At 37.2% G+C, this 70,298-nt stretch overlaps 2 protein-coding genes across 9 annotated transcripts; one reads left to right on the top strand and one right to left on the bottom strand.

Moving 5' to 3' along the window:
- Positions 1-13,395: 13,395 nt before the first annotated feature.
- LOC110803791 (E3 ubiquitin-protein ligase COP1) lies at positions 13,396-22,759 on the bottom strand. 3 transcript variants are annotated; one of them, XM_022009315.2, is made up of 13 exons: positions 22,260-22,759; positions 21,999-22,076; positions 21,019-21,174; positions 20,522-20,872; positions 19,967-20,124; positions 19,783-19,848; positions 18,868-18,946; positions 17,601-17,756; positions 17,408-17,506; positions 15,621-15,725; positions 15,032-15,211; positions 14,003-14,113; positions 13,396-13,910 (listed from the first exon to the last, which is right to left on the bottom strand). In XM_022009315.2, exons 1-13 carry the CDS (start codon positions 22,566-22,568, stop codon positions 13,740-13,742), a joined length of 2,019 nt encoding a protein of 672 aa, XP_021865007.1. In that variant the 5' UTR covers positions 22,569-22,759; the 3' UTR covers positions 13,396-13,739. The 3 variants fall into 3 exon arrangements, with proteins under 3 accessions (XP_021865007.1, XP_021865008.1, XP_056693377.1); XM_022009316.2 differs by having other exon boundaries at positions 21,019-21,178; positions 22,260-22,401; XM_056837399.1 differs by lacking the exon at positions 22,260-22,759 and having other exon boundaries at positions 21,019-21,228; positions 21,999-22,066.
- A 22,984-nt stretch (positions 22,760-45,743) lies between these two features.
- Positions 45,744-63,537, top strand: LOC110803805 (protein argonaute 16). Of its 6 annotated transcripts, none has more exons than XM_056837396.1 (24): positions 45,745-45,953; positions 47,916-48,129; positions 48,217-48,422; positions 48,502-48,696; positions 48,895-49,031; positions 49,127-49,224; positions 49,308-49,405; positions 49,489-49,657; positions 49,793-49,909; positions 49,986-50,093; positions 50,199-50,261; positions 50,372-50,485; positions 50,571-50,736; positions 50,846-50,958; positions 51,035-51,169; positions 51,342-51,472; positions 51,626-51,691; positions 52,127-52,190; positions 61,394-61,468; positions 61,864-61,975; positions 62,089-62,162; positions 62,721-62,815; positions 62,901-62,932; positions 63,042-63,537. In XM_056837396.1, the coding sequence occupies exons 2-24, from the start codon at positions 47,917-47,919 to the stop codon at positions 63,215-63,217; spliced, it is 2,757 nt and encodes a 918-aa protein (XP_056693374.1). In that variant the 5' UTR covers positions 45,745-45,953; position 47,916; the 3' UTR covers positions 63,218-63,537. The 6 variants fall into 6 exon arrangements, with proteins under 6 accessions (XP_021865028.1, XP_056693374.1, XP_056693373.1 ...); XM_056837395.1 differs by having other exon boundaries at positions 47,899-48,129; XM_056837397.1 differs by having other exon boundaries at positions 47,840-48,129.
- The last annotated feature ends 6,761 nt before the right edge of the window (positions 63,538-70,298 follow it).

The following is a 70,298-nucleotide window of genomic DNA, read 5'->3' as shown; positions in this document are numbered from 1 at the left end:
TAAGCAACAAAAAAAGAATATGCAAAGAGAAAAGAGACCGTTGTAGCGAAAAAAGTGGAAGCCGAAAGGAAAGAAACAGAAAAATTAGAAGCATATATCGGAAGAGAAAAGAGGCAGCAACATCTAACGTAGAGGAAGTAGATAGAAAGTAAATGACATGTTCAATTTCTGAACATGAATGTGTATTAAATTACTTTAAATGTCCATTTGTGTATTCTTTATGTGTGCTTGAATTGCCGCTTACTCAAATAATGATATATTTTTTATGGAAAACAAGCGTGATAAAAAAATTAAAAAAAAAATTAAAAGTTAAAAAGTTAAAAGAAGTTAGAAACAAAAAAAAAAAAAAAAAAAAACAGAATAATGCACTAAAAAGGAAGGTTGATGTTGCTAAAAGAGCAATTATAGCTCATATGCATGCAGAGTTGCATGCATACCTATGCAGCCAAAAATTTGGGATGGAAGGTTGACATCTAAAATTTACTTTTGATCACTTTATACTTAGTACAAGCTAAAATGTAACAGCGGGTCTCTTATGTTACCCGTTCACACAAGAAGTATTTTCGTCTCTTGCTTTTTAATTTTTTTTTCATTCTTTAATTAGCTCTTTTAAAGTTTACTAGTAACTATAATACAACACATATAATAGTAATTACTTCTTGTTGTATTAGATGTTTTTTTTAAAAGATTATTTTATCTTCGTTATTTTGGGTTACTTATTTTATGTTCCAGTGCTACTTATATGTATATTTTGGGTTAATTTTTATATTATTAGTGTTCCGGTAGCGGACTTGGAACAGGAAAGGGATGACTGACTTCCGACTGAGGTCGCTGACTGGATCCTGCACAGTGAAATCGTTAACTAGCCTCGGGGGTGATCCGAGAATTACCCCTCCGATGCCTAAGTCAGATTATGCTGATAGCTCTGTAATAAATGCTTATAAGAATGATTGGGGTGGGATTGCGTACCTTTGGCATTGATGGGGGTCCGTATATATAGACGGGTTACTTGTACGGAGGACCCGGGTTATTACCCGTTGGTTCCGGATCCTCTCTATCGGCTCTGATAGATAGATGATGTCAGAGCAATGCCGGCTGGGATTGTAAACCCTGGATGCCGACTGCACCCTTGGTGCTTCTTGTGAGTATATGTCTATGTTACAGCTGTTATGGGTTGTCCTACCGGTATGCCGGTAGAGCTTCCCGTACAACTAGCCCCCTCAGAGTGACTACAGCTGGCTTTTACAGTCTGTAGTTGCTCTGATAAAGAAAAAAGCGAAAAGCGGGGGTTTACCCCCTATACAATTAGGGTTTACTTAATTTATTTTAAAAGAAGGTTATTTATTCCTCGTTATTTTGGTTACATATTATATGTTTGGATGTTACTTATAACTATATTTTGGATTACTTTTTGTATTAGTAGGGGTTACTTAATTTATTTTAAAAAGAAGGTATTTCTTCCTCGTTATTTGGTTACTATGAATCTATGATATGTTTCCGTGTTACTCGTAGGCATATATATTTTGGGTTAATTTTTGTTTTATTAGGGGTTACTTAATTTATTTTAAAAGAAGGTTGTTTCGTCCTTATTATTTTGGTTACTATTATATGTTTCAATTTTACTTGTAATTACTACCTTCGTTTCTGAAAGTTTTTTTATGCTTTCCGTTTTAGTCCATTCTTGAAAGTTCTTTACTTTATTACATTTTTAGCATATAAATTTTACTTTCGTTTGGCCCACTACAACATACAACATTTTATTATGGGAATCCACTATACTTACCCACTCACAATACTTTAATATTAATTTGGAAAATTTGTAATTATTAATCCAACATTTGCCCGGTTTTCTTTAATTAAGCCTACCTATGCGATATTTCTAAATAATCCAACCTTTATGACCCAACTACTATTATTAAGCCTGGGTGACCGGTTACCTGCTACAAAGTCAAGGAAATTTTGTAATTATTAATCCAACCTTTGCCCGATTTTCTTTAATTAAGCCTACCTATGCGATATTTCTAAATAATCCAACCTTTATGACCCAACTACTATTATTAAGTCTGAGTGACCGGTTACCTGCTACAAAGTCAAGGAAATTTTGTAATTATTAATCCAACCTTTGCCCGATTTCATTTTTTTTTCAAAAAACCCTTAACCCTTCTCTTCTCTGTACCGTGTTTCAATTCCTCTCTTCTCCATTATTGCTGCTTCAACCACAATTGTACTGGTTCATGACATCATCATCGACTTTCTTGTGGAAATAGATGACTTCATCCACGCGCATTCCAATTTCGTCTCCAAAATCGTACAATTGAAGGTGAACTTACGAACCTTAGCGTTTTTTTTTCCTTTTTTGGTAAATTTTGAATTTTGGGCTTCCTTGATGGTCAATTCGTAAAAACCCGGGTTGTTGCAATAATATACTTCCTCCTTTCCTAAATAGTTGCACTGTTTTGACTTTCACGTTTGCCAACGCATAACTTTGACCATCAATACTTATAATTATGTATTAGTAAAAATTATAAAAAGTTGATATATTTAAAATATATATTAAGACAAACCTAATAATACTTTGTATAATAATTTTTAAATTTATTTATTAGTAGAAAATTAAGGTCAAAGCAAGATAAGTGAATAGTATCAAAAGTCAAAATGGTGCAACTATTTAGGAACGGAGGAAGTAGTTTTTTTTTTATGTTGTGGGATGTTGGCTATTGTGGTCTTGTTGAAAATTTAGAAAGAAAAAAAAACCTTGAATTTGAAGCTAGAAGATTTAAATCCAACAGGCAATTGCTTTAGCCCAGGCCATAGCAATTGCTGATTATTTTTTATGAACTTCGAATTGAGAGGTATGAGGGATCGACAATGGTGGAGAAGAGGTAGAAGAGAAATAATTGAGAGGAGTTCAGAGATGAAGCAGAAAATCGCAGAGGTGAGAGGAACGAAAATTAAAATAGCAATTAAAGAAAATAAGGGGAAAAAAAAGTTATAATTGTTATATGCCACGTAAGGGTGAATACCGCCTATAGCAGGTTAGTAACTTGTTAGGCTTAATAATAGTAGTTGGGTCATAAAGGTTGGATTATTTAGAAATATCGCATAGGTAGGCTTAATTAAAGAAAAGCGGGCAAAGGTTGGATTAATAATTACAAATTTTCCTATTAATTTTCATCCACTCACATTGTTGGGCAATTTATAGCCACTCATTTTTCCATTTGTTACCCTTCCATCATATATTCAACAAACTTCCTTAATTACCATACAAATAGTAAGCGTAAAGAACATTTAAGAATTAAGGTAGTATATTTTTGGTGATTATGACATTATTCGGCATACTCAACATAATATTTAGGTTTATCAACCTTAATTTAAATAGTTACTTCATATTACTTTTTAAAGGCTAGGGGTTATTTATCATATAAAATACGGATTTTTCATGAAATGACCCCGAGGTGCGTTAATGCACCAAATACCCCTAATGTTTCCCGAATGCACCAAATACCCCTAATGTTTTAAAAAATAACACTAAATGCCCATAATGACCATTTTCCGTCCATTCCGTTAACTTGTCCTTTAATATCTTTTTTCCCCTTTTTTTTTTTTTTCTCTCCTCCTTTTCTTCTTCTTCCTCCTCCATTCCGTACCCAACTTCTTGTTCTTCATATTGTTCATCTTCATCCCACAAATTCGACACAAAAAATTGAAAACTTCCTCATAATTCACTAATTTCAGCTTCTAATCTCTCCCACCAATGTTACTAACCAAGTAACCAAAACCAACAAACAGAAACAACATGAATCAAAGTTCCCAATTTGGAAATAAAATTCAAATATATCATTATACAATTGTGTTTACACTGAAACAAAAACCATTTAGATTTATCTCAATCAAATAAGTGTAACAAAAACATAATCAAGCAAAATTTTCCCAGAAAAACAAACATTCTAAATAGAAAAATTGGAAAAATCCAAACACAAATTGCATTTCCTAAAATCAATTTAAAAGATTAGACCTTTAATTTGCAGTCACGAAGAGCAACAATGCCAGTAGAACACCAACGAGCAACTCTATTAGCTTTAGAATCCGTTTTTTAACTGGAAGCACAACCCATTATCTCCCTCCTCCTTTCCTCTTCTCTATCTCATTAACCAATCAAAAGAGTAAGTTTGCAGCAAAAATAAAGAATACATAGATGACAAAATCGAAAGAAAAATTGAGATGATAATTAATTTATAGCAAAGATGGAAAAATTGAACGTTGAATTTCTGGGTTTTTGAAGAAGATGATAAACAGGGTTTTTTAAAAGAAAATTTCCCTGATTTGGAAAACCCATCTCTCAAATTGCTGTTCTCGCCTCGCAATTTCCCTAAACTTGCGAATCGGACTCCAACTTGTTCATCGGCGTTGTCCATCAGATCATTATTGTTGTTAATGTTGTGGTTGATATTGTAGTTGTTGTTGGTGGCTGTTGTTTGGTGGCGCGACGGCGAAGATGGGAAGAGGGTCGCGCTCGAGCCGATCCATAAGTGAGAAATAGATCCAAGGATGATTGTGGTGAGAGATGAGAAAGAAGATGAAGATGATGATGGTGGTGAACTCAAGTGAAGAAGAAGAACATCAAAAGTGAAGAAGAATTCCCCAATAAAAAATTTTGGGTTAACGGATGTTTTTTGGGTTAATGGATTATTTTTTGGGTTTAATTACTTAAATTAAGGGTTAATGTTATAATTAATGGATAAAATGGTTGATTGAGGGTAAAAGGGTAAACATACGCTAACGAAGACTTAACGTCCGTTAGCCTTATGGGCATTTTGTGTTCTTTTTTAAAACGTCAGGGGTATTTAATGCATTCGGGAAACATTAGGGGTATTTGGTGCATTAACGCAAACCCCGAGGTCATTTCATGAAAAATCCGATAATAGAATCGATCATGGAAAAAATAGATTTGGGTTACAAATCTCCATACAACAACAACAACAATAAAGCTTTAGTCCCAAAATGATTTAGGGTCGGCTAACATGAATCGTCGTAGGAGATCGTCATTGTCACCAATCAAACCAGAAAGGAGCAGGAAGTAAAAAAAAGAAAAAAACAAGGAAGAGAAAGTAGAATTAACTAAAGTAAGATACGAGAAAATATATATATATATATATATATATATATATATATATATATATATATATATATATATATATATATAATATTATAGAAGAAAAATTATGAGAGATAATAAAAAAATAAGTAAAGTTTAAAATAAATGAATAAGTAAAATAAGTACATTCCAAAATAGCATGTAAAATTAAAAAATTTAAAAGATTTTTTTTTTTTTTTTAAAAAGAAAGAAACAGAAAAATGGAAGTTGTATAAGTCAAATGAAGTCATCAATGTATATTCTCTCCCTCCACTCTGTCCTATCCAACGCCATTTTTCTCAATACCAAGAAAGCTCATATCGTGCTCAATCACCTTCCTCCAAGTTTTCTTAGGTATTCCCCTACCTCTTGCAATTCTATCACTTTGCCACCCTTCTATCCTCCTAACCGGGGCATCACTTGATCTTCTACTTACATGTCCAAACCATCTTAAACGATTTTCCATCATCTTAAACTCAATTGGTGCAACCCCTACTTTCTTCCTAATAATCTCATTCCTCAAACGATCCATTCTTGTAAACCCACACATCCAACGTAACATGCGCATCTCCGTCACATTCATCTTGTGCACGTGACAATGTTTCACTGCCCAGCATTCTGTGTCGTATAACAAAGTCGGTCGAATTGTCGTGCGGTAAAATTTTCCCTTCAATCTTTGGGGCATGCCTGAATCACATAGGAACCCCTTGGCACATTTCCACTTCAACCAACCTGCTTTGATTCTATTGGCCACATCGCCATCCAATTCTCCATCATTTTGAATAATGGATCCTAAATAACGAAACGTTTCAGAGCCTTGGACAATTTTCCCATCTAAGATAATCGCCCATGTCTCTCTATCGTGTACCCCACTAAACTCACACTCCATATATTTCGTCTTGTTATATGGAGTTCAAATCTCCATAGTAAAAAAAACTACTTGTTTCTATGTTATGCTCACACAGTCAAAACAACTATGGGTTTCAAATCTCCATAGTTAAATAAGCAACTTGTTTCTATGCTATGCTCGTACAGTCAAAACAACTTGATAAAAAAAACAACTCACAAAGTCACAATAGAATGGGTGGGTGTTAAGATCTGATACATGAAACATCACGTGTAAGAGTCCCACATTGATAAAAGAGAAGAGAGTTAAACACTTAATAAGGCCAAGGGGCTACTCCCCCTTTTGCCATATGGTTTTAAGGTGGAACCTCCTTTGGATTTGTTAAGTGGGCGCTCTCTCTTAATGACGGGTGCGGCCCAAGCCCATATTTAACATGGTATCAGAGCCAGACCCACAGCTGGGACCTTACTGTACTGTATTCTGGGCCAACTGAACGGGATCCATGTGAGGGGGAGTGATAAAGGACACTCTGACCTATGAAATATCACATGTGACCCATATTGAAAAGGGAACTCACACGTGAGGGGAAGTTTTAATCTGACCCATGAAACATCACGTGTGAGAGTCCCACATTGATAAAAGAGAAGAGAGTTAAACACTTAATAAGGTCAAGGGCTACTCCCCTTATTGCCATATGGTTTTAAGGTGGAACCTCCTTTGGACTTGTTAAGTGGGCTCTCTCTTGATGACGGGTGCGACCCAGGTCCGTATTTAACAGTGGGGTTACACCGATTTGAGTTTCAAACCTCTATAGTAAAAAATAAACCAATGAACAACAAGTCATAACAGAAAGGAGTAACTTTTCTAGTTTTGACAATTCTAAGTTTGGAATATGTTTGAGCATATGATATGACAATTGACAAACCAAACAAGTGTACCAAACTACCAACCCATAGTAGCTAGGGAAGTCATTAAATTGACCTACACATCAAAGATCGACCACAAATTAAAAAGTCAGTTTTATCCTACTGCTGCTTCTTCTTCTTCTGCAACAATTTCATCATTGCATTTCTCATACTGAGTATATAAAGACATGTAAGAGAATTAAGGTTCTGAACCTTTTGTCTTTTGCATCAATTTCCTGCAAATTTCAATTTTACTCTTTTATTTAATTCTTATTATTAATTATTTTTACAGTGTGACAAAAGGCATAATAATAACTCATTAAATATGTGACATTGATGAAGATTGAAGAGTACCCTCTTCATGCTTAATGCCTTGGGCTTTGTTTATGTTCCTTCTTTTTCATATTTGACTGTTATTAATTGGTATACAGACTAGAGCTGTCAAAACAGGTCATCGGGTCGGGTTTGGGTCCTCATTTCATCTCAACTATGTACCCATGAGTAAAGAGAGATGGCTTCATCCATTTGAACTCCTCATTTCATCTCAACTATGTACCCATGACTTGGGATATAACAGGTACCCTGTCAAAATTACTCGTAAGACATTACAATGTTAATTTTGAAACAACAGAATACCAAATTTTTTAACCATTGCCGCAAGTTCCTACAGGCTCTGGTTTCGATTTAGAGTAATCTAACTTTTTTACTTACATCTATCCTTGAGCGTGACGGATTTATCCTCAACACTTTAACTGTTTAACATAGGTTTGGACACATATACGCTCCGGTATTTTATTCTAGACCAAAATCATTATTATAATATTTATTTTTGTACAAAATAGTCGAGTCGGACGCTTAGACATATATTCAACTGTGATTATCCGGCTTGGATACCTGAATCCAAGAAACATAGCTACTATACATAGGTGAAAACTAAAAGGGAAAAAAAATCAGTGGTAAAGAATTTAAAGCACCTCTGATTACTATAATAAATGCTTAACACTGTTGCATGATATATTTCATTTTTCTACTGTAATGTTTTTTGGATTCAGAAATTTCAGCGTTATGTTATGATAATGTTCTGAATTTTGTAACAGAGACAAAATGGAAAATTTATAAAGATTTGGATTTTGTTTCTAGGAAACAGTTTATATTAGCCCTACAAAATTAAATAAAAATTGTATTTATAGCAAGTGGACTAAGGTCACTTAAATATTCTCAAGGACCACTTAACAAAATTTAATTACTGAGTACTACTACAAATTGTTACTTTTGGACCACAAATATATCTTCTCTGCCAGATAAGATTTACAACTTCAATTCAAGAAGTTACTATTTCTCCATGAAAATTATTAAGTGCATCCGGATGCACCGTGCACTCAAGGGTATTTTGATGATGAATTCAGTAGCTAATATAAGTAGTAATATATCAATCTTCGGAATCGGACAAAGTTCGTTTAACACTCCATAATAATAGCATTATAGGATAGTTATTGAATCAAAGGGAATGCTTTAGAGATGGCAATCAAAGTTCGTTGTTCTGTTTGTTAATTAGTGATTATAGTTAAGTTATGGGCTAATTAGTGATTATAGTGTTGGTTTAGATAAAATGTTAGTGATTATAGTTTCTCACTTCGTTTTCCTCTGTTCGTAATTACTCACACAAGTCATACGACTCTCTGGCTATTGCTAACACCCGTAAATATTATTTTTAAAACTGAATAGTGTACATGTTAATAACATTAATAACATTGTTAAGTGGAGGTAGTAATTCAAAGAAATTCCGATGGTAAATCAAGCTATTAAATTTCATGAAAAGGGAAAAATTGAAATAGAAAAGTAGGGTCCAATCAATAAATGTTAGGGTATGGGCATCCTTTTCTAACGATGTATATATCGATCAACCCTAATTACGAATGTAAGTTTTGGACCACATCCTTTTTTGTTCTGAACTTCTACTTGACTCTTCTCCGATCCATTATTCGTCTCCCAATATTTTCTGAAATGCATGCAAAATTCTGTACTACTGTTTTAAAGCTTTGAGTTTATAAACAGTTAATTTCAGTTAATTAATAACCAAACTTTTTCAAGAGATGTTATTTTTTCTTTATATGGATGATATTCATATCGGTCAAAGAACCCTGTTTTGGAATTGGACATCGCGTGGATCGGGTTTTACAAGGAAGAAAGAAAAGCCAGTGATTTTAAATTTGGAAATGAGAAAGTGGTCAAACATTTAGACCGATTTCAGTGTACACAAGGTTTTGCATGTAATCGGTGTACAATAAATTTACTATACACCGGAGTAACTTTTATTCAGCTTTTAGTAACTTAAACATTTTTCATTTACTTTTTATATTATGAAGTAATTTTTAATGGATAATTACTCAAACATTATGAGTAACTTTAAGGGATAATTTATATCACTAAAATTAAATAACATTTTTACTTACACCGGGTTAACTTTTTAGCATTTTGAGGTACATTTAGATCCGCCATAAAATATTTATTGCACATTGGGCTAATGAAACAGTATGATCAACTTAATTAACAGTTAAATTAAGCTAAAAGACCATTCTGGAAAAACACACCTCAATGTTGAAACCTCTCTAGAATAATCAAAAGTTGGGACCTTTCAAATTGAAGTGACCGTAGTCGGGACTGTCAGTATTATTAAACCGGGGATAATTGAGGAGGAAAAACTTTTGTTACCACGTGGTTGAAAAATGTAACAAATGGATGACAATGGTTCATTTAATTAAGAACTAGTATTTGAATTTTTAGAATTCATGAAAGCAACATTAAAAAATTAATATTTTATTATCGTAAAACGACTACTTTTTTTTTTTTTTTAGAAAACATCTTAACCAATTTTTTAATACCCATTTTAAGACATCGTTACAAATGACTAATCAAGAATTTAAGAAAATGGTTTAAAAGGTCTATATTAATAAAAGGCATAGGTTGAAAACTTAAAAAACCAAAAAAATAGATTGAGATCCACCATATGTATGATGCATAATTGTAAGATAACTAATATTATATTTATATAATTAGTAGCCATTCAATTACAATTAACAATAATACACAATACTCTATAAAGTAAATGTATAACATGGATATACATAAGAGATCAAATAAACGGAGAGAGAAATATACATTGTGGTTTGAGTGGTTAGGATGAGGAAGGAGGTTAGCTAGTCAGGTACTTTACATAGTAGACAAATGTTAATTACTTTTGGTTAACTTCTTGATAGATGATTGATGTGAATTATGAGTTAATTAATGTTATCCCCGGAGTTAACTTAGTCATAAATTATGATTGCAATAATCATAAAGATAATTGAATTTGTCTAACTAATTTGTTTTTGAATTGAAAATCATGATTGATTTAATTTGTTACCTGATTCTAGAGTCAAGAAAAGCTAAATTAAAGTCTATCAGGGGACAAGTAGAACTTGCTATTATATTCCACACAAAGTTTAACATAAACCTTTTAAGATAGATTATTGTACCCTTATGCATTCTCCTATGGTATTTTAACTTTGTGACTCCTAATAAAATACGAAGGGAGTAGTAAGTATTCAAAATTTTAAATCAAGTCGAATAGAACATAACCTATAATTTTAATTACTAGTCTCATTTTGCCTCGAATGCAATCCATGATACTCCCTCCGTTTTTTTTTATGTATCCACATACTTTCCAAAAAGAAGTGTTTATTTTTTCTATTTTTGGCAATCATTTGTAACTATTTTACCATTTTTTTACCCATTTTTCCTATAATAATTATAGGTTTTCATCATCTCTCTTCTACATTATCCATTATTAATCATTAATCATTAATCTATTACATATCTTTTACTTTTTCCACTTTTTTCTTCAACTCAATCATCACGTACTCACGAAATAATAGTCTACCGTCAATGGATATATAAAAGAAAACCTGAGGGGGTAATATTTGTCTCAAAAACCAAGAAATCAAATTAGACTCTCAAGTCTCAAGTCTCATCATGTATTCATTCATCCACAATGTCCCCCTGCAATGGAATATGACTTATCAACGTACACCTCCCCTCAATCGACCCCTCCTAATGAATACAGACACCCAATTATACTCTTCTGTTCTGCCTTTAAATACTGCCCCTCTCATATCAGGAATTCCTCACACTTTATTTTCTCTCTCTTCCCCTTTCGTTTCATTTTCATCCTTTTTTTCTTCTTCTTACAAATCCTCCCTTTTTCTTAACATGCCTCCTTGTTCATCAGGTCCAGGCACCTCCCTTGGAGCCAAACTTGTCATCAAATCTTGTAATTACTTTCACTCTCTTGTGATTGTCACACATCAACTGCTAATTATAATAACAAACTTGCCATGAAAATGGCCTCGGCGATATCTCTCTTGAGCTTATTCTTCTTACATCACATCTCCTCCGCTTCTAACCCCACGAACATCACTTGACTTTTCTTGACCTTGCAAGTCCGGGAACGTGGGGGTCACACTCTACCTGTTCTCAACGCTCTTTCATAGGCTAAAAGTCTAAGGCTCTCACTCTTTGTCCATAGATGTTCCCCTCCCCCGTCTATCCCTCTTGAGCTATAAGTATTGTACTCTCTATTTATCATTATCTTTTTCTATGTAGGGTATCTTTGTTTTTGGTTCTTCAAATTTGTTAAGATTTAGGAAGTATTTATGTAATTTCTTTGTTGTGAGATAAATACTACAAACTAGGGTTTGCATTTTCCCTAATAATTGTTCTAATTAATTAAGCTAAGGTATACGGTACGTTTTTTTATTTTATGTTTCACAACCCAATATCTAACGAAAATGATAAAGGGAATATCTAAATCCCTATGGTAACTTTTTATGCATGTATTGTAAGTTTTATCAATAATTTAGAATGAGTGCTTGAAAAAATGACTTGACTTTGAAACTCTTCATATCCATGCTATGAGTAACAAAATAAGTGGCAATGATGGTTAGCTAGTAACGTGAAATTTAAGATCCTATAATTAAAGTTTAAGCATCTACTATGTATTATATTATACATTACTCGGGCCAGAAAGTCAAAAAATCATCTATATATGTTCCGAAACATGATAAGAATATGCATGTTATCGCCTTATCGATCTTAATTATATTATATTATGTTATATTGAGTGGTTAAAATTTATTCAAACTTATCTTAGTAAAGAATGTCCGACGAAATAGAACAAAAACAAAACCACCAAAACATAAAATAAAAGATAATCAAAAGAGATAACAAGCTAAGGTCCCAAAGTAACTCCCACGATCCTTGAGGTATGCCAAACTTTCAATGCCGTGGTCCGTTTTGCTATAAATGGAAATAGTTCGCAGTTGCATGCACGATGATATATTGATATATAATGGAAAATATATTTTCCTGTTTTGTACAACTTTTGAAGGACAGGGATGCAACCCTATTCTCTCTCTAGAAATCAGAGAGAGAACAAAAGGACTCATACTCTATTTCTTTTTGTGCATGTAAAAACTCCACGTTAGTACGATACATACAGACACAAATTCCTACGGCTAGTGACTTAATGGTGTGTGAGTCGTGTGACCTTTTGTCATTGCAACTAGTCAAATACTCCCTATCAAAATTGTAAGTACTGTACCTTTTTGCTTACCAGAATTATACTTTCACTATACAAACAAGTTACACCTTGTAAATAAAGCTATTTTTAAGCACATACGGAGTAGCTCACAAGATTCAAACACATGACCAAAGAATAAACTCGGTTGAATAATACGAAGTAGAAATTGCCCCAGTTTACTGTTTTCGAACATGAGATGCAAATAATTATCTGTCAAATAAGCTTGTAACATGTCATTCAGTTAACCGTCGAAATCTCGAATGAACATCCATTATGAAATAAATAAAATGAAAAAAGACAAATCTATAATATTAAAGAAAAACCAACTCGATGTACCAATGTCATTTTATAAACTGGTATAACAGACTTCTTATACTTGTTATACTCCCTCAAATCCCTCAATCCCTTTTTTTATTGCCCTGTAGACTTATAGAGCATATTGCACTTTATTAAGATTTTAGGGTAAATTATGCAGATAAAAAAAAGGGGTCCTGCGAAGAAAGATGGAGAGAATATAAGTGGGAAAAGTTACAACTTAAGGCATTGAACAAACTTAAAAGGACGTCCCTAAAAGAAAAATAGAGCAATCAAATAGGAGACACGAGGAAACATACGCGTCCATACAAGTATATAAGCATAAGAGTTTGTATTTGTTGGTCATGCCATTTGTACACTTAACTATACATTTGCCGCTTCCTAAGGTTACAAGACGGCAAATGAAGCTGAATGAGCCAAATTCTATATAACTAATGTTTGATTTGTGCTACGATAACACTCTTGCTCAACAAAATCAAGCAGCTGAGTAAATATGGGAAACTGATTTCATTTCGTACACTATGAGAACTGATTTCAACACTACCTCGTGTGACAGACTTTGAAAAGTTTGTAAGCATTGTTAATAAAAAAAAAGTACAACTTATTTCCTATTAATATGCTATGAAAACTTTAATGCTTCGTACATAAAAAGTCATAACAATTGGAAATAGATCCATCCCGCAAGTGGCCGGAGAGTTGCATACTCCGAGCCACAAAGTCTACATCACTCTGACAGGAGACGGACAAATTTACAAAATGCAACAGATATGGAGACCTCATTACATGACGGATATGACGTATATACAAGAGAATGGTTGCAAGACCCAATAATGGAGAATGGAAACGGGCAAAACAAAATCTATGAATAAATTCAGGCATTGGTCACTTTTTGAAATCCTGTGATAATTAACTAGGTGAACTTTAAGCAGCAAGCACTAGCACCTTGATTGTTCCTTGACTGTTGGCTGTTAACAATGTAGGACTATCACTTTTCCAGCATACAGCACTTATGAAATAGGCTCCAGCATCTTCATCGGCATCCTCAACATCCGGCAACCCAAATTTATGACATGTTACAGGTCTAGAAATTTCCTATAATAGTAAATCACAGAATTCAATTAGCTCATGTCAGAGAGCTCAAGAGTTCATAGGAAGGATGGCAGATTAAATATTTGAATACTGACCTTGTGATAGACAAACACTTCGTTAGTTTCACTCCCACAGGCTATGTATTCACTATTTACTGACAAGCCTACGAAGTTCTTCTCGTTAGTATGACCTCTAAATGTTCTAACCTGCAAAATTCGTCAGCATGGTATTTTATAAGACGATCAATGATTTTCATGAACAAAAAGTTGCGTGAAGAAGGAGGGGAAAGCCATAGTAGTACACTTATGCACAATGCAAACATAGTATCAATCACTGACAACAACCCTAGTACAAAACATTTAAGTAAATTTGACACGAAATGAATCCTAATCATGCATGAATAGCTTGACCCAAGTAGAGCACCAAAAGACCTTTTAGGAATAGGAGATCTTCCCAATATAAAATTGCTGTGCCTTTCATCAAAGGCCATGGCACACCCCTCTTTAAGTACATTATGGTTAATTTGTCGCAAAAACCAATCCTAGTACACACAGGAAGCTCAACTAGAATGTAGAGCATTGAAGCACCTCAAAGTGATGGAAAGCTTTCCAAGATTTAACTGTTGTTTCTCTCATACAAAGCCCTTTCTTCGCCCTTGCTCCCTCTACCCAACAAAAAAAAATGCTACTATATTGTTCCTAGTTAGTTTTCCCACGAGGGGGCACCTGATAACATGAAGTATTCAGGAAAGTGAGTTAAAACCTTACAGCTAATCACTATTTTTAACAACTTTTCTCCCACCCTTAGGCCAAAAGAACTATTCTCCCTTAATCATCCCAAAAAAACTGTCAGTTGCAACTTACAGCACAATAGTTATTCATTCAACTTCTTCAGTACGAGTAGCAGTTTATGTTATTGAAATTTAATATTTGTCCCAGGTGTGTTCTATTCTTTATCTAAATAACTACCCAATTTAATGCTGCAATAAAACTATATTTTAGAATCAAGGTCAAAGAAACGTGATATCAATCAAAATCCTGGATTTTCTTTTCCATTTGTCTTCATTGTTCTCTGGCTACTTGTTACCAATTAACCGTAACAAACTTGAAACTATAGAAACTCACTGGTAAGCTCTCTTTCACGTCCCACAGCCTCAATGTGCTGTCGGTTGATGCCGAAGCAAGCTCGTTTGTTGATAAAAATTTGACATATGAGACCGCTTTCTTGTGCCCACCAAACACATGAAGTGGCTGACTTACATTCCTCAGATCATAGTAGTGAATATGATGGTCAGCAGAACCAACCTGCATAACAGAAATAATATAAACAATCAAAGGATTCAGGAACATCGTTCCAATAGGTATTAGGGGATGATATCCACCATTTCACACTATCGATGTTTTCAAGCAAGAGATCTTTTACAAGAAAGAAAACCGACTTATATCAACTAGAAGTGCGCTCAGAAAATGTAGAGATGATGCTGATGCAGGATATAGGAAGGAAATACTAGTCATTCATGTCAGCAACATCAACTTGCATCTTCACTAATTATTGTGTGCAAGACACTCAAGAATAACTAGATGCACCCAAGAAGCAAGGTAACACATAATTTATCAATACGGAAAGAGAGGAAATGGAAAACATCATTTGCAATTTACAATGTTCTAGTAAGTTTTAGGAAAAGCGATTTAAGAATGCTTGCGAAATGCTTACCGCAATATGATAGCTAGATCCTGGATTGTACTTGACACAACATATATTTGCCTTCATGTCAATGTTAAGCACACTAGCTTCTTGTTTTGTACACCACACTTTTACCTGTCAAACAGAGTCCATAAACAAAGAAAAAATAAAATCTGAACCTTCTCAAGCAAAAGAGATAGTATAATGTATTGGTTTGCAACTAATATAATATCTTGATGATTATAACTTGAGAGACAGAGAGAGGTATGAGCAGGGTATCCAGATTTTTAACTTCAGCATATGATATTAACTTAATATTTTTAGTTTTGCTCACATTTTCTCCTACTTCCAGCTTCATTAAAGGTGCTTTTTGCATTCTTGGATATCTCCTTGTAAGTAAACATGGATTTTTTTTTTTTTTTTTTTTGGGGGGGGGGGGGTGGGTTATAGACTATAGACGATTAGACGGAGATTATGAACAATTATAAGAAGATGAAATTACGACAAAGAACATGAATATATACACTTAGCTTTTTTCTATGGACTTTATTTCCTCTCTAAGCTCTAAGATCAGGAGCTCTCCAGAAAAAGCCTGCCCCTTTTACTAGGAGAAATTTGTACAGTTATAAGAAAATTGTAAATGATGAGTACTCTCAATGATAGATAGAGACAAGATTATGTTTTTTGTTCAAATGCAGGATTGCAGGTGCTATTGTTTCACTCTACAGTCTCTTGTGTAAATAACTGATGGCGTCCCAAACAATATCAGTCACCACCATCCTTCGCAGGAACACTGACCAGGCAGTCTCTCATAGTATCCACTTGCTAAAGTCCATTAATTCTTATGCGCAATTAAACATTTACGGTTGACTTCTATTTCCACATTATCTGACCCCTAAATATTCTAACAGGACCTCATGGGAGAAAGGATGAGTAACCCTATAACAATACCTGACAGCGTTCTAGACGATCGCAGTCAGCTATTTCAGATTGATATGTTTAAATCAAAAGCTGTCCACGTCATTTACCAGTTCATAACTGGTAAAATTAGGGTCTTTACCCCGGAGACAAGAGAAGTTAACAACACCAAAGAGCAAGGCAATGGAATAGGACATACATATTTGTTTTCAAAAACATGAAGTATTTGAGACTATATTATTTGACAGTTGAGAGGGTAAAAGCTGTTGAACACCATACTTTAGTTGAAAAGTCAGTGAAACAGTCACTTAGCAGGCCTAGAGTTTTCAACAATATCAAAGGTTCAGGAGCTTAACTTCTCTGATAATGGTTTCCAATAACAATTACCACTTGAACAAAGAGCTGCCATCAACAAAAAGGAAAGCTATATCATTCTATTAACTGGTTGTATCCGAACTATGCCTTATTGTTTTTACAATTTGCGAGGGGGTTCCAAGAATATCGTTATCAAGAAACAAAAAACTAAAACCTATCCAGAATCCAGCATGCTATCAATGGAAAGAAAGGTGATATTTTGACATCTTAACCAAAGCTCAACAACTGCCTTATTGATCCAGTTCCACTAAAGTACTAAACTATTTCTTATTCAAGACAATGCCACTTCTAATTTTCTAATCAGCTAAGACAATAACTTCAATCTCATACTGCTAGATCACCCTCAGCACCCATTCACACAACAAAACATCAACTCTTAACAAGGGAAATCAATCATGCAACAGAACATCAACTGTTACCAAGGGAAATCAATCATGCAGCCTTGTTGTACAGAAATCTCTTTTATGATTTCAGATGCAATACAAATTAAATATTAAAAGCTTCTTAATAACATACTCAAATACCTTACAGTCATCACTGCCAGACACAAGCATTGAAGGTTCTGTGCACGAAAAATCAACACTCCATGCCCGTTTTTCATGTTCTTCATACTCCATCACACTCTGCACCGCAATATGGTGACACAGAGAGAAATGTAAAAGAATAGTAGGACAAACAAGTGTTAAAAAAATGTAAAGCCGACTATCAATTTGTTACCTGGCGTGTCGTCACATCCCATACAGTAACTATTCCCTCATAATCACTACTAGCTATTTGGTTCTTGGTAAACTTGTTCCAGCTCAAACAACTAAGTTTGGACAAAGTTGACATCTCAACAACAGGACAGTGTGATTCTGCAGGTTCATTCACAACCTGGAAGACAAAGGAGAAAACAATGTAACCAGTCAGTCATACTTAAATACTAACAGGAACAGCATTGTGTAGCAAATGTTCAGATCCATATAAGCCAGAAGAGTGGACATCTGCATCAATGGTACATATACAAAAGAAGCGACTAGAAACAAATCCTAGAACTAAGAGATCATCCAAGTTTATACAAAACAAAGAAAAAACACATCTGATCCATTTATCAAGGTTTTGCCCGGCCATACGTGGAGTCGTAGAGTTCTGGTGCTGGAAAGGAGGAATTAGTTAATAATCTTTTAAAAAAATTGGTATGTAAATTACTGCAATATCTTCTTGCAGAACCTAAATATAACCTATCCATAACGACATCACCCACCTCCAAAAAGAAAAGACATTTGAACCCCTGCCATCTAAGAGAAGATGGAATCAGCACCAGTGTTCTATCTCCTAGTTCACGTCATTAAGTTGATCAAATATGCACTTCCTGTAACTGAAGTGCATATCATAATTGATTAAAACAAAAACAACGTATTAGTACACAGCAATACACAAGATGAGGACTCAACAATATAGCTCCTTCTTTTCACCTCTCTGCGGTCACTCCTCCTCGCTCAAGGTTAGAAACCATTACGAAGATTCAACAGAACACATACTCCACAAAGTAAACCAGACTAAATTTTTCCTGTTTATGATAAGCTGCTTTATATTAAAGGACAAAATCTGGAGCTCTGTCAACTAGGAGAATATTGCAGTCATGAGAGTGAGAGGTTTCTTCAACTAAGGTTGTGATCCACGACCACGAGTGTTGAGACATAACCTGCCTATGATGACCGACAACAGACATAAAATTACCATTCCCGTAAAACATCTATTATCCCCCCACCACCACCACACAAACACACTCTTGCACAACTTGCAGGCTTCAACAAATTAGTGATGGTAAGGTTTACAGCTAGAAACTTAAATAAGATTAGACGGTATCTCTAACATGTGAAGATTGCATAGATCACCCCCAACGTCTAGACAACATCTCTAAGATTACCCTCTTCAGTAAATATAGGTTCTCTCATTTCTAGGCATATTCGAAGAGAAGCCATAAAATTTAGAATCAGCTCACCGAGGAGAAGTCAAAGACTTTAATTCTTCGGGAAACTCCAGCTGTAGCAAATAACTCATCATCGCGGTCAAATTCAATGCTGTAATAAGAAGAAACATTTTTTTGTGGAAATATCAGTCAATGCTTCTGTCACAAGCCAAATAATTTAAAGGGACACATGCAAGTATGCAACAGCCACCTAAGCGCTTTATCTCTCCATTTCTTCTCGTTTTCAGAAGAGTTTGTTTGAAAGGAGAAGCCTCAAGGCTCTTGCCAACTCCAATGTTAGATTGAACTAGGAGAAAATGAAAACTACGCTACATGGAAAGTGGAAACTTCTTCTCACATCAAAGATCCGTGTCAGATACCCAGGTAATAGATATGGCCAGTACCAGTCCTATTTAACCCAAAAACCCATAAAATAGTTGAAATGATAAGTGCCAGACTTGGGACAAGTGCACATGTTAGATCAACCAAAAATGTGCAATATAGGACCATGTAGCCTAAAATCACACAAAATAGTTGAAAATGGTAAGTACCAGTTGGGACAAACAAACATGTTAGTTAAACCAAAAATGTGCAATATAGGACCGTGACTGCTAATCGAAAACATAACAATGTTGGCCAGCCAACCAGTAACACATTTAAGAATTACATTGAACAACACCCATGCTAAGTAGGGTTGCGCCGTTGAATCATGTAATACCAACTGGTACCCCTACATAAGCATGCATTAAGGAAGGGTAATGATTTATTTTCTTCTTACCAAGCCTTCCTATGGGCCCCAAAAGAAAAAAGACAAAGAAGACGATACAATTTAGCTAAAAACAGTTTTACTAGCACAAATATATCTTCTTCTCAACATCTACCCTCGCAGTGGATTTTAAATGAAACAATAAAGTCACATAAAGAAGTAAAAGAAGGTCAAAAGCTCACCTTGATACGATATTGGCAGAATGAAAAGGGTCCCCATGTCTGAGTTCAGCTATAACTCTCAATCGACTGTTTCACATAAACCCATTACAAGTAAAAACTTTATGTCAAAAGACACAAGAGTACAACAAAATCAGGTTAAGTATCCTAGAAAGCAGACACTAAAAAAATAAGAGAAAAATTGAACCTGTAACGAGTGAAAGTAGATAGTACAGATTGGAACTCAGCAAGACCTGCGCTATAGCCTTCTCTCTGCACAAAATTTGGATCCCTCTCATCCTGTCTGATTGGCTGGTCAGTTAACTGGCGTCGCTTTTGCAGGTAACATTCTTGCAGGTCATTAAACTGCGACCATGTAAAAGAAGATTTGTAAAAGTCATTTCATGGTAACACTTTGTTTAAGAAGATAAAGCATACAACAAGAATCAAGCCAATTTGAAGTTCACAGAGAGGGAAGCGTAATGTCTGTGCTTGCACATGAGTGCACGTGTGGGCAAGCTCTTGCATGGAAATGATGTCACACATTGCACAACAAAATTGTTGAACAGCCATTCTATGCTGGATTTCAACTCTATCATGTAATAGAATCTAACATACATAAAATTGCTCACACCCAAGGCAATAAGAAACCTTTCCTGTTAACTGGAAGTACTCAACAAGAAGAGCAGAAAAGCTCCATTTCCTATTCTAAAAATCTCATCTTACAATTCATATAAGAAAATAACCATGAATGACTACCAACCTGCACATGGATCCTTTTTTTTCTCATCACAGCCAAACCTGACTGGCTAATGTACTGTGAGTCCAAACCACTTAAAGCATCCTTTCTCTGATTCCCGTGGGAGCCTTGAGCCTTACAATCCATCTTCTTGTTCTGGAAATTTCCCATAGCCAACCCTCCTAGTGAGCTACGTGAACCAGAGGAAACACCACCAGTACTCCTATCAGCTGTTGACGGCCACAATTTCGGGGTTGAATCATCACCGAGCATTCGCAATTTTACTGAGTACCTATCCCTTGCTCTATATAACTCCATTCTATGCCTCTCAACAGCAGTGATGTCCTCTTTGACGTACTGCAGGTCATTTTGAATCTGGAAGCGAATAACATCTATTATATGACATTCCATAAATATAGATACATCATGAATAATTGAATATCACCATTCTGCCAAAGCTTACTATCAGATGACTAATCTGCCAACAGATAAGGTTAAAACTTGGAAAGAAAGTCACACACCTCATTGAGCTCATCCACTTTCTGCTTTCTCAAGCAATGCAAGAAATCCAGCAAAATCTGCATGTTTCTCTCAGCTTCTTCTTGCTCCATCTTTTTCTTCTTCTCTGCAAGAAGTGACATGAGGGTATCCACCTCCTTGACTGACACTTCACAACCCTGACTACGAATCATGACCACATTTAAGATTGCAGAACTTCAAACATATAATTGCTGAAAGAGTATCATGAACAGGACAGTGTCAGAAGATTAGCCCGTCCTATGATATGACAGTAGACATATTTCCCAAAATATTCATGCTAATTGCTACAATCCAATATGTGATCTTTATTGAGTTTGTTCCATTAAATACCAAAAACAAACATACACATTACTCACATATGACATATACACTATATACAGAGTAGATGATAGCAAAGTCCTAAACTGTAGTTGCATTGCACTGACGTAAATTTTTCCCTGCTAAACATCAAGCAATTAAAAAAGTGCAAGGACCAGATAATCCAGCTATCAAGTACTTCAAAGAAGCCAGTGAGCATTAAGAACAATTCAAAGAAGCAAATAAACCTTATTGTCCTAATAATTTCTCATTGGGTTGAATCGTCAATTGTTTTCTGCACTTTGTCCATTTTTCTCTATCATTCATTAATTCATACACCTACCACTTTTTCTAATACTGCCACGACTATAGCCCTATCACCTATGGCTCTTGTGCAAACAACCTCCTACAACATTTTTTTCTTAGCTAGCATCGAATCACTCTTATCTAAACATCATTGCACGCACAAGGTGGCGAATTGCAAAGAATTAACTACTCAAATGTACGGTCATTAGAACCTTGTGCAGGAGTTTGTACTTGAAGTATTTAGTAATCCGCAAATCATATATCATCGACAAGAAAAAGAGTTTAAGCGGTCCTAAAATTCCAGTACAAGCCAAGCATTGAAGACAGAACAAAGAGAATAAGCATAATAATAACTGACCTGCAATAATGCACGGCGAAATTGTTCAACAGGAGATGCATATTTCGACACTTGACGAACCGAAGCCTTCTTTAATAGCTACAAATGCGCAATAAACCGTATACAACAATAAGCTGCAAATTCTCAAAACAAACAAATAACAATTCACCACTACTATTATGATTATCGTCATCATTTGCACTTCATACTCATCAAAATTCACCAATATTTTCCAAAAAGGATCCTAAAAGTTATTATCCAAAACTGGAAAGCAAAACTCACCTTGTCGAGGAGGAAATTAGGATAAAGCTGATTGTTTGTAAGATGACGACCGCAACAAGGACAATCACTCTTATTACGAAGATGAGTGATGATACACATGTAACAAAAACTATGTCCACAAGCGGTAAGAAAAGCATCCTTTATCATCTGCATACAAATCGGACACATCAAATCTTTGTCCGCTTCCGTCGGCGAAACCACCAATTCGTCACCGGAGACGGCAGATTCCGGTGCCGGTGGAGGAGGAACCACCGATAAAGGCTTTACCGCCGGTACCAAAGCCCCAGTGGAGGTTTCTCTCTCCTCCATTTGAATGTATTTCGCAGTTTCTTTCTCCTGAAGGAGATGATCTTGAGTCTCTGGTGCGTGTGGTTGTGAAGCGGTTGGAAGGCGAGTGGTCTAATGTTGTCGACGGTGTGCGGAATGGAAATGAGGAGAATTGAAAGAAAGTGCATAGACAACAAATATGGGGGTTTTAAGAGAACTAAATTGGCCCACGTTTCCTTCTTTGGTATCTACAATTGATGTCCTTGCTTTCCCTTCTTCTGTTACATTTTTCACTTGTTGCCTTGTTGGTCTTCTTCTGCCACACCTTTTTTTTTTTTGAGGGGTTCTTCTGCCACACCTAACTACCTAGTCCTAATTCCTAAATCCTAATACCAAAGTGATCTGCCTAACGTCAAACTTCCAAGTCCACTTAACAAGAGCATTTTAATGGTTAGCGAATAAACAATTAGATCAACTTATTTGGATGTTACGAATTACGATCTGACCGATTCTCGCGCCGTGGCTTAACCACTGCTCTAAAAGACAATTCTGCGCTACCCCGGTGCAGTAGAATGCTTGCGGTTGTCCTCTAGAGTGTGTGCACTCATGAGCCTCGATTGGAGACCAGAATACTTGCCCAGAAAAAGAAGAGAGTTGAAAGAATATGAGTTTTGCAGTGACTGAGATTTCTATGTGTGTTGTATGTTTTAAGAACAACGGAATGAGAAATATATAATGAGGGTTTTTGGAAACTGCAACAGCCATAAAACGGCTAGAAAATAAATACATGACTAATGGAGCAGTTAAAACGGAACAAATTCTTTGATCAAAACCACTAAGGGTTGATTAAGTCTCCTAACCGTTACAGAGAAGATTCTCGTAACAAAAATCAGTCAAACTGATGACGACCAAAAATGAAGGAAATGTGCCATTCACCCAAGGTGCATTGGTCCAATACTAAGGTTCAGATTAATTACGGAATAATTAATTCAGTGAGATCAAGTGATCGGAATAGCTAGCTGAAGCATTGCTTCCGATCAGTGAGTTCTAATCCTTATTAGGCTCACAGCTTACTCTTGACTGGACCTACAAGGTCACACCAATGACATAAAACATATCGTCGGATTAAATGAATCGGAAATACATTTAATGGCTAATCGGGAATTTAGTTCGAAAAACGTAAATATACGATAAGACGTTGGATCATAATCGTATATCGTATTGCGTATAATCATAGGCGAGGTCGTATTGTACGACATTGGATCGTCAAATACTATACGATAAATAATAGCCGCAAGGCATTAGACGCAACACGAAAAGGGATCGAGCAACGCTACGACCCACGAGCCAAGCGCGCAAGGCCCATGGGGCTGCAGGGATGCACAATGAAGCAGCGGCCCATAGTTGGGCGCGCATGCTACACAATAGCAGCAACAGCATAGCAATGCAAGGCCCATGGCCTGCAAGCACGCGTGCGGTTGGCTGCATGTGTATGGGATTCGTGTGCAAACTAGCTGGCCGGCAAAAGCCTTGTGCTTTTGGTCGTTTGATTACTTAATCCCCAAGGGTTTATTTGATTAACCCTAAGTGTGTTTTTCCAACTACACAATCATCACATCAAACCCTAGAGCATATCTAAGAACCCTAATTCTTATTTTGCCTTCAAGAGTGAGATTTCCCATAAAAGCCAAAATACATTGTGGAAGTTCTAAGCTAACGGAATCAAGGCGGATCTGAACATGTCGGTTGACTATTGTAGAGAAACTACATATGAGTTATTGTTCGTGTTCGTGAGGCAAGTGGGAGTACACACATCTAACGTATGTATTTCTTAATCTATACTTTTACCTGGATCCTGGATTTGGGATTAACTTAGCTTATATGTTAATTAGATTGACTGTAAATCCCATCAGTGGTATCATGAGATCCATGAATTTAAAGTATTTTTTAGCAATTTTTTCATGTTTTGAATCTGGTCGAATTTTCTGATTGTTTTTTTTCTTTTTGAATTTTTTCCAGATTATTGGATGAATCGTGAAAAAACTGTTGTTTTCGAAAAGTATCGGATTTTCTATTTTTCTGAGCCTAATTCGATTGGAATCGACGTTATAAGTTAAACTTATGAGATCAGATTTGCAAAATTCTGCCCCGAATTATGATTTTTTGGGAATTTTTCGTGTTTAAATAATTAAAACGTGAAATTTTACGGCTTTAAATATCAATTATAATAGCTAATTGACAGGCTAAAGTCGTATTACCTAATCAAAAATAACCTAAGGTCCACTAGCTAGGTAGCAAGGGAAGTCAGGATCGAATCCACAGGGAAACAGGCGTTCTTTCTACTATCAATTAATTAATCTAGACTATTGTGAACAAAGTTGGTTGATGGTTTGTATACTAAGACTACGAACGAATATTAAACAAGAATGAATCAATATATTAAGGAATCTAGGGTATAGGTTTGCCAATAAATAATAATCCAGGACATTGAACAATCACGATAATCAACAAAGTAATTAATTAGATTAGCATGCTCTCTCAAGTCGATACTAATCATAGACTTAGAATTAACGGGCTCTCGCTACGTATTAACTCTAATTCTACCTATTGACACAAGCCTAAACATCAAATTGCATCTCTCGAATCTTAATTTGATATTGCATAACTACCACAATTAAACCTGCGCAAATCTAATTGTATAGTGAAATAAACCAATCAACAGGAATCAATTACAATGCCAACACTCATAATCATTCAGTCATCCCTTCATATTATTCATGGATCCCCAACCCTAGAAATTAAACTACTCAAGCATGTTGACAATAAACAAAGCAATAATCATAATTGAAAGCATTATTAAAGCAAGACAATGAATTGAAATAAGAATTAATACCTATTTGAAGAACAAGGGAATTGAAAGCTTGAATTTTTATTGAGAATTAAACTAAAGTGTTTTTGCATAAACTAGAGAGAAAATTAGGCTAAGGAAAATAATACTAAGGTTTAATGCTAGAAAATAAAGTGTTCTCTAAAAACAATTAAGGCTTGCTTATATAGTTTGCCCAAAATAAAGCCTAAAAAACGGAAAGAAAACTCGCGCATAAGTGCTGGGGGTTGGCGTCGCCCGATCGGGCGTCGCTTCGCCCGATCGGGCGATCCACTCGATAGTCGGCCCGATCGGGCCAAAATCCGCCCGATCGGGCGGATTGTGAACTCTCCATATAGCCTCCAGATTGACCGCCCGATCCGGGATCGGGCGAGCTGCGCCCGATCGGGCGCGCGTTGATGAATCCAGATTGCTTATAATTCCGCCCGATGGTTGCATTTCGCCCTCAGCTTCCAGGGCGATTTGCAATCTTCAATGTAGCTCTCCCATATCACTGAGTCTAACTCCCGGGGCTCAACCATAAGCATCCAAGGCTCCCGAAAGTCGACGATGGAGGTCCCGAACTTCTCGGACTCATATAGTGGCCTAGATCAACAATGAAACGGGTCTAAAACGACCAATTTCTCATAATCAAACCTGAAACTCAAGGCACACTCAATAACACACATTAGTACTAGAAACGGCTCCTAAGAGCACGTTTGACACATAAAAGTACTAAGGGACGGGGGTAAAAATACTATATAAAACATGCATATCACTAATCGACTTATAATTAATAAAAATTTGTCCTACTAGTTGTTTATGATTATTATGAAGTATTAAAATTTAATTCGTTTATAAATATTAATTACAAATCCTAATTTTGATAAACCTAAATTAATGATTTTTATGACCGGAATTTAATTTTATTAGTTGGTTAGATCTGGAAATTTGTTGAGGCGAGTATGTGAATATGATTTCATGTTTAAATAGCTCATTCAAAAATTCAAGGATTAAAATTTGATTAGATTCGTTAATTTTAATCGTTCACCTAAACCAAATTTGATAAAAATCTGAAATTTAAATGTTTAAAAAATTAAAATGTTTGGATTGGTTTGTCTAATGTATTGAAATTTCTTTTTATAATAATCTTTCATTAAATTTGAATAATTGTTAGCCTTTATAAATTTCATAAATTGGATTGTTTGAAATTTTAATAAATCACCCACTTTAATTATTTTACGTAATTAAAAACGATTTGAATTGTTAAAATCATGAAAAATTTAAATCGTGCAAATTGTGTTTCGTAACATTGAATTGGGTTTTGATGTTCATTTGACGAGCAAGCCACTCGCACAAGGGCGATAACTATTGTCCATGTGCGTGTGGTGCGCACAACATTGCCTCGTGCCATGGATGTGGCGCGCGCATGCAGCGAGACAAGGGCAAGGGCAGCGAGCCAGCGTTGGCATGCGAATGGGCTTGGCGTGCCGCCCGCTTGTGTGCGTCAGTGTGCGATGGTTGGGCGAAGCCTTCGGACGACCCTCGTGCACGCAGCACGCTAGGCGCAACGACACGACACTGATGTGCCAGCGTGCGCTGGCCAAGCGCAAGAAGCTGTGAGGCAGCCACGAGCACCGCTCATGCACATGGGAGCGCTTACTTGCTTGTGTGCTGCTGTTGTGTTGTATGGGGCGTGGGCCTTGTGGCCTACGTCTTGTGTGACGAGTCCATTACACTAGGCAACGATGGGTTGCGCGCAACCCAAGCCCATGTTGCATTGTTTTGTGTAATTTCTGCTTCGGATTTAATTCAAGGCCCAACTTTTGGGCTTTGGGATTATTTTTGCACGTAGGGGTTGGTCTTCTTCAATATTTTATTTTGTTTAACTTGGGGCTTGTCGTGAGTTTAAATATTTAAAATTAAAAGTTCATACGGTATTGGTTTAAGTGTGAGTCTTTTATTGATATTATTGAATTTAATTATTTTTATTAATTTTTCGTAGGGCAATCATTTTAATTAAATTAAATATTTTATTAGAATATAATTAAGGATTAATAACTTGGAATTGATTAATCTTTTAGAGCGCGTTTACATGAACGTGTAAGCTTACATGGGCTATTCGTTTTAGGATACAAATGAGTGAATGCATAGTATATTATTATGTATTGCAGGTTATGCAGGTGACTAGTATGGCCCAACTAGGATAGTTAAATACGGTATGCAAACCGTTTTGTCTTTGAATGTAAAGTTTTTTAAATATGATCTGCGTACCATGAAGTTTTGTTGTTATGATTAGATTATTAATTCAAGTACTTCTAGGTAGCTTATTTAAAATAATATGTTAGAATTTTGAATGGTTTTCAAGACGATGCCAAGCTAACAAGGTGAAGATTGAAGATTGGATGCTTCAAGACCAAGTAATGGTCGGGGCCATGCTAGTTCACCAAATTTATCTTATGCTTTTATATATTGGTGTATGTGTATTATGCATGAGATTGTTGTTTTATGTTTTGATTAAGCATTTAGTTCACTAAATAATCAAACCAACACAAGAACATCTAGGTCCAAAGAATATTGAGTTTAAAATTGCTTTCCAAATCAAGCACTTACAAAAATCTTCAAACCTAAGTAGATTTCCGCCAAAGCAAGGTGCTATTTTAGTATTCCTAGATAGCAACTAGTAAGGCATTCCAAAGGAGCACGTTGATTATGGTTGTAACTCAAGCAACATTTGTACATGTTGTGGCAAAGGAGTAAGTTATGGCAAAGGAGTAAGTTATGACATTAACTTAATTGTTAACCAAGAGTAGTTTGGAATTACTAGCAATTGGTTTTGCTTACCTAAAATTTTCAAAGGATTAAAACAGGCCAAAGCATGCTTAAGACTTAGAGACTTTTAGGGTTTTGGATTCGTTTCATTCATTTTGGACTATGTATTTATTGCATGAATGAAATATTTTAATAGCTTTAATGATTGCATGTATGCTTTTATTTCAAGTTATTAAAGTAAGATAAATGTTTATTCTTTGCTATTTCATTTTGTAAAATATGAATAATAATGCATATAATTGTAAATCTTCAATTTGATTGCGGTTCAGATAATAGAACTGCAATAATTCCTCGATCAATTGGTAACATGTTTTGAGAGCAATTCTCAAAACAAATAAGAATGAAAGCGTATCTTGGATGCTACATTTTTTTATAGTGATCTTCATTGTTGTTTTCAACTACAACATGAATGGTAGACCAATTGGACCTCACATATTTAAAATAATGGGTAGTTTTGGAATAATGAAGTATTGAGTTAAAGGGTCATGTATTACCAATGGGTTAACAACCAATTTCCTTTTGATTCAATGATGAACTAAACTCATTGGATGTGGCCATTCAAAATGAATAAAAGGAAAGAGACTTTGTAAGCATAACAAAGTAGGAAGATCAAGGAAAGAGTTAAATCTTCTGGGGCTATAAGAAAAGGTGCTAGAAAGGATAGAAAACGAGAAAAAGAAATGAATTCAAGGTTCTATTGCTACCTAAAAGTATGTGTTAAAGAGAAACGGCTTAGCAAATAAACTCCTTTGGTATTGGATTACCGCTTGAGGTTCTAACTTTTGTCAAGAACTCAAATTTTGGAAGCTAAGTCTGGTTATTGACCTACAAGTGGGAAATGAAGCAAAGTTGTGCTACATTAGCTGTAGGGTCATCTGTTTATTTTAAAGTCCTTCAAAAGGCTGGAACTTAATGACATTTTGTTCCATTAATAATCAGAAATACTTTTATGTTTGGACACAGAAAGACTCACATTCAAGTAAACAAAACAACCGTTGAGTGTTTATTTGAATGAGATTGTCATTTAAGGGTCGAGTCATATGATTGATTAATAAATAAGAAAATCTCTTGACATTCAAACTTCATAATGTTCAAATCAAATATCTTGATTTTTGTTCCACATGTCTTTGGCAATGTCATACGACCATATCAACAAGAAAACATTCTAAAGTTCCATGGCATGGATTTTTTTGAAAGTTGATTAATTTAAGACACATGGGTCTTACTTGTTGAACATGACATAGAAATGGATTATTGTTAGAAGTTTCTAGACAATTGCGTTCATGGGCCAAAGATGGATTTTATAACTTGTCTATTTCACAAGAACTTGAGAAAATATGGCTATATTTACTCAAAGTGAAATACATGAATGTTTCAATGTGATACATAAAAGTACATAAAATCAACTTGGCAAGATATTTGGAACATCTAGACTGGATCAAGATTACGTTTGCATGAGCCAAGAATGATTATCAATATTGTTTATATGGCATTATTACAATCAAAGTCCACAAGCATACGGTATGTCTAGTTGGAAAAATCGAAATTTATTCGATTAATGATAATCACGATTGTTTTCCTATATAGTTTCTAAATGATACTCTCAAACGACTATCACACTAAACTAAATTTCTCAAAGCTAGAGAAAAGATATCATAAGGATTGAACTTCGTTTCAGTATATCTTTTCATCTTATATATCTGGGTTGTCAAACCCGGTGGGAGTTGGTGTTTGCATCAAACAAACTCAAGAATAAATATATGTTTTTTTATGAGTGACTCATAGAAACAAAATGTATTGATTCTGCCACAAATCTGGGAACACATGGTTGTTTCTCTAGATAGTGTCTTTTAGGAAACCATCTTATTTTCTTCACAAAAAAATAAAAAATATAAAAAAATAACAAGGGCATTTTAATATGGGTGGGTGTTACTATTCGTCGCCCATTTTTGGTTTATGTCGTCCATCTTTTCTAAAGGAAAATTACACCATTGTCCCTCCTACCTACCTACTCCACCCTTTAATCCACTCTCTCTAAACCCATTCTCCCACCCCTTCACCCCACCATCTTTGCCACTACACATTCACCGCCACCACAGCCATATCCACTGTTGCAGATATGTTTAAGGGTAAATTTGGTTATAATAATCCTCATTTGACCGGTTTTCTTTTATTAATCCACATATAAGTTTTTTTCCAATAACTCTTTTAATGGTCCTAATAGGTAACCAACCCGCTATAGCAGGTTAACTTGACACGTGTCACTCTCTTGTTGGTCTAACTAGTTTAAGACTAATGTAATGCACGATGATTACTAAAATAATTTATTATTTCAATATTAACACTATAAAAAAACTTGTTGTAGGCACGGAAAATTTGTCAATGTGCCACGTTGGATATTTTTAGAGTCAAAAAGTCAAAATATTGACTCGGTATGTAATTGACGGTCAATTAAATTTAATTAATTTTGGTAACCAAAGTAATTTAGCCCATTTTAGTTACTTTTATTGAACTCATTTATTTTAATGGTTAAAACCCAACAAAATGGGTTAAAACTATTTAATGGGTTGTGATTGTTAAGTCCAACTAATTAAGCCCAATGTACATTGAAAACCCTAAAAGACCACAAACTCTATAAATAGAGCACTTAACTTTATTTGAAGGGAGGAGGAGAAACAGACGGCAAAACCTAAAACTCTCAAATCTCTCCATGCCATCAAGTTACAACTCTCTCCCTAGAAAAAGAACATCAAGCATTCAAATCGACGTGCCGTTCCATTCTAGAAGATCAACCTTGGACGAGATCAAGCCCGGAGGCCCTTATCCAAGAAGATCAAACCAGTTCGTGAGCAACACCAAATCAACATCAAATATTCCCGGTGGAAGAAGAACAATAAGCATACAAAACTGACGTGCCGTTCTGTTTCTACATCAACATTCTTGAACGAGATCAAGCCCGAAGGCCCTCATTCAAGTACAAATCAAATTAGTTCGTGAACCAAGTCAAATTCAAAGTGGAGATCGAATCAGAGGAGAAAATATTAGAGATTGTATCCAGAAACTTCAAAATTAATAGAAATATATTTTGTTCACATATTTTAGTTTTGTTATTTTTGCAGACTCTGAAATTTGTGTTTACAAATTTGGCACGCTCGGTGGGACGATTTCTACCTCTCATCTCTTTATCCACAAATCAAAATACTGAAGAACCTTCAAGGCGTAAATAGAAGAATGATGAAGCAAGTGAATTCAACCATGGTGTCGGAGAGGAAATCCATATCCGACAATCAAATATTCGAGCCATTCCGCAATAAAAAAAAGTGACTGCAAAAGCAACAAGTCCGTCCCTCCAACATCAATCCAAGGTCCGTCAAAGGAGGCAAGCAACGATGCGGTCCAAGACCTGTCAAAGGAGCCAATCAATGGAGCAGTCTCACATGAGCCAATCAATGGAGCGATCCTGGGTCCGTCACAGGAGCCCATCAATGGAGGAATAGACGTCGTCATTGTAAATGTCATGGCGATTGAAGCATACACCATTGAGGAAGAATTGACGAACATGAATAAACTCCTTGAAACTTGTCAAGGACAACGAAGAAAAAGGAGCCCAAATCAAACTCCAAGAAGAAAAAATTGCCAATTTGACTAAGAATCTTGAAAAACGTCCCATTGGCGAATCATACAAAAATGGTGAAACTGAAAGTGAAGGTGAAAGCAATGGATCTAAATCTACTGTGAAGTCCAAGCCAAGAAGGAGAAGAAAGCCCCATGGTGATTCGTTCTGCTTCTGTCAAATTCAAGATATGATAGTCAAAACTATCAAACACCAATTTTACGGAAATCCTGACGAAAGTGGCCATTACATCAAACCTTACACAAAAAGGATTGATGCCCTGGAGATGCCTAACGCTTATCGACCTCCAAAGTTCATGCAATTTGATGGAAAGGGAAATCCTAAGCAACATGTTGCACATTTTATTGAAACGTGTAACAATGCAGGCACCGAAGGAGACTTGTTGATGAAGCAGTTTGTTCGATCTCTAAAAGAAATCGCCTTCGATTGGTACGCAGACGAACTAGAATCTGGATCGATTGATAGTTGGGACCAGATGGAGGAATTGTTCCTTAATCGCTTCATAAGCCTTTGCCGTATTGTCAGCATGACGGAGTTGACACAAACAAACCAGTTGGAGGATGAACCGGTCGTGGATTACATCGATCGCTGGCGGACATTAAGTCTTCAATGCAAGGATCATTTGCACGAAACTTCTGCAATTGACATGTGCATCCAAGGCATGCATTGGGACTTGGTCTACATTTTGCAAGGAATCAAGCCTAAAACATTCCAGGATTTGGCAACTCAAGCTCATGAAATGGAGAATTCGTTAGCCAATCATGAAGAAAAGTCTGATTAGTTGGGGCATTTGTTGAGACTTCGACGATTTGGGGACACAAGTCTGCAAGAAGTTTCAACAATGATCCTGGGGGCAAAGGTGAAAAAGATCGTCCTCAAAGCTCCTAAGCACGAGCCTAAACTGCATAAACAAAAACCAAAAAAAAAAAAAAAAACGGAACTACGTATGGCTTGATCCCAAAAGTGAAAAAGAAAAATATGTCACTTTATTTGGTACGTAGGCATCTTGGATAGTGAAAGTTCAAGGGCATCCACCTCAAAAAAAAAATTGAAAAATCATTTTTGGAGTATAATTTGGATTTTGAAATTGTATTCCTTAAAAAAATATTAAAGGAGTACATATGTTTTGAAAAACACCAAATGTTTTGAAAAATAAAGTACGACATTGGGGGCATGAGTAAAAAAAAATAATAAAAAAAATTTTTTGTTACTTTGTCTTCAAAAAATTATTTTTGTAAAATGATGACCATGAAAGTTTGCCGTCATTTATTCAAAGTTTGGAGAAAGCTCAGAAGCACCAAACACCTCGAACCAGGAATCTAGAGAAAGTTGTCAAGCACCAGGGGTTCAACTACATTGAGATCTGGAGAAAGCTTCCAAGCACCAGAATTTTACAAAAAGAGAAAGAAGTCGTCAAATTTCTTGGAGAAAACCACCAAGCACGAGGAATCCACCAAATGTTACACATGAAGTCTGAAGAAAGCTCTAAAGCAGCAACATATCATCGAAGGTCTTTGAAATCTGGAGAAAGCTTCAAAGCACCGGAGATTATCAACTTAAGATATCAAGCACTGGGTTTGAATTGGGGAAAGCTCAAAAGCACCAAACACCTCAGACCAGAGATCTGGAGAAAGCTTCCAAGCACCAGAAATTTGTAAAATATAACTCGAAGGATGGAGAAAGCTTCCAAGCACCAAAACTTTGCCAAAATTTCTTATCGGTCTGGAGAAAGCTTCCAAGCACCAAACATTTGTAAAATATAACTCGAAGGTTGGAGAAAGCTCCCAAGCACCAAAACTTCGCCAAATTTTCTTGTCGAGCTGGAGAAAGCCGTCAAGTACCAAGGATTCCCCAAATTGTTCAAACGGAGATTGGAGAAAGGTTTGAAGCTCCATGTGCTATCAAAATTTCTCTACAAGCACCAAATCAAATGTCAAGGTACAACGTACTCTTCATCTTCCCCATGGCTAGATGGTTGGTACTTCTCATGGACAACATGTAAAGGACATAACTCTTCGTCTCCAACATCATGGAATAAGGTATTCAAACCTTGGCGATCCTGTGGAAGCACTATGCACGAATTGAACGTTACCATGACTCAATGTCGGGACCTTCAAGTGCTTGTCTAGGAGTGCTACAAAAATTGGTCACACATTGGCTTCATTGTAGCTTCGCCGCATCGTGTCTAGCATGACACCAAGTTTTGACAATTTGTTGGAGTCACTGTTCGGGCACCAAATTGTACCCAGGGTGGGTTGTCGGCGCACAGAAGACTTGTTCGATCATCTACGAGGAAGATCACAGTCACAGTACAAACCTACAAGAGAAACATAACAAACTCAAAATAAGTGTTAGTCAAGACCACGATGCACCGAGATAGCTTGTCTCCTCCGTTGGTGTCTAGAAGATGGCACAACTTCTTCTGCTCCATGGCTGATGGTGTTAAGGTCTAGAGACTGGAAATTCCTTCACGAAGACCCCTTCAAGTGCTGCATTAATTCGGGATCACCTGGCGTTTCTCTACGGGACGGTGACGGTTATGGACAAATCTAGAACTCCTTCATGGCGTCAAGTGCACGGTTTGGTGTGTGGCTCCTTCAACTACGGCACCGGGTCAAGTTCTCTTGTATTAAATCACCTTCTCGACACCTCATCTACGAAAAGTTTATGGTTTTGTGGAAGGTTTCGGCACCATCTTCAATGATAAAGATATTCACATCTTCTTGGGCTCTTCAAAATGTAATGGTCTTCCTCCATGGCGTTAACTTATTAAGAAAAATGCCTCCAAGGTGAAAGTTTCATTCGCCTCCTACCGCACTCTGCATCAAATATAACAATCGGTTATCCCATGAATGAGGAAGGAAAAAGACAAAAGATTTTTATGGCTCATCTATCATCTTTATCAATATGCCATTATTGTTCAAAAAAAAAAGGAAAAATTCAAAAGTCACTTGTAAAGCAAGTTTTCTTTCTCGTAGGCAATATGCATCACCATTCATTAATTCATTATCATGTTAATTTGTTAAAAAAAAATTAAAGAAAAAAAAAGAAAGGAAAAAAAAGAGAAAAAGAAGTGCAGCCTATTCGCGTGAATGAATTAGGGGAAAAAGATAAAAAATTTATACCCACCATCATCATGATCATCATCATCGGCAAACAAGCAGAAGCATGCGGTGGAAACTCAAATCAACGAGGTACGTACAATTAAGAAGGTCGCCATGGCAGTCTAGTCTTCTTGAAGGTTGCAGTAGCGATGCTTTACTCGGACACCACAATTAATACACCAAGGAAAGCTCCCACCGGACTCACAGGTAGTGCCTCAGACTAATTGAACTCAAGAACAGGTCCGTATGGTCAAGCGGCTCAGACTCACGGGCAGCTTTTATCGGACTCACGGGCTGATGGACACCTCCTTCTCGGACATCGTCGACAAAGACTGAAGGAGACGGATACGACCTATAGCAACGTCAAGGTCGATCCTTCTCTGTCATGGTTCCGTTGACGTAGACAAAGTCAGCTTTCTTCATTTGTATTGTTGATGGTGATCTCAACTAGGTGGAGTTGCAACGTCGAGAGGTCTTCTTGTTTGTCATGGCTGCTTCTCCTTTATATTGCGCCATTAACCTGCAAGAAAATAGAAAAAAAAGAAAAAAAAGAAAAAAAAGAATATAACGGTCAAGCTCTTCAAACATTGTTGTTTTCCTTCATGGCATCACGACAACCACGAGATCACATCTGCACCTTTATGAAGTCAGGAACACATGGTCTCCGTTGTTAATATCGGTTGAATGAGCTTCATTTGAAAAGTGGTAGTTTGTTGACCCTGAAGTTTTGATGATGACAAAGCAAACTCCTGACAGTTGGTTAAGTTATGTTGCATAATAGGTTCCGAGATCCTTAGAGGAATAATGCTAAGTTAAGGAGATCGTGAGTTGGATAAACTAAGCAATGTGGAATATAAGCAAGTAACTGATCCATGTCAGACACTACATTGAAGAAATAATCATTAAGCAAGTTTACAAAGGCGAGATCCTTAGGCGAGTTCCTAAGGCGAGATCCTCATATATTATGTGGATCCTCGATGTTCCAGAGAAGGAACAAATTGGGAAGTCTTCGAGTGAAGCTTCTAAAGGTGCAACATGAAGACTACAACATATGAGTTTATGTTTAGGATTTATGTAAGTATTTAATATTGTTTATACGTAATTTGGAACGAAAGAAACCTAAGTATTTTGGTACGTTTTAAATTGAAATATATTAACTGTAATTATAAAAGAGTTTTAAGTTGGAAAATCTTTGTTAATAAATAAAATGAATTTAATTAATAAATGTAAACATAGGATTCTGTTTTCATTCTCCTTGTTTCTCAAGCAAAAGATTTTCCATGATCCTTAAAACTCTCCCACGTATTTCTGTTTAAACGTGCATTTAGTGTTTTGATTTGGTCTCCCCTGTTTCTCTCCAACTATGTCCATGTTACTGAGCAGTAACTGTTAGTGGGTAGTTGAGGAGAACATGGGTACCCAACCCTAGGTAAAACTCTCCTATAAAAGGAGAAGAGTTTTAGCTTTTCAAAACACAACTGATTTCTACAAAATCTATCTTAAAGAACTTAAACGTTTTAAAAGAATCAGTTGGCAAAATAGAGTGTTCCTTGAGTTCCTTATTATTATAAGCTTTATTACGTACTAGAATCTATCTATCATATTGTATTTTGGGTTTAAGGATTGAGTGATCCTTGAGTGACTTAGAGTTAAGTCAAAGAGAGAAAGAGCGACTAAGAGTTTAGTCAAAGAGAGAAACAGTGACTTAGAGTTAAGTCAAAGAGAAAAGGAGCGACTTAGAGTTAAGTCAGAGAGAGAAAGAGTAGCACAGTAATCGAAGGGGATTGATGTGGGGAACTCGTGTTCGAGAGGAACTCGAGTTAAAGAGTGTATTTGTAATAGAGTTATTGCATTAATACAAAAGAGTAGTGAGGTTCTTCTTGATTAGGGTCAAGAAGGTTCCTCCGTTTCATATCTTTCTTCGCTCATTGTTCTCAGTCTCTTTATTGTTTAAATTCCGCAAGAAACTTACTCAAGTTCCCAAGAAACAATTCACCCCCCCCCTTGTCAAGTGTTCCTACTGAATTATCAGTTGGTATCAGAGCAGGATCTCACAAAAATACAGGAAACCCTGTTGAGAAAAAGTTCCTGGAAAGTATGAACACTTACGAGAAACTCGAGGAAGGTTATTCCACTCAAAGACCTCCAATGTTCAACGGGAAATTCTACACCTACTGGAAGAACAGGATGGAGATCTATATCAAGGCAGAGAACTATCAAGTCTGGCGAGTCATAGAAGTCGGTGATTTCAAGGTAACAATGACCAATGCTCAAAATGAGGTAGTTCCTAAACCCATGTCTAAATTTACTAAGGAAGATTTTGAGAAATTTGAAATCAATGCAATGGCTGTGAAAATCTTGCATTGCGGCCTTGGACCTCACGAACATAACAGAGTTATGGGGTGCAAGAGCGCAAAGCAAATCTGGGATCTCCTTCAAATAACTCATGAAGGAACTAATGAGGTCAAACGTTCTAAAATTGATTTATTAATGTCTAAGTATGAACGTTTTGAAATGCAACCAAGAGAAACAATCCAGGAAATGTTTACTCGTTTCACTAACATTACTAATGAGCTAGTTTCTCTTGGAAGAATTATTCCCTCTGATGAACAGGTTAGGAAGATCCTAAGGAGCATGCCACAGGATGATAGATGGAGAACCAAGGTCACTGCATTGTTTGAAACAAAGGACTTCACCAAATTCAACATTGAACAATTGGCGGGATCCTTGATGACTCATGAATTACATCTAGGAGCAGTTGTTCCTGAGAACCGAGGCCTTGCTCTCAAGGCTGAGGAACAGGAGGACTCAGAACCTGATGAAGATGAGGTTGCTAAGTTGGTCAGACGAATGAAAAGGTTTTACAGGAACTCTAAACCTGGAAATCTAAGAGGAAGGAACTCAATGAGAAAACCAAGCGGTTCCAAGTCTGACCAAGGATGTTTCAAGTGCGGTGATTCTGACCATCAAATCAAAGACTGCCCTCAGTGGGAAAATGAAAAGGGGAAAGGCAAGGGAAATGATCAATATAAGGAAAGATTCAACAAATCCACCTTTGCAAGCCCAACTTCAAGAAGGCAATGATCGAAGCTTGGGAAGAAGCCACTGACTCGGAAGAAGATGAGGATCAACCAGAAGAAACAGCAAACCTTTGTCTTATGGCAAAGATCGATGAATCAACACAAGATCCATCAAGTGAAGTAAGTTCCTCAACTCTTCAATCTCTGTCTGTAAATAAATTAGTGGAATTATTGATAGAAACTCTAGACATTTTTAAAAAGCTTATCGTAATAAAGGCTCAAAGTGACAAGGCAATGGAACTTAGCAAAGAACACACAACCTACCTCGATAATGTTAAATCTGATGTACATGGTAGGTTCTTTCAGTTGCCTGACAGGAACACCTCTCTTAAAGACTCTTTTAAAAGAGTTGAAAATGTACATATTATGCTTGATGAAACTAATGAAGTTCAGGAACAGAAGGATTTCGAAAATGGTTTGATTCACTTCACAGATAACAATGAGGAAACTTCTCCAGCTAGACAACATAAAGAGACAGTTGAATCAGGAGTTCAAGAAATCAAAGTGAATCAGGGAGTTCCTACTCAAGAGGAACAAGATCTTAGAGTTCATGATCCAGAAGTTCCTGTTCCTGAGGATCACCCTATTATTCAACAGGAACAAGGAACTCGAGGATCTCAAGGAACTCAAGAAACAGAAGTAACTGAGGAAAGTTTGAATATTCTTGTGGCTCAATCTCAACCTAAGCCATGGAAACATCAGAGTTCCTCTCCAATGGATCTGATCGCCAGCGACATTGAAAGAGGAATTGTGACAAGATCTGAACTTAGGAACTTCTGTACTTTCCATGCGTTCCTCTCCATAATCAAGCCAAATAACCAGAAGGGGATAGAACTCAAATGGATGTACAGGATCAAGCTTGATAAATGTGGAACAATGGTCAGGAACAGAGCAAGGTTAGTTGTTAAAGGCTACAATCAACAGGAAGGTACTAATTTCGAAGAAACTTTTGTTCCTGTTGTTAGATTAGAAACTATAAAAACTTTAATTGTTTTTGCAGCCTTTACAGAAATTAAGTTGTACCACATGGACGTCAAACGTGTCTCCATAAATGAATTTTTTAAAAAGGACGTCTGTGTGGAACAACCTCCCCATTATAAAAATCATGAATTTTCAAATCACATCTATAAGCCTGACAAAGCTCTCCATGGGTTAAAGCAAGTTACAAGATCGTGGTGCGAAATATTATCTAAAATCCTTCTGAAAAATGATTTTAAACGAAGCAGATATGACAAAACTTTATTCTTAAAATCAAAAGGAACTGACTCACTAGTTGTACAATTTTACGTTGATAATATACTGTTTGGTACAACTAATGAAAATTTGTGCAAGGAACATGCAAAGTAAACAAGCAGAAAGAAGCACGGGAAAATGAGATTGGACCTCGGGATGATCAAGCTGAGATAAGTAAGCAGGAAAGTTCCTCACAAGGTATTACTTTTATAGATTTATGCATAACTACTATATACCATTATAAATACATGTGCGTAAAGCATAACTGAAGTTTACCATTGTTAAGGAACAACTAAAAATTTAAAATTAAAATATGTATTTAATTAGTCAAGCAATATGAGATACGTAATTAAAACAGTTCCACTAAAATAAGGGGATCATGGATATATTTTTTCTGCTATAAATTTTCATCTTTTATTTATTTTATTTTTCCACAAATTATTTTTATTTTTTTCTTTATGAATATATCCATACATTTTTTATTTTCCATCAAATTTTATTTTTTCCAAAATTAAAAGCTAATGGATCACCCCTATGGATCTCTCATACCCAATTCCACCACCAAATTCAAATTTCACCAATTCAAACAAAAGAAACCATAAAAATCAAAAACCCCCAAATTCAAACCCTAAATATCAAAAATCCCCAAAATTAAAACACCAACCACCACTACCGGCGGCCTGACTCGGCTAGCCATGACCACCGGCCAAGTCTCACTCAGCCCAGCGACCGGACTCGACCCGGCCAACCGATCGAGCCCAGCCGCGGAGCCCACTATCGCGTTGCCAGCGAAACTGACCCATCCCTCAAAGAAACGCGAGCCACCAGCGTCGGTGACCCACGTCCCTTCGCTGGTGGCGGCTGATGACCCAAACCCGGCTGTGTCCGACACCCACCTAGCCGCGCCGACCATCGTCCCTAAACCACCCTCCAATGTCAACCCCTCCTCCAGCAACGATCCAAACGCCGAGGTGCCTCACCGACCCGCCAAAAGGCAGCGGTGGTCGTGGGGGGTCCTCAAACCGGTCGGGGAATGGGGATGTTTGTTCTCAGGGGGAATTTACACCAAACCGTGTTCCTTCGGTTGAGGATGCAAATTGGTGAAGGGGTCTGTAGTTTATAGACTTGGTGTGAAAAATATTGAGGAATTTGTTGAAATACTAGAACTCGTTGAATGGGTTATGATGTATATATTAAGGGGACGTTGTTAGTATGAAAGGGTTAAAAAGTGGTTCCTAAGGTGAACAGTCCTATGTTGTTTGTTGATACATCTTTTGATAATGAGGATATTGATGAGAAAGTGGAAGAATTAAAGGAAGCAGTAGAAATTGAGAAAGGATATGGATCTATATGCAGTTGAAAAAGGAACAACCTAAACTTGCTACATACCCAAGCCATCTTTCCTGATCCTATCCATTTGTGTTACATTACGCTTTTGATTTTTTTTTTGGAACTTTTTATTTTATTTTTTATATTCTTTTTGGTATGTAACCCTCTGTTGGGAAACATACGATTTTTATTCTTTTATTTCTGTGGAACTCCTAAAAAATCGTATCTCTAAAATCTTGACTTGTTAATTATTATGTTTTATATTCGAATTTAGTACGTTGGAACTTAACTTTGAGGCTAACTTAGTTTGCCAACCGTTGATCGGAGGGCGCTATAATCGGTATATATTAGTACTGTATTTTTCTACTTTTTGTTAATGCCAACAGGGGGAAATGAATGCAAACTTAGCTTAAATTGATCACTTGAGTCCGTCTCACTACTCTCTTCTCGATGTAAGTTTATAAAATTTTATTTCTCGTTTTTAATTTTATTTTCGTTTATTAAAATTAATTTCAATTTTCCTTAATTTCATTTAGGAAGTTTAGATTAATTTTTATAAAAATAATTTATTTAATTTAGGAAAAATTGACATAAATAATCCCAACTTTCACACATCTTCTAAAAATAATCCCAACTTTGGATTATTTAAGAATAATCCAAACTTTAGGGGTTATCTTCTCAAAATAATCCGAAGTTTTTTTTCTTGTCATTACTAATCCATATTGGGTCTATTGTACATAGGCAAATTGATAGTTTGGATTATTAAGGAGATAACCCCTAAAGTTTGGATTATTATAAAATAATCCAAAGTTGGGATTATTTTGAGAAGATGAGTGAAAGGTGGGATTATTTGTGTCAAATTTTCCTTTAATTTATTGCTTTATATTTATGCTAATTGATTATTGTTACATTTAGTGAAAGTTTGCTTTTGTTGTCATCACCAAAAAGGGGGAATATTGTTGACCCTAAAGTTTTGATGATGACAAAGCAAACTCCTGACAGTTGGTTAAGTTATGTTGCATAATAGGTTCCGAGATCCTTAGAGGAATAATGCTAAGTTAAGGAGATCCTGAGTTGGATAAACTAAGCAATGTGGAATATAAGCAAGTAACTGATCCATGTCAGACACTACATTGAAGGAATAATCATTAAGCAAGTTTACAAAGGCGAGATCCTTAGGCGAGTTCCTAAGGCGAGATCCTCATATATTATGTGGATCCTCGATGTTCCAGAGAAGGAACAAATTGGGAAGTCTTCGAGTGAAGCTTCTAAAGGTGCAACATGAAGACTACAACATATGAGTTTATGTTTAGGATTTATGTAAGTATTTAATATTGTTTATACGTAATTTGGAACGAAAGGAACCTAAGTATTTTGGTACGTTTTAAATTGAAATATATTAACTGTAATTATAAAAGAGTTTTAAGTTGGAAAATCTTTGTTAATAAATAAAATGAATTTAATTAATAAATGTAAACATAGGATTCTGTTTTCATTCTCCTTGTTTCTCAAGCAAAAGATTTTCCATGATCCTTAAAACTCTCCCACGTATTTCTGTTTAAACGTGCATTTAGTGTTTTGATTTGGTCTCCCCTGTTTCTCTCCAACTATGTCCATGTTACTGAGCAGTAACTGTTAGTGGGTAGTTGAGTAGAACATGGGTACCCAACCCTAGGTAAAACTCTCCTATAAAAGGAGAAGAGTTTTAGCTTTTCAAAACACAACTGATTTCTACAAAATCTATCTTAAAGAACTTAAACGTTTTAAAAGAATCAGTTGGCAAAATAGAGTGTTCCTTGAGTTCCTTATTATTATAAGCTTTATTACGTACTAGAATCTATCTATCATATTGTATTTTGGGTTTAAGGATTGAGTGATCCTTGAGTGACTTAGAGTTAAGTCAAAGAGAGAAAGAGCGACTAAGAGTTTAGTCAAAGAGAGAAACAGTGACTTAGAGTTAAGTCAAAGAGAAAAGGAGCGACTTAGAGTTAAGTCAGAGAGAGAAAGAGTAGCACAGTAATCGAAGGGGATTGATGTGGGGAACTCGTGTTCGAGAGGAACTCGAGTTAAAGAGTGTATTTGTAATAGAGTTATTGCATTAATACAAAAGAGTAGTGAGGTTCTTCTTGATTAGGGTCAAGAAGGTTCCTCCGTTTCATATCTTTCTTCGCTCATTGTTCTCAGTCTCTTTATTGTTTAAATTCCGCAAGAAACTTACTCAAGTTCCCAAAAAACAATTCACCCCCCTCTTGTCAAGTGTTCCTACTGAACTATCATAGTTCCTTCTTTGTATGATGGGTTAGTAACATTTGTCATAGCTCGACTTAAGGATGATAGATAGATAGATAGCTTCTATTCGGCGCGGCTTTACCTCGAATGATGGTAGAAAATTATCGTCGGGATGTTGTATTTATAGCTACAAGATAGAAAGGGGATAGATTTCCAAAGAAGTTTACGCCAGGAACAACTCTAAACAAACAGAGATGAAATTGTTGTCAAACTTATCTTCATAAGTGTGGAGCAATTTATTGAAGTTTGGGAGTCTTCGGTTTATTGCCAACAACTACGTACTCTTATCATCAAAAGATTGAAAGAGTCAAAGAGTATAAAAACAACAAAAAAGGCTACTGATATTCTTAATTCCCACGTTCATTTGAAATGAGCCAATATTAAATCAAATGAAAAAGAAGGCTCAGCCCATCCAAACATACAAACTATCAAGCCCAACTACAAGAAGGTGGTTATCGGGTCGAGTGGCATGGGCCAAGTTTGTGTTAAAAAGTAAAGGTTCGAGACTCAATCACGAGCAAACACTCACAATCGTGTACGTGACTTAGTCTCGAGGGGGCAATTTGTAGGCACGGAAAATTTGTCAATGTGCCACGTTGGATATTTTTAGAGTCAAAAAGTCAAAATATTGACTCGGTATGTAATTGACGGTCAATTAAATTTAATTAATTTAGCCCATTTTAGTTACTTTTATTGAACTCATTTATTTTAATGGTTAAAACCCAACAAAATGGGTTAAAACTATTTAATGGGTTGTGATTGTTAAGTCCAACTAATTAAGCCCAATGTACATTGAAAACCCTAAAAGACCACAAACTCTATAAATAGAGCACTTAACTTTATTTGAAGGGAGGAGGAGAAACAGACGGCAAAACCTAAAACTCTCAAATCTCTCCATGCCATCAAGTTACAACTCTCTCCCTAGAAAAAGAACATCAAGCATTCAAATCGACGTGTCGTTCCATTCTAGAAGATCAACCTTAGATGAGATCAAGCCCGGAGGCCCTTATCCAAGAAGATCAAACCAGTTCGTGAGCAACACCAAATCAACATCAAATATTCCCGGTGGAAGAAGAACAACAAGCATACAAAACTGACGTGCCGTTCTGTTTCTACATCAACATTCTTGAACGAGATCAAGCCCGAAGGCCCTCATTCAAGTACAAATCAAATCAGTTCGTGAACCAAGTCAAATTCAAAGTGGAGACCGAATCAAAGGAGAAAATATTAGAGATTGTATCCAGAAACTTCAAAATTAATAAAAATATATTTTGTTCACATATTTTAGTTCTGTTATTTTTGCAGACTCTGAAATTTGTGTTTACACTTGTAAACTTGTAATATTAGGAAAACGTGTAAATTAAAATATATTTAAGAAAAAGTATAAATTCAAAGTGCGTGAAATAAATATTCAAATGAACTAAATTTGCATATTACAATACAAAGTTAAGGATTATAATTGTATACTTGTATGTAGATCGATCTAACAAAGTTAACCAAATCCGAATGATCAAGTGCTATTTTTTGTCATAAAAGAGTGACCCGAGAACAGGAAAATGGATAACCTGAAAAGACCTTAGTATAATTGAGTTAGTCAAAGTTTAAATTGAATACAATTTTGATAAATGAACATCTAATGTTAGTCTATTTATCATTATTTATTATTTTAATTAACATCCGCCCAACATTAGAAGTCCATTCATCAAATTAATGAAAAAGTTATAATAATAATAAAAATAAAATCAAATGGTAAAGGACAAAATAATATTGATTCATCTTTCCTCCAATAATATATTATGTCAGGATTTCATTTGATTTACAATTTCAATAACTTTTGAAAAATAATCTTTAATAAATTCACCTTCTTTCATTTTTTTAATACTTTTCACCTTGCTATCTCCTTGAGATTTTTGGTCTAGGATCTCCCACGTCTCCTTGGTATAATACCTTAGCATCCTTCCTCCTTTCACCATCGAGTTGCTTATTTTGTGCTTAGGTTTGGATAATTTCATCTTCATATTCTGTATGTCCATTATCGGCTAACTCCACAACCCATGAGATTATAGGAAATGTCTTCATTTTTTTTTTCAAAAATCATAATTTTCTCCCAAAAGCTGGAATCGAAATTGTTGGTTTTTAGACTGGAAATGTTGGTTTGTTAGCCATTGTAATTTGTTTTGTATTGGGGTTGAATATGTTTTGGCTAAAGTAGTGAAGGCTTTAGGAGTTTTGGTTCGGATACCAAATGTAGAAATTTGGGTACGGAAGACTTGGTGGGGTATTTAGTGCTTATGTTTTAATATGGAGAGCAAGGGTGATCATGAGATAAAATTAATGTTTGTATTTCATTTCTCATTTCATGCCACCCATCACTATACAACACAGCTCTATTTATAGTTGTACAATATAGATCATCTCTATTCTCTAGAATTTTCTACCTCATTTCATAGCTAGATTTCACTTTACTACTAGATTCTTATATAGTACATTCTAGATATAGATTTTTATAGATTAATATTTTAACACAAAGTTGAAAAGAAGAGAAAGATTGTTGCTTCACCTCCTGGTGTATGCAACGTCCATGGAAGGAGTCTCTACATGCGTCCTTTATACAATAGTATCGAGCCCCTTTGTATCAAGCTAACTGTGTAGAGTCTTGTATTAATGGTGTCGAGTCTTGTGGTAGTCGTGCTGAGTCTTGTATTAGTCAAGTCTTTTGTGTGTCCCACGAAATAGCCAGTAACAGTAATGTGTGTTATATACTCCGTAGTATATTTTGCCTGTTGGTAATTACTGTTAAACAAAAAACAAAAAATAAAAATAAAACAAAGAGCAGTAATAGACTAGGACTCTGTACTACAGAGTACTCAGCACAATAGGAGTGAGGAGGACTGGGGGAGTGAGGACTGAGGAGTGAGCGACAAAGCCTTCGCTCTATTTTCATTTCCATTCCATTTCTGTCTTCAATTTTGAACTTTCCCCCAAAAACTATTTCCATTTCCATTTCGCTCTAAACCCTAGAAAAACCCATCGTCTTCGCTATTCTTCTGCCTTCTCCAGGTATAATAATTTCTTGCTGTTCAATCATCTTGCATGTTCAACTTATTTTACTAATTATTGCAAAATTCACAGTGTATAGCTTCTTCTCCTCATCTACTTTCTCCGTTTTTCTATTTTGTATCGATTTTTCTTTGAAATTTCTGTTGATTTTACATGCATTTGAAGATCCAATCAGTGTTTATTCTCATGTGGGGATGATGGATTTTTCTTGATATGATGGTTTCAAAAGGTTAAATGTAGTTGTTGGCCTTTATTTTGGTGTTGTTTTTGTTAAATTTACTTGTTTTAATCTGCATGCAATTTTAAGGTACCTTATATTCCTCCTCCCTCCAATTTGAGGAATTCTGGAGTCACTCCACCGCGCAAGATCACTGCTTTTTCTTCCCCTTCAATTTCTTTTTTAGGAACATAAAATGCATTTCTCAAATTGCAATGCCGGTAGTAGAACGAACAAGGTGCTTACTGCACCATACTAGACATGTTGGAAATGGTTTGTTTTTAAAACTTCCATCTTTGTTTTAGAGGAGCTTAACTTTTGCGTCCAGGATTTGAGGGTTCCTAAACCTCAAATGGCTTGTGTCCATATGGACACAAGTGATCCAAATACAACCATCTTGAGTACCAACACATAATATGTCAGTACCAAAATGCAAAATTGCTTAGAAGTACCACCAACACTAGTACTATTGTGTTATTGATATTCACATACTCCATCCGTCCCGGAATACTCGACCCGCTTTGACCGGCACAGAGTTTAAGGAACTTGAATTGACTTATTTAATTTAATAGGTAGTAGTTGATAGTGGGGTATTATTTTAATGTAGTTAGTGGGAGGTGGGTTAAGAGGTGGGGTTGGGGGAGAGTGGGGGTTGAATTTTTAATTATTTTTTGTATAGAGTAGGGGTAGGTGGGTTAATAGGGGTGGAGTGAGAAATAATATAATATTGTTAGAATATTTCCATTTTTAGAAACAGGTCAAGTATTAAGGGATGGCCCGATAAGGAAAACAGGTCAAGTATTCCGGGACGGAGGGAGTAATTTGTATTGCTACTCCAGATTCTGTATTGGTACTCACTTGTGACAAAGACTTCCTCCCAGGATTTAGTTGTAATATCAAGAATATCTTATGTTGTACTATTTGTTTTAAGATATTATTTTAAATTTTAGACTTTAGGTGGATTACAATAAATTAAGAAGCCACCATAGCTACATATGGAGTATGTTTTTCTCTTCAGAGTGTCATATGTCAACTAGCCGCAGAAGCAGTTCTGTAGTTGGTGGTCTCTTATTTGAAATTTATCATAATGTTTGCGTTGCTGCTCAGCTAACTACATTGGAAGGTCTCTTTATTGCGGTCTTTATGCGTCAATAATTTTAGATAAATTCCAATATAACTACCAAAGCACATTGCAGGGGTAAAAACAAAACCTTCATATGGCTGGAATGTGCAGTTGAGATTTTAATCTTAAATCTTTTGTCGTGATATTCTTGTAATAGCAAAGAAAAATAAAAGATATCTGTGTGTTTTGTTTTTTTAAAATGTCTGGTTAAATATGCACTTCTGTGCTAACAAAAAGGGGTATTTGAATAATCAGAAAGAAATAAGCAGAACTTCATAAGTGTGTTCCTTTTTATCTGTTTTAACTATAAAGAACAATACATTACTGCTGAAAATTGTAATCATGCCTTTTCTTGAACGGTGAACACTACATTGTAAAAAGCTTCTTACCCTCTGAAGTCGTCATAAATATTTCATGACAGTTTAACCGGCATAAATTTGAGGATATTTACTTGCTGTTCTTAAAAGCTTTCAAGTGAAAACTTAAAAAAATAATCTTGCAGCCTCTGAAATTAACTTTTTTTTTTGAATGATATCATTATACTAGATTTTCGCCAGCTTTATCTTTTCCGTCCGTTTTACTAGCGGTGTTTGGTGCTGAAATAGGTGGCAATTGGTTCTAGTATGACACAGGGACAAATTTTGGAGCCAGATCAGTTGCAACCTTCATCTCCTTCAGCTCTTCCTCCCATCGCAAGCCTTGATGGGGTGGACCCTCCAGAGTCCGACATTATGTGCAGACCGGGTTTTGGAAGCACTGGCCGGTGCATATCTGTGCTTGTGAACCATTTGAAGGTTTCTTTTGAGTCTCCAGATGTGACATTTTATCAGTATACGGTATGCTGCTAGGACTCTGGCAGTCTTTTGTGCCATCACAAACTTCTATTATTGTGGAAAATTTATAGTCTTAAGTTGTCTTTGCAGGCTAAGATAACTTCTGAAGACTGTAGACCAATTGAAAGCAAGTCGTTTCGGGTAAAGATCATTGATGAGCTCTTCAAGAAACACTCGCATGAATTGAAAGTAAAACTTTTTGCATTTGATGGAAACGAGAATGTGTATACCGTTGGTCCTTTGTCACAGAAAATTTCTGACTTTACTCTAATACTTGAAGAGTCAATTGGACTGAGGTAAATCTTGTTTCCTTTCTCTCACTTTAAAGTATGGTTTGGTGAAATGACCCTTATATTAATAAATTCTTAATTGCAGTGCTGATAACTCTAGTGAACCTACAAAGAAATCTAAACATTCTTTGGCACCAAAGCTTTTTAAAGTAGAGTTCAACTATTGTCACGAAATTCCTGTGCAACCAGTTGCTCTCACATCTGAAGGACATAACACATGTGATACCCGGGATGCATTAAGGGTACTCAATACCATTTTGAGGCAGCAGGCTATCAAGAAGTACTCTCTCTCTCTCTCTCTCTCTCTCTCTCTCTCTATCTATCTATCTATCTATCTATCTATCTATCTATCTATCTATCTATCTATCTATCTACATGTGTGTGTGACTGAGACTGAGACTGAGACTGTGTGTATTCGTTTTGGCATTGTTCAGTTAGCTTCAGTTCATTTTAAAAAAGACTTTGGTACTGTATGCAGGGGATTCCTTTCTGTTAGACAATCATTCTTCCAGGATGACTCCAGAAACTGCTTTGAGGTTGATAAAGGTTTAATTGGTTTGCGTGGATTAGATTCTAGTTTTCACATGACAAGCGCAGGATTGTCACTCAATTTGGGTACTGAAAATTTTGTCTATTGTCACTTGAACTCTTATATTTCAGCAATTATGCATCTGCGATTGTAACATACCTTGTCATAACCTTCTATGCAGATGTTGCTATGACCTTAATTCTGAAACCAGGACCTGTGCTTGATTTTCTGCTGGCTAACCAAAATGTGTTGGAGCCTCGCTATATTGACTGGGTTAAGGTAACATGGCGTGTCATTCTTTGATGAAACACGTCACTGTTAATTTTGTGGTTGTAGCATTTTGATACTATGGGTCTTTGCAGGCGAAAAGAATGTTGAAGAACTTGAGAATCAAGACAAGCCATACTAACAGGGTATACAAGATTATTGGGTTGAGTGATAAGCCATGTTACCAGCAAAGGTATACACATATTTGATAGTAAAACATATCCAATGTATTTTACCTGTATTTTGACTTCTAGAATTTCTTTATCTTTTTGTAAGTTTTCCGCTCAAAATGGAAGAGGATAAAGATTCCAACGAAGAGCAATTTTGGGAGACTACTGTGTTTGAATACTTCCTGAAGCATCGTGGTGTGGTGTTAACTTACTCGAAATACATGCCTTGCCTTGATGTTGGCAAGCCAAATAAACCCATTTATCTACCAATTGAGGTGTGTCAAATAGTAACTGGTGTTTTTCCTTTACCCTTACACTTACCTATAGTAATGTTCTAAAGTCTGAATGGAAATACAAAACCGATCAGCTAATTATTTTATTCTGCTTTCTCTTTCTTTTAAACACTCCAGATCTGCTCACTGATCTCACTTCAACGCTATAGAAAACAACTGTCTCCAACCCAGAAAATAACTTTATTAGAAAGAACCAAGCTAAAGCCCCATGATCGAATGAAAGCTCTGACTGATGTAAGTTTCTTCTAGCGTGACCGAGGTAACATCCAATATTTTCTTGTTTGTAACTGATTTTCACTTGGATTGGCAGGCTGTGAAGAACAACCAGTATGAAAGTGACCCGTTGCTGGTAGCTTGTGGCATTTCTGTTGAGAAGCAGTTTATGCAGATTGCTGGCCGTGTCCTTGAACCACCAAAGGTAGTTAGTGCATGTTTCTTTGCTGAAGGGCTCATAAACTCCTTAAAATCTCTAAATGTCACCGGAGACAAAAAAAAAATCACCAGGTTTCTGTTTATTGTGCAGCTAAAGTTTGGCAGAAGTCAAGATTGCATGCCTGAAGATGGCCGATGGACCTTTAAGAATAAAGTAGAGCCTCGATAATTTATGCGTGTTTGTGTTATCTTTCTTAATGCTAGGTTAGAGTATTTCTAGTTGAGGAAGGTTGATAGCTAATGTGGTGAGTTGGCCTTTTTCAGCAATTCATGATGCCTGTTAATATTAAGTGCTGGGCTATCGTCAACTTTTCTTCTAATTGTGATACAAGCTATCTTTCTCGTGAACTCATTAACTGTGGACGGAGCAAAGGCATGGTAGGTTAATATCGAAATGTTATCAAATTTCTGGTTTTGAAAATTTGGTATTTTGCTGTCTTTCCTGATTATAAAAACATGTAAGGATATTGAGCGACCATATGCGTTAGTTGAAGAGAATCAGCAGATGAGGAAAGCCAGTCCTTTGGCAAGAGTTGATGCAATGTTTGAGAAATTACAAGATAAGCTCCCAGATCAACCAGAATTCATTTTGTGTGTATTGCCAGAACGTAAAACTTCTAATTTATATGGTATGTCGGATTTTCTTTAGCTTATTCCTCTGGAATTATCATTTAAAACACTTCTTCATGCATGACCTGGTTAGTAATTTAATTCCTTTACACTCTCTGTTCTATGTAGGACCTTGGAAAATGAGAAGTTTGAGTACCTTTGGGCTTGTAACACAATGTGTTTGCCCTGTGAAAATAACTGAACGGTACCTCACAAATGTACTTCTAAAAATTAATTCTAAGGTGAGTCTGACATGAAGTGTGGGCCAACTTTTTTTTGCATGTATAAATCTCATTTGTGCTCCATGTTATTTTGTAGCTGGGTGGTATAAATTCTTTATTGGCAATAGAGGAGCCTAGTTATGTTCCCCACGTAAAAGATATTCCAACTATGATTTTGGGGATGGATGTCTCTCATGGTTCGCCTGGTGGTTCAGATCCTTCAATCGCCGCGGTATGTAATCTATTGGCCTGAATCAAAAAAATTGATCTTTCGTGTTACTCTTTCCCTGTGGCCATATCTGCTTCAGTGTTTCTTGTCGGAAAATTATTTGTACCACTCATGAAATCATTCAAACCATGATAGTAATTTTGAACCTCTTTACCCACTTTTTGGCCAATGGTAGGTTGTTGGTTCCATGTCTTGGCCCCTAATATCAAGGTACAGAGCAGTTGTAAGGGCTCAGTCTCCAAGAACTGAGATAATAGATTCGTTGTTCAAACCACAAGAAAATGGAAAGGATACTGGTATCATGAGGTAAAATTGTTACAGTTTAGTTTTGTTTTTAACAGGCAGTGTTTCATGAGGATTTTTGGTTCTTAAGGGTATTATCCGAAGAATCATAGTCAAGTATCAGTTTCAGATGATGTTTATGTTGCATTGCTGAAGATTTTACCCATTGTGTTACAGGAAGCTGCTAAAGGACTTCTATAAAACAAGTGACGGCCAAAAACCCAAACAGATCATTGTTTTCAGGTAGTGGTAATGTTGATGTAAATTCCTTTTGTTCTTTTATTGCTGCTTCAGTTACCCTTGGAGAAGGATCTGGTGTTGAATATGTTTCCTCAGGAGATACTTATTTGTTATCTGCTTTTGACCAAATAAATACAGACAACATAATACATCTCTTCCATCTGCAAAGTCTGCTAAAATTGAATTATTTGGGGAAAACGTTCTTAGTACCATGAAAATTTTGTAAGATGCTTATCTAATTCCTGCACTTCTCTGCAAAAGCTTGTTCACCATGGTCCTTTTCTATCTGTTGTTTCACTTGGAGTTCCTATTAGTTAAATTGAGGACCATTAACTGTTCCTTTTTTTTTTTTTTTTTTTTTTTTTTTTTCATATTCTGATGGCGTTTAAGTTTATTAAGTATGTAGTTCTTTTCTATTTACTTCCATGCCTTCTGCAGGGACGGAGTAAGTAATTCACAGTTCAGCCAGGTCCTCGATGTTGAGCTGGAGCAGATAAAACAGGTTCCTTGACTTTATAATTGCAGCGCTGTTTGTTTTTATATGTTATAGTAGAACTCATGAGTTACTTTGTTGTTTCACACTTTTCAATTTCACGAGATAATCATGTGAACTAATCATTAGCTCTCTCTGACCCTGAATTTTTATGTACGGGAAAATCGCACTCCTAAGTTTTGTTAAAGAACATCTAACAATTGTTTATTTATGTGCTTTTCTCTCTTTATTACATCATAGTTACACTCGAGCTCTGTTAGTCTGAGACCTTTCAAAATCCCTGTTGTCCATTGAACATTTTCTGCTACCAGCTCATGTAAAAGTTTCCCATACGTTTTAAGAGAACACATTCAAAGAGTAAATGGTTGCAAGTTTTGGCCTATGTTTGTTCGGAACCTTTTTTCATGACTATAAGGATCTAGAGTTTCATAGTAGGTACTTCTAAATTATTTCAGCCTTTAATACCACATCTAGCGGCCCTCCCCAACTATTCTTCCATGGAGAATCAACACTCCTTCCTGTCCGCCAATCCAAAATTGCCACGGTGCCATCCCATCAATGATCAACCTAAATTCACCTTCTTTCATCGACCTAACGGTCAATCACTGCTCTGTTACCCGGACTCGACAAAATTACCCATATACCCGTGCTGGTACGACCCGACACATTTGTAAAATCCGGGTCTTTACTCCATTTTCCACTCAGACACGGCTGCTTGAGGAAGAGATAACTAAAAACTGAGGTAGGGAGGGAGGAAAGGGGGAGAAAGAGAGATCGCGCCTCAGGAGTTATCAATGGCATTGGTTGAATGGGAGAGAAGGAGATGGTTGATATTCTGGCTTGTCGATCTTTCTCCAACTTTTTTTTTCTTTGTAGCTCTTTTTCTCTCGCCTCTCTCTTTAGTGCGGTTGAGAAACTGTTACTATGCTTTTAGGGTTAGGGCTTAACATGGTCATTTAAAACAAAATTGGGGTTTGGGTTTAGGCCAGAGTAGTTGTTCTTTTTAATTACTTGGGCTTATGTCTAGTCTCTTTTTTGTAAGTTTTGGTTTCTGTTTATTATAGTACCTAACAAATAGAACAAGTAACTTGCAACAAATTACAAATTATTATTTTTCATACTATTTGCATTAATTTAAAATTAAAAACAGTTTAAATTAAAATTATGTATTTTAATAACCCAAAATTGCTGTGTCCCGGTAGCCTCCAATCTCGCCTCCAATCTCAGAAAGACTCCCAGTGTCCAGATTTTTTAGGATTGCCGCACTGGACACTCGGATCCATACCCATACCCGCCCCTCGGCCCCCTCCTAGGCGAGTTAACATAGAATCACTGTATCAACAACCCAAAACTGCCGTCTGAGGCAATAGCCGATCCATCAATGTCCATTGATGCCACCTACAACCACTGCCAATTCTAATGCAAATGACTCCAATGAATCCGACGGGGAAAAGAAAGACAAGATAGGTTGGTGGCTACAACCACAACAAATTTTACTGGAGAGGAGAAGGATGAAAACCAGTGACCTTCATAGCCACACATCACAGTGATGACGAGATCGGTCTTGATTATACCTTGGCATGGCCGAACTGATAGAACTGTCATGGAGTATGATATAACCCATGCTTTTATTGTGGTGGTGGTGGTGAGACATAGGATGGTGGTGCTTGATGGTAACATTGTGAAATGTGTAAAGGAGAGAGGGGTGGTGAACTAGTTATTGGAATCATTGGTTAAAGAAGGCATTGATGACAATAGCCTAATTGGAGAAAATAGTGGTAGTGGTACAGGTAATGATGGTAGGCGGCGATGGTGATGGGAGGAGGTTTTTTTTTGTTCTTCTGAAGAAGGCATGTGTTGAGAACCAAGAAAAAAAATTCAAGGTATGGATTGTTTCTTTAATTAGAAACCAAACGTAATACTTATATAAGAGAATAGAAGTACATTCTTCACTTCAACCAAACATAAAATAAATGAACTGAATGTGCAATACAATCAAGATTGTTGCACCTCCTGCTCCTATCTCACAAATCACAGCAAAACACAACACACATGTAGGAGAAAGATTGTGACTTTGATTGATCGATAGAGTGTAAGTTTACAAATTATAACTCTGAGAACATTCTCTACTCTCCCACCTTTCTACTGAATAATTCCCAAGATGATTTCTAAGTTCTCCTCTCCCTCCTTTTAATCACAGAACTGCTAGCAAGAAAACATAAACAATAAAGGAAAAGTAGATAAGACAAAATTGCAGCTTCCTCGAAACAAACTAACTCAATGTACTTGTAGGGATGCTTCCACTACTTGGTACGTTCCCTCACTCTGCTGCTTCTGCCCTTTGTCCTGTTGCATGGGCATCCTCTTCTTTGTTCTTGCATAAGTCTGGAATAGGAGTGGGTTATGTTAGGGTATAACAATACTCCCTCCTAAACAACTCACCTTGTCCTCAAGGTGAAGTCAGGGAAGCGCAAATTGATCATGTTAGCATCCACCCATGTGGCCTCAAATTCAGTCAAGCCCTTCTACTTCACAAGAACTCCTGTCACTGCCTCTCCATGCTTAAGGACTTTTTGCACTCAACGTAGCTCTTCTGGTTCTCCTAGCTACAGATCAGAGGTAAGTTGGGTGGGAATGTCCACATGTTAGACCCGAAAGCTTTCTTGAATTGGGGGATGTGAAATAACGGATGCCATAGATTGAAAACTCGGTCGCGGTCGCGGGAACGCCGCGGTATCTCGGTAAAGGAACTGATGCGTTGGTCGCGGACAGCGTTGCGGTTGTCGCAGAAGGAATTTGATTTTATGATTTTTTAGGTAATTAATAGAGATAAATAAAAAAAATTATATTAAATAAGATTTTTACTTAAAATTCATGATTTTTTGGGTGTCTAAACAAGTTATTCTCTTTGGTTGCCCAATAAAAATATATACGAAGTACTGGAGTTGTAAGCTGAATTTATTTTCATGAATTAAAGTTTAATATAAAGAAAAGGTGAATGTATTTTCCAAACAACTTTGGCACCTCACGTGATTATGGAAGAAAACTTTGAAAAAGATTCCACTATTCAATTCTATTAATTAATTGTGGGGTAAGGTACTTATAGTTGTATTTTTAATTAAAAAAAAAGGTGAATCACTTGAGTGCTTTGGTAGCATCAACAACTTAGGTTTAATCTGTGTATTCATCATCTTTCTCCCTCTATCCTCCTCGCCTCCCCTTACTGCAATTTCCACTTAACAATGGCGCTGCTATTCTTTGGTTGATTTATACAGCTTTCATGTTTTTGTTTCTTTCTATTTTTTTTTAAATTTTTCTTTTAACTTTTTTTTAAATTTTTTTTTAGAATTCTTTTTATTTTTTTTAATTTACATGCTATTTTGAAATATACTTATTTTACTTATTCATTTATTTTAAACTTTACTTATTTTTTATTATCTCTTACAATATTTCTTCTATAATATATATACATTTTTTCCCTTTCTTACTTTCATTAATTCCACTTTCTCTTCCTTGTTTTTCTTATTACTTCTTGCTCCTTTTTTGTTTGATTGGTGACAATGACGATATTCTACGACGATTCATGTTAGCCGACCCCAAATCATTTTGGGACCAAGGCTTTGTTGTTGTTGTTGTTGTAATGGCGCTGCTATTCTTCATCTTCTCTCCCTCTCTCCTGATCTCCTCCTCGTTGCCTCCATTAATGCATGCGAATCTCATCTTGCAACCAATAAATTACAATTTCAACCTTATTGCTTCCATTTATTTATTTATTTTCGATCTCAATTTTCTCTTTATGTTGACTTTCATGGAGATCTCCCCGGAAAGCTAAGGTAACTTCGGCGATTTTAGTACGGAACGGTCGTATCGGGCGAAATATCGCCTTATTTGGAAACAACGTGATAAATCGGCTAATATCGGACCGGCAACTTGAAAATCCGAGGATCCGAGTTAACTCGGGCGATCCGAGTTAACTCGACCGAGTTTTTATTCCATGCCGGATGCAACTTACATTCCCGAGGTAGCTGAAGCTTATACGCTACCTTGCCCACCTTTTGGATGATCTGAAAAGGACCATAAAACCTTGCTGCTAGTTTCTCAAACGGTTGTTTGGCCAAGGATTTCTGACGATAAGGTTGGAGTTTTAGATAGACCATCTCACCTTCTTTCAGCTCCACATCCCTTCTATGTCCCCTCCTGATGTGTTGTGCTTTCATTAGATTAAAATGCAACTCATCCTTTTCATGCAAACTCTCCTCCACACTGCCCACTGTTGTGTCTCCGCGATTGTACTTATTTATAGGTGGGGGTCCATGTCATAAACGACATTGAAGGGGCTCATTTTAGTTGAGCATGAGGAGTTGAATTATATGAGTATTTGGCCCGCGCCAGCCATTTGGCCCATGCTCGTGGTTGAGTCGATGTAAAACACCTCAAATAGGATTCCATCCTTTTGTTCACTACCTCAGTTTGACCATCAGTTTGAGGGTGATATGTCGTGATTCGCTTGAGGGTGATGCCTTGCAAACGGAACAATTCCTTCCAGAAAATACTCCGAAAAACCCGATCACGATCCGAAACAATCGAGGATGGGAAGTTGGGAACCCATGTAAACGTAAAACTTCCTTGGTGAACGATCCAGCCCGATTACTACTGTAAATGGAGTGTTTCAACCCACAAAGTGTGCATATTTCGACAGCCGGTCCACGACCACTAGTATTGAGTCCACCACCCCGTGAAAAAGGAAGTACCTCTACAAAATCCATACAAAACATTTGTTTCTTTGACAAACTTCACAATTCTTAACATGTCCGAACACTTTCTTCCTCACCTCGGGTCAGAACCACTCTTGGGCCAACAAGAGATACTTCTTCACATCCCCTCCATACCCACTACTAGCAGTATCGTGGTATTCTCGTAGCAAGGTGGGAATTATGGTGGACGTTTTTAGGATTAATACTCCGCCTTTGTAAAGCACTCGGCCTTCAATCAACTCAAACCCGCTTCTCTTTTCTCCGGCCAGTAGTGCCTTCTTGATATCCTGTATTGCAACATCACCATCCACTTCCTTATCTAATTGCTCCCATCTCACTCCCCTCAAAGACAATAGTCCCTCGAGTTCTACCTCACCATACCATAAGACACCGGTTGGAGGTACCCGGTTTGTATTGCACCTTAAAGTCGAAACCCATCAATTTACTCACCATTTTTGATAATCGTCCCAAATTTCAGATTGTTAAGTTATGAAACGAAGGCTCTACTGATCAGACTTGACCTATGAAATGCCTCCCCAAAAGATAGTGTTTCCATTTTAGGATAGAAAGACATACAATCATAAGTTCTTTCTCGTATACTGATTTGGATTGCGCCCTTTGGGCCCAAAATTCGACTATAGAAGGCGATCGGTCTCCCTTCATGCATTAGCAGGACCCTTAACCCCCGAAGCCTGTGGCGTCTGTCTCCACTACAAATATCTTGTTGAATTCGTCATTGCTAAAATGGGAGCGGCACACATTGCTTGCTTCAATTTCTTTGGCTTTTTCCATCCATCCAAAAGTGTATTTCTTTAACTGCTGTGTCAAAAGTTGGGTAACCTGTGCATAATTAAACACAAATTTTCGATAATATTCGGTTAAACTTAGGAAACCTCGTAACTCTGTCAAATTCTTCCGTCTTACCCATTGTATAAAAAAGCGCAAACCGCACTAAAGCTATATGAGTCCTAGAGCTTAACCGCAAGGCGCGCGCTTCATCGAAGTGAAGCGCACTTTTTAAGAATTAATTTTTTTTTACAAAATAACCACAAATATATATAAACATCATGCTTCCAAAAAATTATTACTCTTTGTTTTAACAAAAATAAAGCATATAACATAGTGTTTATCCAGAAGCTAGGGCCCGACTGCTATGACTAATGTCTTCTTTTTTTCTTCTTTTTCCTTTTCTTTTGGACTCTTGGCCTACTTTCTATTGTTAAGAATTAATAGGGAGTAGACCAAAACACAATAATGACATATAAAAAAAGCTTTCAACGTAAAGTAATAAAAAAATAAAAGAATTTCAATGAACCGCCAAACGCTTCATACGCTTCATACGCTCGAAGCGCGCGTAATCACAAGGGCTTCGCTCATACCTAATTAAGCGCTTTGCCCAATAGCTTTGCGCTTCAGAGCTTTAACGCGCTTTATTACACACTGGTCTGACCTACTCTACCATATCCTGTATCTTCTCTTCTCCATATCAACTGACACGCCTTCTTCGCCTTCTCCGCCTTCTCCAGATACTACATGACCCAAATAGGCTATTGATAAGACCAAACTCGCATTTTTTTTATGTTGGCAAACAATACATTCCTCCACGCAAATGTTCTTGCCATATTGTTACTGTGTACCAAAATATCGTCAAAAAATACCAACATAAATTTACGAAGAAACGGTTGGAATACCTCATTCATTAGTGCTTAAAAAAATATCGTCAGAATATACCAACATAAATTTACGAAGAAACGGTTGGAATACCTCATTCATTAGTGCTTAAAAAGTTGCAGGCGCATTCGTCAACCCGAAGGGCATGACCATAATTTCATGGCGTCCTTCATGGGTTCGGAATGTGGGTTTTGGAGTATCCTCGGTCCTCACCCGAATTTGATGATAACCTGATTTCAAAGTCGAGTTTAGTTGCAGCCCCATGTAACTCGTCAAGTAGCTCATCGATGATCGGAATGGGGTATTTATCGGGTATAATCTCTCTATTAAGTGCCCGGTAATCCACATAAAATCCCTACAATCCATCTTTCTTCTTAAGTAGTAGCACCGGTCTAGAAAAGGGGCTAGTTGAAGGCTTGATGATTCCGGCCAGAAACATCTCCTTGATAGAGTTTTTCAATCTCATCCTTCTGAAATTAAGGGTAACGGTAGGGTCTTACCCCGACCGGATTACTCCCTACTCCTCACCGGTGGCATCTCACATCTCAAATACTCACATCTCAAATACTGACTTATAGTGATTGATTTACCCCTGCAACTCTTCTAGAATAAGCTGCAATAGGCTGCTCAACTCTACCAACACCCCACCCCCTTCCTTGCGCAAGGTACGCATCATGGCCTTCAGAGATATTCGGTTCTTGCCAACGATGGGTCACCCTTCAGGTTTGACGGTCCGACCGTCCAATTGATAGCTCATGGTTTGAGACTTTCAGTTATTTTTCACCGTCCCTAGTTTCTCGTGCCACTCAATCCCCAATATCACATCAGAATTTCCCAAGTTCAAGGGAATCCTCTCTGGTTACAACCTCGTCGCTGATTGAAAGAACCACTCCTTCACAAACTCCGCTGCCTGTATTGATTTCACTTTCGCCGTTGCCAAGAGAGGCCCCAAATCCCCCTGACCCAGATACCGGAATCCAATTCGGCCACCGTCTTCAAAGAAATGAAATTATGCGTGGCTCGGGGTCAATCATCACCACCACCTCCTGGCCACCTATTATCCCTAATAACTTTGTAGTTTTGGATTAGATAAACCAACAACTGAATTCAAGGCTACCTCATTTGCGAATTTTTCGGTCACCTCTGACCGGTGTTCTTCCTCTTGGGTCTCGCTCTCCCATTCTGCTTCTTCATCAATTAAGAGCGCACTCAGCTCTCTTTGCCGACAATGACGGCCGATTTCCCATCTGTCGTCACATTTGAAGCATATACCTTTTGACTTTTTCTCTTGGAGCTCCTTCTCGATTCAACGGCGAAATCCCCCAAACGATTGAAGTTCACTGAAGCTTGGGATCCTGTGTTGGATATGGGTCCAGCCTTGTTGGGTGTTTGGGAATTGGGCTGATTAGTAAGGGAAAAGTGGCCCATACCTCCTCCTGACTTTGTTTATTATGTTGAGTCCATACCCGAATCAGATGGCTATGAACCCATAGACTCGTGACTGTATATCGAGAATGAACAGGGTCGAGTCTGGCCAATTCCTCCCAGCCTGAACTGACTCCATATACCTTATTCCTTTCTTGGACCCGTGTCGCCACTTCCATGGTCTGTTCCAGTGTTAAAGGGATTGAGTAGCCGTACTCTGCTTTCACTTCCTCCTTCATCCCATTAATATACTGCCCCATTAGCAGGTATGTCACTTAAAGGAGCTGCCATCTTTGAATCGCCTTCGATAGTCGATTACAACCACTGTTCATGGAGAGAACCCACGTTCAACGGCTTGAATTGATGCAATATCTGGTCTTCAAGTCTGGCCATCAGTGGACTGGAGTTCTTTCGTTTTCCCATTGATACCACTTTAGCGCGTCTCCCTCCCATAGCCACGACCGCTGCATCTACCTTCTCCTCCTCTGTGAGATGACAAACCATGAAGTATTTCTCACTACGCAATATCCACCCATCTGGGTCACCCCCCTTGAACAAAGACATCTCTATTTTCCGGTACTTCCAATTCCCTCCACCACCACCTTTTCCTTCCTCAAAAATCTGGCCAGCTTCATTTTCCTGTTCTCCTTTTTTTTGATGCTGAATCCATTTCTTCATCAATGTCCACAAAGTCTTGCTGGAAAGTTGGTGTTTCCTTGAACCCTATCATGAACTCCTCCATCTCTCTTGGTCCTTTTTCATCAAAGCTATTTGCATACCTTGGTCTTCTCGCAATCGATCAATCCTCCAAGTCGAACTGCCGCTGCCTCCATAGTCTCCTGGTTCTTCCTTGTATCCTCCTCGCTTTTCTCCATGAATTTCTCTGCCAAGGTTTTCTGGAAGGCTGCCATGCCCTCTGCCAGGACCTGTTGAATTGTCCCTTCGAGGTTTTCCATTCTCCCCTCCAATCCATCTAGCCTCTGTGTGTGGGAAGACACCATTCTGGAATTCTTTCTCTCTTTCCCTGGTTCTTATCTGCTCTGATACCAACCGCAATACACTCAAGATTGCTGCTGCACCTGTCTCACAAATCACAGCAAAACAAGGCACAAATGTAGGAGAAAGATTGTGACTTTGATTGATAGATAGAGTGTAAGTTTACAAATTACAACTCTGAGAACATTTGAGAGGTTCTCTACTCTCCCACCTTTCTACTGAATAATTCACAAGATGATTTCTAAAGTTCTCTTCTCCCTCCTTTTAATAACAGAGCTGCTAGCAAGAAAACAAAAACAATAAAGGAAAAGTAGATAAGACAAAATTGCAGCTTCCTTGAGACAAACTGACTTAATTTACTTGCAGGGCTGCTTCCACTACTTGGTGCGTTCCCTCACTCTGCTGTGGTGTTTGGTTCTGCTTCTGCTTCCCCTTTGTTCTGTTGCGTGGGCATCCTCTTCTTTCTTCTTGCATAAGTCTGGCCTAGCTGTGGGTTATGTTGGGGTATAGCAGAATGGCCCCTTAGTAGTGGTGCCCTATTGCTGGAAATTGTTTTCTTAAAAAGCAGAACTCTTTACGTTTAATTCTCATTTACTGGTATTCCTGAGATTGTTAACTCCATTACACAGATAGAGTATTTTTTTTTTCAAGGACAAAAAAAGAGACTAACATTGAGTTCTACCTTCCCTCCAGACGATCTGCAAAGATTCAGAAAGATAAAATTTGATTTCATGTTTAAGAAGCAGGAAGTCAATTGTAACAATTATTTTTGTTGAATACTTGTACCTCCGTATGTTGTATTTCTAATGTCTTTGTTGTGTTTTTAATTACTTCAGGCTTACCTGGGTCTTGGAGAGGAAGACATTCCGAAATTCACAGTAATTGTTGCACAAAAGAGACACCACACTAGACTATTCAAAGTGGGGGCTGATGGCAATGTTCCACCTGGTCTGATGTGTTTTGACATTTTTGTTCTTTGATTGTGCCTTGTGCAATTGTAACTGATTTGTTATACTGTGCTACTATCATCACACTCTTCTATTACTCTTCTCCCTCTACAGGGACAGTTGTGGACACTGAAGTTGTGCATCCAAGGAACTATGATTTCTACATGTGTGCTCATGGGGGGATGATTGTAAGTTATTATCTTTCCTTTTCCTCTGGTGTTGTTCAACGGGTGCCATTCCCATCAAATAAACATACTGAAGATTGGGGGTGGCCGGGTGGGGGGGTGGGGTGGCAGGTGGGTGTTGGGGACACGCGTTTCTGTGTGTAGTGGATATAGGAGAGTAAGAGACAATAGGCAAGTTCTCTTAGCATCTTACTCAGGACCCTCCCATTTTTTCACAATTATGAGAGAAATTTAGCTCTGTTAAATGATGAGATGATCATAACGGTTACTTGTTTACTTGGGTATTTTGAAGTGGAAACTCATTTTAGGAGGGAATGCTATAGATTTAGTCCTGGATTTTGGTAGGGTTTCCAAGTTATTTACTGCATATTCAAAAAGTTATTTGGGACTTAATGTTGCAAACATGTGAGCAAACATGGAAAGTACTTTTCTCTCGCTTGAAACTGGCAAAATGCGTGTGTTGGACTGTTAGTACTTAGTAGGTCTCTGAGTGTGCCACTTTGTTTTTTCTTTCCTTAATATGTTAAACTGAATGTTGTTTCTTCTGTTGTTTCCGTAAAGGGTACACTGCGGCCCGTGCACTATCATGTATTGCTTGATGAGATCGGCTTCTCACCAGACGAGCTTCAAAATTTCATTCACGCTTTATCCTATGTGTGAGTTAACTAATACTGTTTGATTTAGTGATAAACTTTCCACCTCAGTTTGCTTCTTCTAAATTGAAGTTTTGTCCTCATTCAGGTATCAAAGGAGCACTCATGCTACCTCTGTAGGTGAGTTAATGTTTATTTGTGTGTGCATCAGTATCTGTCTGCAGACATGAAATCATGAGATGTTTTGCGAAATAGGCTAATGCTTTATTTTGGTCATTCTTTTGTGCAGTTGCACCTATCTCTTATGCCCATCATGCTGCCAGACAAGTAGGACAGTTTGTCAAACACGAGGAGCTTCCCGAGAACTGTGGTGAGAACAACGGCTTCACGACCACAGGAAGTATCCCTGTCCCGGAGCTGCCCAGTTTGCATAAGAACGTCAGGAAAACCATGTTTTTTTGCTAACTGGTCATACTTTTCCTTTAATTTAAGAGGCAGACAACATGTGTATATCTGTTGTGTATATATGCTCGTGCACAGGTGCCCTGAGACTCTGATCTGAGTGAAGTGCTGCTATGGTCGTGTAAATTTTGCAGGTTAATATTCGGCTATCTTGTACAAATGGGTTAGGAAATATTTTCTCCGTCAGGTTTCAAGTTACTAGGAAATTTTTGGATCAGCTGTTGTGGCTAAACTTTTTCCTTTGAACTTGCGCGAACTAATGATTATGTCACTATACGTGATAAGTTACAGAAGTTAGAAAAGAACAGCCATTTTCTCTGTAACTTCCCTCCCTCTGCTGTGTGGTGTCTCATTTCTTTGAGATACATAATGCAACATTCTACAACCTTAGTAGTCCTTGTGTTAAACTCTTCCCTCAAAAAAGAAAGAACATGATTAGTCTAATGCTTTGTCTCTTATTTTCTTCTTGAGATGACTAAAACCACGTCCATTGACTTGCAACAACTATGATAAATCATACTGGACTTATTACAGGGTGCACACTTTTAAACTTTTACGGAGTACTTCTTGCGTATTACAGAAATTAATTGTCGAATTTGTATATTGATATTCGTTGTTGATACTAACATCAAACGAGCACTAGCACCTTATCTTGTTGGGTGGTCGAGGTGGCTAGAGGTATGACCTTAGGAACAACTGACTTCTTATGATTGGAGGTCTCGTTGTCGTGATCGAGTAATCCTAGGAAATTACCAAATTGAACCAAGCAAGTAGTAAAAGTTGTAAAATGAAATGCGTAATCTCATACATCCAAATGGGGCATGCATTTATTATGATCCATTGCCCAGCCTTTGAAGGGCCAAATTTTGATGATCCGGTGCCTACCGGATCGTATTCATCCTCGATCCTCTCATTGATCAAAGATTCACAGAGATCAGAGGAAATGCTAAAGTTCTCGGTGTATGCATAAACCACCATATGTCCATGGATATCCCAAAGGGATATGAAGGAAAGTTTGTGCTAGACTATCAACTAGCCATATCAACAACCTTTTGTAAATTTTTTGTGGAAAAACCGGTGGTTTAACTGACGGACGATCACGACATGCTCTCCAAGGCTGCAATTTAGTGGCGGATCCAGGATTTTACGGATGCTGGGTCACCATCGCGTACAAACGTCTTACCAATTACAAACTTTTATATAAGGCGGTCTTACACGAAAGACCGTTGTGGTGTTATATAAGTTAAGCAATGGAATCAATTAATTAAGCACCGAAACCAATTAGTTAAGCACTAAAATCAATTAGTTAAGCACTAGAACTAATTAGTTAAGCATTAGAACTAATTAGTTAAGCAAACAAAGCGGTCTTTCAGTTAAGACGGTCTTACACAAAAGTTGTCATATATCAATTATTAACTAACGCATGAATAAAAAATTTATCGGTCTTTCAGTTAAGACGGTCTTACACAAAAGTTGTCATATATCAATTATTAAATAACGCATGAATAAAAAATTTATAATTTATAAAAGTTTCATCCCTAAAGTAAGTATCCATAGTACAAGTAAATATTATTACAATTGTTCTTCAAAATTAACCAAATATTTATTAAAAAAAATCAGAAACTTAGGTTCTCAAACATTTCCCAAGCTAATTATACAAATATAAGATACACTTAACAATGGAACAATAAAAAAAATTGATTCAATTATCAACAAATAAGAAGAAGAAAAAATCAAAATGTTAACTATGGAGTACATTATAAATTTATAGTGATTTTAGATATTTAAAGAAACTACAAATAGAGAATAAAAAAAAAAGAAAACAAGATAAAATAATAAAATGATGCCAACTAAGAATCGATAACATTTCCCAAGCTAATTATACAAATATAAGATACACTCAACAATGGAACAATAAAAAAAATTGATTCAATTATCAATAAATAAGAGAAAAAAAATCAAAATGTTAACTATGGAATACATTATAAATTTATTGTGATTTTAGTTATTTATAGAGAAACTGCAAATAGAGAATAGAAAAAATTTGATAAAAAAACGCCAACCTAGAGTCGAACTATATACCTCTGGGAACTCCCGCTGGATATAGCTATCCTACATCCTCAATTACCACTAGAGCACCAACGTGTTTGTGGTAGTTAATGTACAAAGAATTATTTATACCCTACTTAGTATTAATGAGGTAATAAAAAACGTAAATTTTTTTTTTTTTTTAAATAAATAATCCTGGGTCACGTGACATCCGCCGGCTGCAAAGTTGGGCCAAAATCTTGACATCTTGAGCACCCATATTTTATCCCGCTTAGATAAGCGCTCCAAGAAAGAACTCATTGGAGTATGTAAGGCTTGAGGTAGGAAATAGCAAAAAGTCATTTCCCTTCTAGAGCAATGCATACTCTTCTCAGGAACACAATTGTAGAAAGACATCCAATATACGATGTTTCTTATGTTTGTAAAGAAAACGATGGGATCGATGTGGTCTATTACAAATGCGCATGTCGCATCCAATATAGGCCCGATCCGCTGGCCCAACTCCAAAATTACCGGTTTTTTGGCAGAATATTTCGGCCCGATTTTCGGGCTCGGTCGGCCCGAACTTTTTTAAAAATGCGGGCTTTGGATAACGTAAAACAACCATTTTAGTTATAATTTTGGCCGGGTCCGAAAAGGGCCCAAAAAACCCGCTATTTTGGCCCAAAATTGCGTGTTTGGGGCACAAAAAAATTGGCCCGAAGTTTTGCCCGAACCGACATAATGGGCAAATTTTTATGCCCTCGGACAGATCCGGCCCTGTCCGCCTTTTGATCAGGTCTAAACCAACTAAACCAAGATTGGGAGTCTTAAGATTACTGTTCCGGTGTTGTAAAGGTGGAAACAATGGGCTTCGAATGAAGGCCCTTTCGTATGTGTTGAAGATCTTGCTTGCTTGAATGAGTCGAGTCCGAATTCACCTGCACAAGAGTAAAGTCACTAGCCTCGGGGGTGTTTCCGAGGAAAGCCCCTCCGATGCCTAAGTAAGAACGATGCTCGGATTCTAGAGAGAAGTTCTCTAGAAGAGTAGTCTTAAGGCGATAAATTGGACGTACCTTGAGGTGTGAGCCTTGGCGGCCTATTTATAGTGTTTGCATAATAAATGCCCATAGGTCATTTATTGCTATTGGGCCTTGGGCCTTAATGGATGGCTGAATAGCCATTGTGGTAGGTTTGATGCTGTTGTTTAGAGCCATTGGGCTTTGGACTTAGTGGCCCAATTGAATATCAATTGGGAGCCCAAACAACATGCCCCCCAGACCCGGTCCATTTAGAATTAAATGGGTGGGTTTCCAGCTGTCAGAAGTCCAAAAGTTCCCTCTCTTTTTTGAAAAGGGATGATTTGCATTGATGACAAGTGTTGGGACTTGTATTGTGTCGTGGAGATCGTGGGTTGAAAAGAAGTTGGTGCGCCTTTTTTCCCTATAAATACTGGGCGCAAAGCTTCCTTCAAACCTTTACTTTCACTCTCTTTTACACAAACTTCCTCTCTTTTTCCGGCGATCGCAGTTTTCGAGTTTCTTCAGATCTACGGAATCCAGTCAGCTTTTAACTTCGGGAACTTGTGTCGTTCGCTTTGTCGGCGAATTCCGCTTCGGAAAAAGGTAACTTGTTTCTGAATTTTCCTTACTTTTTCGTTCTTTCCTCTACTCCTCAATCTAAACCCTAGACCGAGAATTTGCAACCATGGCGAAGAATAAGGGCAAGAGTAAGTTCGTCGTTGGCTCTTCTAGTGAGAGGGAGGATGTGCCTTCGGGAAGGGTACAGAAAACTTCGAGGGGCTGGCCTTCGGAGAAGCCGGTGGAGAAACGCTCGACTGGTTGGGACGCCTCCAAAGATGGCGCTGTTGGAGGGTCTGGTGTGTCTGAACGCGCTGCTTCTGGTAAGAAGGCTGGTTCTTCGGGTGTCCGCCGTCCTTACCCTGAGTTTCCAGTTCATTGGACTGAAGCTGATCCGAAGGGTAAGTATGCTCCGATTTTGCATGAGACCACCAAGATTGATGGTCCGTTGGAGAAATCAGTCAGTGGTGACTAGTTAGTGGAGGCGAAGCTGGGGAACTATCATCGGAAGGCCGAGGAGCTATACGGAACCCAGCATGCCTTGGGGTACTGGTGTGAACTTCCCGATCAGGAGCGTCCTCGGGTGACTCATCCGCCGAAGGGGTTCATCTCTGTGTACACTCATCACTTGGAGAATGGCCTCCGCTTTCCCTTGGATCCGTTCATTTCCGAGCTCCTGGTGTCGTACAACATCAGTTTGGCCCAACTTACACCCAAGTCTATGAGGCACTGTTAGGTTATGATACATATGACAATACATAAATCATGCGGAAAAACCATAAAGCCAGGAAAGCATATTATTTTCACATAATCATTTAGCATAGTTTAGATGCATACACTTTGTTGCGTGCCCTCCCTAGCTGCGCCTGAACCGAACAAGAACAAGTCTTTAGGACTCCAAGTGTCGTCCCTCCGTAGATAGTCCACAGCACGTCCGGATCCGCCTTAAGTTTGACCAACTAGGATCGCCCTTAAGGTACATAGAATTTTCGGCTATTGTAGGCAATTATGTGACTGAATTTTTGCTCTCAAAAATCACTTTGAATACTTGAATACTTTTATTGTGTCTATAAATTATGACCCTAGGCACCTATTTATAGAGGTATGGAAAAGGAACTGGAATCCTATTAGGATACGAATTAATTAAACTAGAATCCTAATAGAATTCTTATTTAATTAATTCATCCTTTTAGGTTTAGGAATTTAATCATATGTCGAAACCTGATAGCTTTAGAATTCGTATAGCACACAAACACACACACGCACGCACAGCAGCCCACGAGGGGCGCCATGCGCGCGCGCGCAGCCCGCGAGCTCGCAGCCCATTGCCACGAGGCCCACACGCTGCCGCAGCCTTGGCGCGCGCTGGGCCTGCCTTGCGGTGGGCCTGGCGCAACCTTGGCTGGTGCGTTGTGGCGCGCTGGCTTGCTGGGCGATGGCCCGGCTTCGTGCTGGGCCTTCGTTCGGCAGGCCTCGTCCGATGCTAATTCGTACGATACGCTTCCGATTAATTTCCCGATTCCGGAATTCATTTTCGATACGAACAATATTTAATATTTCCGATTCCGGAATTAATTTCCGTTTCGAACGAATATTTAATATTTCCGTTTCCTGAATTATTTTCCGATTCCGATAATATTTCCGATTCTGACAATATTTCCGTTTCCGGCAATATTTCCGATTCCGGCAATATTTCCATTTCCGATAATATTTTCCGATACGTACCATGTTTCCGTTTCCGGCAACATCTACGACTTGGATAATATTTATATTTCCGATACGATCCATATTTCCGTTTCCGGCAATATCATCGTTTCCGGAGTATTCATTTCTTGCCTGTGACGATCTCAGCTCCCACTGAAACCAAGATCCGTCGATTTCGAATATCCATAGATGGAGTATTTAATGCCATTAAATACTTGATCCGTTTACGTACTATTTGTGTGACCCTACGGGTTCAGTCAAGAGTAAGCTGTGGATTAATATCATTAATTCCACTTGAACTGAAGCGGCCTCTAGCTAGGCATTCAGCTCACTTGATCTCACTGAATTATTAACTTGTTAATTAATACTGAACCGCACTTATTAGACTTAACATAGAATGCATACTTGGACCAAGGGCATTATTTCCTTCAGTCTCCCACTTGTCCTTAGGGACAAGTGTGCATTTCCTAATTCCTTTGTCGCTCGATGCTTGCTCTTGAACATAAGGTAAGAGTTGTCATCCTTATTATGTCCAGAGGTGTTCCTCGGTTTCAGAGTTCAACTGATCAAATAGACAGATAATCATAGCCTATGATTCATCCGAGCACGGCCATGCATTTCACAGTTTCTAGCTCTCCGAGTGGCCTTGTACAACTTTTAAGCATCTCATCCCGATTTATGGGAGGACAATCCCAATCTTGCGATCTTGAGATTAGACTTCGTTTGATAGGTGATTACCTGAGCGTTGCCTTTATAGCCTCCTTTTACGGTGCGACGGTTGGTCAACGTCAAAGCAACCAGTTCTCAAACAAGTAATCTCAAATCACTCAGGTATTGAGGATTTAGTGTCTAATAATTTTAATGAAATTTACTTATGACAGATTTTCATCTCTTACAGTAAAGTTTCATAGGTCTTGTCCGATACTAGTCTTCCCAAAGTAAGTATCTATGCAAATGATTATGACATTGCCATGTCCACATAGTTCAAGAAACAGAACTACTAGTCATCTTGCATTCTAGTCGTCTAACGTTTTCTATGCGTCCAATTTTATAGAAAACTCCGACTAGGGACCATTTTCAACTTTTGACATTCAAGTTCACTTGATAGACATTTCTTAGTCACAGGACTGGTCCTGACAGTCTATCTTGAATATATTGTCAAATTGAAGGGACTCATCATTTAATACTAAACCAAGATTAAATGGAATATGAAAATATATTTCATATATGATAAATGTTCAACCCCATTGTTTAAGAACCATGGGCCTCAAAACCCATCTTTAAAACAGTTTATGGAATTCAAAGCTATGCTTGATTTCCAGTGCTACAATGTGAGTGTTGCTTCTCACTTGTTGCATAGGTTTAGTTATCATGCTTTGCCAATCTTAATATCCTTTTCATCGAATAATATTCGAGATATGATGATAAGATTTTTTGAGTTTGTTTATTATGTGATCTAGTCTTTCTTACTTCGATAGTGGTTCTACGCATTTTGCAATGAAGAACCATCAAGTTAGCAGACATGTGATCCACCCAAGTTCAGTGAAGAACTCTTTAACTTAAACAACCCTGTTTCATTGCTTCTTAGGCAATAATTACTTCTACTTCAACTTTATAGGTTGCTAGTGATGCTTTGTTTGGAATTACTTATCCAAGCAGTTCACAGATATGTGGAAGACTTTCCAGCTGTATCTTAGAACATAGAAATTAATATTTAATTTCCCACGCAACAACTCATGGTCTCCGATCCATGTTGCCATTTCAAAACACGA

Source organism: Spinacia oleracea, chromosome 2, assembly GCF_020520425.1.
Source record: "Spinacia oleracea cultivar Varoflay chromosome 2, BTI_SOV_V1, whole genome shotgun sequence".
Classification (NCBI taxonomy): Eukaryota; Viridiplantae; Streptophyta; class Magnoliopsida; order Caryophyllales; family Amaranthaceae; genus Spinacia; species Spinacia oleracea.
This window is presented reverse-complemented; position numbering and strand designations above follow the sequence as displayed.

Bases quoted from the DNA above. Each gene is read 5' to 3' on its own strand.
- LOC110803791 (XM_022009315.2), bottom strand. From the start codon at position 22,568: ATGGAGGAGAGAGAAACCTCCACTGGGGCTTTGGTACCGGCGGTAAAG. The intron at 15,726-17,407 runs GTATTTGAGTAT...TCTGTTTGACAG, and splicing joins CTGGCAGTGATGACTGTAAG to GTAAAAGTGTGGTGTACAAA. The intron at 15,212-15,620 runs GTAAGCATTTCG...TCTGTTATGCAG, and splicing joins GATCTAGCTATCATATTGCG to GTTGGTTCTGCTGACCATCA.
- LOC110803805 (XM_056837396.1), top strand. From the start codon at position 47,917: ATGACACAGGGACAAATTTTGGAGCCAGATCAGTTGCAACCTTCATCT. The intron at 50,486-50,570 runs GTAGGTTAATAT...AAAACATGTAAG, and splicing joins GTGGACGGAGCAAAGGCATG to GATATTGAGCGACCATATGC. The intron at 50,737-50,845 runs GTATGTCGGATT...TGTTCTATGTAG, and splicing joins TAAAACTTCTAATTTATATG to GACCTTGGAAAATGAGAAGT.